The 70,847-nt window shown below is 39.5% G+C and overlaps 4 protein-coding genes across 11 annotated transcripts in view; 2 read left to right on the forward strand and 2 right to left on the reverse strand.

The window, feature by feature from the left end:
- Positions 1-7,933, reverse strand: part of CLEC7A (C-type lectin domain containing 7A) — a 13,571-nt gene extending 5,638 nt beyond the window's left edge. For 2 of the 4 annotated variants that reach the window (XM_043882102.1, XM_043882099.1), the window contains exons 1-3: positions 7,727-7,895; positions 5,400-5,498; positions 2,751-2,902 (exon numbers count right to left, since the gene is read on the reverse strand). In XM_043882102.1, coding sequence (XP_043738037.1) covers positions 2,751-2,902; positions 5,400-5,498; positions 7,727-7,829 — 354 coding nt within the window. In that variant the 5' untranslated portion in view covers positions 7,830-7,895. Of the gene's footprint in view, positions 1-2,750; positions 2,903-4,040; positions 4,179-5,399; positions 5,499-7,726 lie in introns of all 4 variants that reach the window. The other 2 variants (XM_043882100.1, XM_043882101.1) reach the window with 2 other exon arrangements.
- A 21,159-nt stretch (positions 7,934-29,092) lies between these two features.
- Positions 29,093-39,317, reverse strand: OLR1 (oxidized low density lipoprotein receptor 1). 2 transcript variants are annotated; one of them, XM_043882444.1, is made up of 6 exons: positions 39,220-39,317; positions 37,247-37,348; positions 35,501-35,746; positions 30,755-30,894; positions 30,319-30,434; positions 29,093-29,749 (listed from the first exon to the last, which is right to left on the reverse strand). In XM_043882444.1, the coding sequence occupies exons 1-6, from the start codon at positions 39,272-39,274 to the stop codon at positions 29,605-29,607; spliced, it is 804 nt and encodes a 267-aa protein (XP_043738379.1). In that variant the 5' UTR covers positions 39,275-39,317; the 3' UTR covers positions 29,093-29,604. The 2 variants fall into 2 exon arrangements, with proteins under 2 accessions (XP_043738379.1, XP_043738378.1); XM_043882443.1 differs by having other exon boundaries at positions 39,205-39,312.
- On the forward strand, positions 37,286-60,322 carry TMEM52B (transmembrane protein 52B). Of its 4 annotated transcripts, none has more exons than XM_043882446.1 (6): positions 37,286-37,392; positions 50,707-50,853; positions 53,105-53,148; positions 55,525-55,563; positions 56,162-56,328; positions 58,089-60,322. In XM_043882446.1, the coding sequence occupies exons 2-6, from the start codon at positions 50,800-50,802 to the stop codon at positions 58,331-58,333; spliced, it is 549 nt and encodes a 182-aa protein (XP_043738381.1). In that variant the 5' UTR covers positions 37,286-37,392; positions 50,707-50,799; the 3' UTR covers positions 58,334-60,322. The 4 variants fall into 4 exon arrangements, with proteins under 4 accessions (XP_043738381.1, XP_043738380.1, XP_043738382.1 ...); XM_043882445.1 differs by lacking the exon at positions 37,286-37,392 and adding an exon at positions 50,215-50,317; XM_043882447.1 differs by lacking the exon at positions 37,286-37,392 and adding an exon at positions 50,255-50,269.
- A 9,733-nt stretch (positions 60,323-70,055) lies between these two features.
- GABARAPL1 (GABA type A receptor associated protein like 1) overlaps positions 70,056-70,847 on the forward strand; it is a 10,308-nt gene continuing 9,516 nt past the window's right edge. The window contains exon 1 of the mRNA XM_043881540.1: positions 70,056-70,434. Within this exon, the coding sequence (XP_043737475.1) occupies positions 70,345-70,434 (90 nt within the window). The 5' untranslated portion in view covers positions 70,056-70,344. The remainder of the gene's footprint in view (positions 70,435-70,847) is intronic.

Below are 70,847 nucleotides of genomic sequence, written 5' to 3' on the forward strand. Positions count from 1 at the left end.
GGAGCCATAAGCAAGACAAAAAGACAGTCCTTTGAGTGGTAAAAAATATTTCCATACAAAACAACTGACAAGGGATTGATCTCCAAAATATACAAACAGCTCGTGCAACCCAATATCAAAACAACAGACAACAAAATAAAATGGGCATAAAACCTAGAGAGACATTTCTCCAAAGAAGACATACAAATGGCCAACAAATCCATGTAAAGATGTTTAACATCACTATTAGAGAAATGCAATTCAAAACTACAATGAGGTGTCAGAGGTGACACCAGTCAGAAGGGCCATCATCAAAAAACTACAAACAATAAATTCTAGAGAGGTTGTGGAGAGAATGGAACCCTCCTACACTGTTGGTAGGAATGTAAATTGGTACAGCCACTGTGGAGAACAGTATGGAAGTTTCTCAAAAAACTTGAAGTAGAACTACCATATAACCCAGCAATACCAATGCTGGACATATACCCAGAAAAAACTGTAATTCGAAATGACACATGCACCTCAATGTTCGTTGCAGCACTATTTGGAATAGCCAGGACATAATGGCAACCTAAGTTTCCATCAACAGAGAAATGGATAAAGAAGATGTGGCACATTAAAACAATGGCATATCACTCAGCTATAAAGATGAATGAAATAGTGCCACTGGCAGAGACATGGATGGACTTAGAGACTGTCATAGACAGTGAAGTAAGTCAGAAAGAGAAAAATAAGTATCATATAATGTTGTTTACATGGGGAATCTGGACAAGGTGATACAGATAAACATATGTGCAAAGAAGAAGTAGAGACACAGACATAGAGAACAAATTTAAGAATACCAAGGGGGAAAGGAGAGTGGGATGAACTGGGAGATTGGGATATATATATATATATATATTTATATATATAAAAGTAAGTAAGTGTTAGTCACTCAGTCGTGCCTGGCTCTTTGTGACCCCATGGACTGCAGCCCATCAGGCTCCTCTGTCCATGAGATTTTCCAGGTAAGGATACTGGAGTGGGTAGCCATTTCCTTCTCCAGGGGATCTTCCCAACCCAGGGATCGAACCCGGGTCTCCTGCAGTGCAGGCGGATTCTTTACCGACTGAGCTACAAGGGAAGCCCTATATATAAATATATGCACACACTCGTGCTCAGTGCTTGTGTTCACTCAGTCGTGTCCGTCTCTTTGCGACCCCATGGACTGTAGCTTGCTGAGCTCCTCTGCCCATGGGAGTCTCCAGGCAAGAATACTGGAGTGGGTGGCCATACCCTTCTCCAGAGGATCTTCCCAACCCAGGGAACCCGGGTCTCCTGCATCTTCAGCGTCCCAGGCAGATTCTTTAGCACTGAACCGCCAGGGGAGTCCCATACATACACTCCTATGTATAAAACAGATGACTAATGAGAACCTACTGTGTAGCACAGGGAGCTCTACTCAGTGCTCTGTGGTGACCTAAATGGGGAGGAAATCTCAAAAAAGCAGACTCTGTTTGTTTCATAGCAGAAACTAACACAGCATCCTAAAGCAGCTATACTCCAATAAAATTTAATATAAATAAATAAATAAATCCTTGATGTCAAAATTGTGTTGCCTGCATTCAATCTACCAGAATAAATCCAAGAACGACAGAGTCTGTAGACCATGTTCATGGATGACGGGCTACTATCATCTCCACAATTTTAATTGAAAGTGTAAGTTTACATAACCTTTGTCAAGGAATGCTTCTCAGAGTTAGATGACTATCAAACAGTCTAGTTCTACCTCATGGCTTATGAATAAGTAACCTAGTGGTTAATGATCATATTTGAATTGTTGACAAATGTAACTCAACAAAGTGGCAATTACAGGAAGGTGTAAAAGCCAGACAGACTTCCAGTGCCATCCCCCCCCCCTTTTTTTTTTTTTTGCCATACATCTATTTCCATTAACTTTTATGTCAACTACAACTGTGGGGAAAACAAAACAGAAAAACAAAAAATGAGAGTAGTAAAAGTAAGTATAAAAGATGTAGGTTGTTTAGATTTGTATTGTAGAATATTTCCTGACTATTAACTCCTCCTCATAGCTCATCTTAGTTCTATCCTTCATGCAAGATGTGTTGTAAGTTGCTCTTTTTCTGTGCAACTTTTATGTCTACAGGAATTTCTCTCTCTGAATTTCTATGGCATTTGGTGCCAATATGAGATATTTAACTTTTAACAGCTGTTGAATTGTTTCTATTTTCTTAAAAATTATTTTAGCATTGCTAAAAGTTTACTTTTAAACCTCTTTGCCTTTCCTAGTATCTTGAAAGGAATAAATTATTTATAAATGCATGTTATCATAGCTTGATAATTATGGTGATAAGGGGAAGAACCTTCTTTTTCACTGTACCACATTTAAAACCTAAAATCCAAACCCACAAAAATGAGTGTGGCTTGATTATTAGAGTCAACTTGGAGTTGTGTTTAAAGGATTTATTTTAAAGTGAAATGTACTGGAGTGGGTTGTCATTTCCTTCCCAATCCAGGGATCAAACCTGGGTCTCCTGCATTACAGGTGAATTCTTTGCCAATTGAGCTAGCAGGGAAACCCAAAATGTGTTCATATTTTAATTAATCAAAAAGAAAACATGTATTATATACTTTACTCAACATATGCTATTATTATAATTATGGAGAAGATGTAAAATTACTTTCTTTTAGGGAAAATAGTTATCTGGAACCTACCTCTACTTTTCTGCTCAGTATAGACCACAGATATTACAACCACAATCTACACTTACCAACTCTTTTGAGCTGTCTATCTTCAGGAGATTAGAGCCCAGTTGAAAGCATCGTCTTTTACTTCCATCCCAGGAATCTAATGGTGTGCTAAATAGATAACAGCTGTCCTCATGTGTGATCCAGTTAGGGGGACAAGAGCTAGAGAAAACTCCTGGAAATAAAAGACAAATACAATGAGGTTCATACTATGAATGGTACTTCAGTACAGGTACCATTCTTCCTAAGGACATAGTAATCAATGAATTGCCATGAATATATTTCATTTTCAATTCGAACTATACAGATATGACCTTACAGAAGGGATCATATTAAAACCCCTTATTCACTTACAGCTAAAAAATAACTGAGTGACTATAATGTTTTAGACTATCAACTCTCCTTTCTTTCTTGTCTTGTCTTCCATGCCTTCACAGTCAGCTCAAAACTCCTTTTCTCCATGATAACTCTCAAAACAAATCAATGCAATATCAGTCATTGAGATATACAGTATTTTCATGTTGACTTATTTTACAGGTGTGACATCTATTTCAGAATGCAATTCGCCAAATAAGAAAAGTGTAAGAGCACGCATTCACATTACAGAGTAATGTGATAAAGACAGTGAAGAGGTATGTGTCCAGAGATGGAAAATTGAAATTCAAATATTGTCATACTCAATAATGGTGCAATTAGGAATTAAAGTCTAGTGTATACAAAATTGTAATCAAATCAATTAATTTGTATGATTAAAGAAAAATTTAACTGGTTTTCAGAAACATATTTATTAGGTTTATAGATATTAAACATATCTATGAACCTTTAAATTCTTAGCAACACTTTCCCTTCTTTCCTTTTTCTATTCCTTTTTTTTTTTTTCACCTTTTCTGGTGTCCTATTCCCTATATTAACTATACCACTTTAAAATGTCTATTCCCTATGGTGTGAGAACACATTATGTTCCTTCAAATCAAATTACACAAACCTTTAAAAGCTTAAGTATGTGAAAAATTAGTGATTTTAGAAAAATCCAACTAAGTTGGAGAGTCAACTAAGTTCATAAGGTATTTATGCTATCACTTTGTAATCTGGATCTCCTGCATTGCAGGCAGATACTTTACTATCTGAGTCCCTAGGGAAGCCCTTGTATATTACAGAGGACTTATTTTACTGAGGTAATATTGCTATGGGCTTTATTTGAATGCAGAATCACCACATGTAAAAGTACTTTCTTCATTCCCTGCTCCAAGCCTTAGTACCAAAAATTAACCCTTCTGAATCAAGGACCTTATTAATCCTTATTCTTCCCTTGCCTGTGGTCCTGAGAGCCTTGGTAGGTATCACACTGTCTTCTAAAGATGATTGTGTGGGTTGACTCTGGTTGTCTTTATTTCTTGATGGAATGCTGTCACTCTTCAACAGGTTGTTCCCTGAACTGGATCTCCAAATACCTTCATATACCAACAACAATAGTAATGACAGAAAAAAAAAGTCATTTTTACTATGTTTGAGAATTAAAATCCAAAAACCTACATTTTTGTTGGAATATAAAGGGATGCATTCTTGATTAGTGATAAATAGATAATACATTGCTGATGGAGAGGTGGAGATAGATGGGAGATAGATAGGTGATAGCTGTCTATCTTGAATAGATGGAAAAAAGAAATAACTTCCATGAAGAAGATTTAATGCAAAAGAGATAAATGAAGTAGATAGAAGGATGGGGGGAAAGTAAGAGGCAAATGGAATATAGTCCTTTGGTACCATGATAGATTTGAAATAGTAATAAATCATCTTTATTATATTATTTTAAAAATGAAAGTTCCTTGAGAATCTGCCAGGTGCCTGTAACATAGAATGTATTCAATAAACACATGACTAGTTAAGAAATCTTTCATACTTTCATATACCCTCTTCAAAGGCACAATAATACTTTATCCAAAATGGAATGCATGAATGATAAAATCTAAGGAAATGTATTCATCCGTTATAAAATACCTACTTAGAATTTCATAAGTGCTTTGAGTATTTCCTGATATTATCCAAAGGAGTTTAAAGATCAGGTGTAAAACAATTTCCTTAAATCATGAGATGTAAAAAAATAGCTTAAATTCTTTAGGGAATTTATCTCTTAGGAAGATAAGCACCAATTGCGCTTCCTTCACCTCCACTGGTTTCCTTCCATTAATTTATCCTAGGAATTCCGCAGCTTTGAAACCAGCTATTCAAGGAGATCTTGCACATAGGAGTATGAGTTATCAAGACAGATTGCCTGCATTTCTAATCACGGTCCTAATGTTAACTAGTTTATGACCCTAGAAATAAAGTTAGAACTAATAGCATCAATTCAAAGGGTCTGTATTCAGATCCGGTTAGATTATATTATGCTCTTAAAAGAGTGTCTGGGGGAATTCCCTGGTAGTCCAGAGGTTAAGACTTCACTTTACAGTGTAGGGGGTATGAGTTCTATCCCTGGTCTGGGAACTAAGATCCCACATGCCTTAGGGCCAAAAAACCAAAACATAAAACAGAAGCAACATTGTAACAAATTGAATAAAGACTTTAAAAATGGTCCACATTTAAAAAAAAAATATTTCCTTAAAAGTGTGTCTGAAACATCATAAATGCTTGTTAAATGTCTGTTGCTGTTCATCTTCCCCACCACTACTTACCTGAGGTACTCAGGACCACAATTATCACCAGCATCACTGAGCATAAAATGCCCAGAGTCACAGCAATCAGATGGCAATGAGAGGATACAGCACAAAGTCCTACAAAGTCAAAGGGAGCAGAAACTGAACCAAGAAACAGGATGATAAATCACTGAGCACTTCAGTTCTACAGTTCATCAAAATCTGATACCCAGATAACCTACTCATCTAGGGTTAGTCTGAATTTTTCTCCCTCTTTAGTGTACCTCTTCAGGGTCAGCAACTGTAATTTGAGCCCAGTGCCTTGAGAGCTATGCACTCCTAATTTCAGCTCCACATTGATATCTATAGGTCTTGACACTACCAGGATTCCCATCCATTCTTAGAAGAGACAGCTGAATGTAGCAGAAATAACACTGGTTAGGAAGGGTAATCTTCCTCTTTCACTTATTTCTTGCCTGTCGTTTGGCAAATTACTTCCTCCATTTTTCCATTTCTCTTTGTGAAAAATTAGGGTAATGGTACATCAAAGAATGACTGTGGGATTTAACACAAGTAAAAGCATCTAGTTTAGAGACTAGCACCGTATAGGCAACTCACAGTTTGTCCACACACACCTATAATCACACACATGCCTTCCTATCTCTTGCTTCACCATGTTTTTCCAGAATTCCCCGATAGGTTGCCCAAGAAAACAAAACAGTGTGACAAGAGGAAAATAATTGTGCAATGGGAATGACCAGAAAGCAGAAGAGAGCAAACGCTGATGTCAAAACCTGTGAATAATCTCTTTCTTGATAACAGGAAACTCACTTTATATTAATATCACCACATCAAGACTGAGAATAAGCAATAAGAGCATTTCAGGGAACTGTCAAATGGAAGAATCATAGAGGAGATTAAATTGCTCACTCAGTGAAGAGAGAAATCTTTTAATGCCCTTCTCCAGATTTCACTTTTTTTACATAATGTCTAAGATTCATGTCCCCATAATGGAGTCTTTTATCTAACTCATATATATATGAGTTATACACTGTATAACAGTTCACTGTTATACAAAGAACATTTTTAGTTTAAAATTTTTTTTCCAAATCAATCTTATGATACACATAAAAAAATCAGATTTGGGATTCTAAACCATATGACTTATTTTATTTTTAATTAAACTTTTTATTTTGTATTGGAATATGGCTTCCCTGGTGGCTCAGTGGTAAAGAATCTGCCTGCAATGCAGTAGCCATGGGAGACATGGGTTCGATCTCTGAGTGGGGAGTATTCTTGTCTGGGAAATCCCATGGACATAGGAGCTTGGTGGGCTACAGTCCATGGAGTTGCAAAGAATTGGATACCATTGAGCGACTAAGCACAAAAAAATGAAGTATACTGAAGTATAGTCAGTTAACAATGTTGTGATATTTCAGGTGGACAGCAAAGAGACTAAGCAATACTTACACATGTATCCATTCTCCCCTGAGCTCCCTCCAGTTCAGGCTTCCACATAACATTGAACAGAGTTCCCTGTGCCATATCGTAGGTTCTTATTATCTAAACCCTGGCTTCTGACTTCCCTTTGGCCTTTTTCAAAAATTCTGAGTTGTTTTTCCTGTCTTCTTTCTTTTCTTTTCTGACTCCAATATCCTGATGTTGTTCATATGCACTTCTTTAAATTTCCTTAACCTTCGTTCTACAGTTTACTTTTTTCTATCAAACAAGTCACTCCTATTGAAATTTCTTCATCTTTGCATTTCATCACATTTATCACCAACTCCTTACTTTTGAAGCGTCTGTCTCTATAGAACAGAGAAAGTGTGGGTATTTTCTATCATCATTATAATTAGCTTCAATGCAGTTGATCTCCACTCCAGTACTCTTGCCTGGAAAATCCCATGGATGGAGAAGCATGGTAGGCTACAAGTCCATGGGGTTGCAAAGAGTCTGACACGACTGAGCCACTTCAGGGGCACTGACCCTCCCCACAGTCAAAAATCCCCCTATACATTATAGCTGGTCCTCTATATTTGCAGTTTCTCCATATCCACAGTTTGACATCCATGGATTCAACCAACTACAGATCGTCTAGTAGTGTGCTATTTACTTTTTAAAAACATTCATGTATAAGCAAATCTGTGTGGTTCAAACCCATGTTATCCAAGGATCAACTACGCTAGTAATTAGCCATTGAATGGTTTCCCAGAGAACAGTCTTAGTGCCCATTCAAATTATCTTCAGTGACTTCTGAAAACCTTTTAAAGTAAAAGCCTGGAAAACCAGAAGTCTGTCCAACTTTTTCCACTTCCAGTTTTAGTTATAAGAGTGTGAATGTTGAAGTCAGAAACAAAAAGATATACCTTTCTCTGAGACTACAGATCTCCTGGTGATGTTGCGAGAGCTGAAGTCTAATTGAGTATATCCATCTTCATCCAAATTTTCTACCGAAGATTGGTATTCCATTGTTCTACTGAGTTCCTGAATTGACACAGCATCTGAAAGCTTTCTTCTCTCTCCTAAGACAACTGCCTGTGGACAAAAGAGGATCTGTGAGTCAAGTCATGTGGGAGACGCATTTACTAGGCTTAAACAAGTTGAGCTAAAGTAGTCCAACCAGATACCCAGAAGCAGGAAATGAAAAACTATACTGTGGTAATTTCCCATTGGTACCTTTAGATCCTGTTTCAGAGACTGATGACTCTTCAGAAGATTTATAAGGTAGGACTTCCCTAGTGGCTCAGTGGTAAAGAATCCACCTGCCAATGCAGGAGACATGGGTTCAGTCCCTGATCCAGGAAGATTCCACATGCTAAGGAGCAACTAAGCCCCCCTATCATAACTGATGAGCCTGTGCTCTAGAGCCCATGCTCTGCAACAAGAGAAGCCACTGCAATGAGAAGCCCGCACACAGCAGCTAGAGAGTAGTCTCTGCTCTCTGCAACTAGAGAAAAGCCTGTGCAGCCATGAAGACCCAGTGTAGCTAGAAATAAATAAAGTAAAATAAAATTTTAATTATTTAAAAAATCATAAGGTAGCACAATAGATAGATCTTTGTTTCAGACCAATAAAAAAATAAAACCAATTAATGTTTTATGCTGCTTTCATTATTCTCACATCTGAATTGGACATCATTAAAGGATTTGGCCTGTGTAAACCTAAAACAATTTTAGTTCCTTGAGTGCACCAATACTGTATTATAACCATTCATTCATTCATGTACTGGCTCTATCAGTAAACATTTATCAAATGCCCATATTTTAAATTGACAGTAGCTGGGGATAAAAGGATCAATGACACCTGTGAAGAAGTTCCCTGAGTAATAGAGCAAACCCACAAATGGGTGTACGGAGGATACCATAGATGGGTATATGGAGGATGCCATAAGGAGGTACATTGTTGTAACAACAGAGAGAAGAAGCAAATCTCTTCAGCGCTTGTCAGAGGTTAAAGATACAAAGTAGAAAATTACTTATTCAATAAGGAGCTTAATACTATCCATTGCACATGTGTTCTTATACAATCTCAGTTTTCCAATAAGTCTAGGAGGTAGGCACCTATAAACTAGTCCTATTTTTTTTTAAAGCATAGTTGATTTACAATGTTGTGTTAGTTTATCATTTACAACAATGTGACTCAGCTTTATATATATATATATATAAGATATGCATATAATATGTTATTTTTCATAATATTTTCCATTACGGTTTATTACAAGATATTGAATATACTTCCCTGAGCTATACAGTAAGACCTTGTTGTTTAGTCTTCTTTTCAAAACTGAGACATAGAAATTTTAGTCCCTTGTTTAGTTTTAAGAAGCTAATACAAATATCGATGCAAGGAATCAAACCAAACTTTACTCTTCCTGCAAAACTCATGATCTTTCCTGTTATGCTACACTGCCTCCTTCACCATTCTGTACACTTGTATTGCAAGTAACAGCTTATGGAGAATTCAGGAAATGAAATATTGTGTTACATGCTTAATGTTTCCTCTTTTCCAATTTCCACAGAAATGCCCAAGTTAATGAGATATGGAAAACACTTGTCATTGCTAGAAACTAGAGAGAGGTACCATCTGTTCACAAGAGTTGGAGGCAGGCAGAAAGAAGGAGACATCTGGTTGTTATCAAAGATAAAGCCAGACTTCATTAAAGCAGTTAGGACAGTAATTATTTCAATAGTACAGTTACAACAGAGAAGAGGGCCCAGAATAAACTGAACTCAACTTCCCCAAAACAGAAGACAAGAGACTTTTTAAAGGCTGGAGTGTGCTAAGGAAAAGGCTCTCAGGGTTAATCCATGTGACTAGACCATTCAGATTTGTTAATTGCTGCTTCTTCAGAAGAGAAACAAACTTCCCTTTCTGACAGGAAACAGTGGTTGGTGTTGAAGCAAGGTTGTGCCCCTACCCAAGTTAGACACTTTCCTCCCTCCCATGGGAACTGGGCATGTTATCTTCCTAACTCACTGGACGTTTGCTTTCAGAGATGGCTGTCAGGAACCTGAAGAACGTTTTAGGTGGTAGATTTACATCTCAAAGGGCAGATAGAGGACTTTAATTGCAGGATTTCTGAAGTAACTGCTCTACGAGGGGTTTCAGGGGTCTCTCTGTTTATCACCAAGTTTTAACTGGAACAAGCAGTAAATTCTCCTGGAAACATTGAGTTTTCTCAAGCAGGCATTTAAAAGGGACCTGGGATCATTCCAGGACACAGCCTTAAACTGCTGGAAGCCGTTAGAGTCTGTCAAATCCCTTAGTGCAGAGGTTTGGATAGAATTGTTCTATTCTAAGAGTTCTACAGTTCTCATCAATACATAGCAAAATGGAAGAGAGGTCAATGGAAAAAGAAAAAAGAGAGAGACATTTCTCCCTTGTACCTACCTGCCATAAAAGTTTTACTAACTTTTCAGACACATTGCAAAGTAGTGGGATGGAGCTAATCTCAACCTCCATCAGATGTCCAGCTCCATGATGCAGCCCTTGAGAAAACAGAGGAGAGCTGGAGAACAGAGGATTTTTCTGAATGAATAAATTGGTTCAAGGAAGAAAGTTCAGTTAACTAAGTAGAACTAGAAGATAGAAATGAGGAGAGAATTTTCTAGACAGTAACAAAAAGATTTTATTATTGATTCCGACACCCACCCCCCATGCCACACAGACACTCAATGGGAGAATCTTTACAGATAAGCTTTTAGATTCTATGACTGCTACCCTCTATTCAATCACAATCCTACAAAAACAATTGACTTTCTAAGTTGTCAAAGAAAATTTTCCATAAATGTAAATATTAGCCTTTTTATTTGTCTGGGACTGAAACAATTAAACAGTGAATACACAAATCATTGACAAATTGGGAAAAAATAATCCCTCAGCATTTTAAAAGGCAGAAGGGGGAATTCCCTGGCAGTTCAGTGGTTAGTATTCAGAGCTTTCACTGCCATGGCCCAGGTTCAGTCCCTGATAGGTTAGCTAAGATCCTGCAAGTTGCAAGTCATGGCCAAATTAAAAAAAAAGATAAAAAGAGCAGGAGAGAGTAAGAGAGTCAGTTGGCATGTGTTGTGTTTTAGTGGCTCAGTCGAGTCCAACTCTCAGCCATGCAGTCCTCCGGGGATCTTCCCAAGTGAGGGCTCAAACACAGGTCTCACACATTGCAGGCGGATTCATCACTGAGTCACAGAGAAGCCCGAGAATTTGCATGTTCAGAGAAAAATGCCCCTGGTTCCCTGGTTAAACTTTAATGTAAGAAACAGGTTAAACATTAATGTAACAAAGCACCATACCAATAAACAAACAAAACCCAGCAAATAACAACGATCTTAGTGAGAGTTAATGAAAAACTGTATTTATACAGCAAGTTTTTTCTTCGAAGAAAAGTGAAAAATCTGAGAAAAGTTCTTAGAAGTGAAAATATATTTTATAAACTAAAAATACATTTATTTGAATCAAGTCAAATTGACTACTGCACCAAGAAAACAACATAAAGAACTACATTCAGTACAGTTGAGTTAGCCTGGGAATGGCAACCCACTCCAGTATTCTTGCCTGGAGAAGCCCATGGACAGAGGAGCCTAGCCGACTACAGTCTATGGAGTCACACAGAGTTGGACACAACTGAATTGACTTAGCATGCATGAGAAGTTCTCTCATTTCTACATATGTTAAACTGTTGATAACCCTAGTGTTTGCTCTCAGAAATAAATCTCGAAAATAATAACCTTCCTAAAGTAGTACCTATTTTGATAGGTTTACCAGAATGAGTGTTACATCAGGAAAAGGAAACATAGGAGATCCTGAGGCATAAGTCCAAAGTTATTTTTTAGAAATTTATATAAATAAATGAGTAAAGAGAAATAAATATATATAAATAAATAAGTTATATAGAAAACAAGATTATTCAAAATAAACTAGGCATTCACTTAAGAACCATTGTAGAAGAAGAAAATGTCTTTAGGACACATTTCAAATAACTTACCTATCACAAATTAAAAAAAAAAATTCTCAAATTTCACCTCTAGTTTGAATGCTAACTTGGGTCTCCTTCTTCCCTTCCTTTCTCCATTCATCCACTAGCAATTAAACATGAACTGAGCATTTACCATATTCTCAGTAGCCAGGATACAAAGAAGCATAAGCCCCAATCTCCATCCTAACTGGTTTTAGATTATATCTGGAGGGTGAAGACCTAAAAAGAAGGTACTTAAATTAGTTAAGAATGCCCTGGTTTGGGCAGACCACAAAAATCACTTAACTTTATTCACAATACTCTTTCCAGTGTTAAATTTATGCTTACTTCAGAATAACAGAGAATGCTTTCTAGATTCCTTAAATGTTTTCATTGGGGCAAAACTCTGTCTTTTTTTTAATTGGTATATAATCTCTTTACAATGCTGTGTTAGTTTCTGCTGCACAACAAAGGGGATCTGCCACATGTATACGTATATCCCTCCCTGAAACAGAACGAGACCCTGTGGTCCTTGTTTTGCATGTCTTCAGCCTGCCTTTTGTCTGTGGAAAAACTTTAGCCATAGAATAAGTTTAATCAGAAAAGTGGAAACACGCAGAAACAAAGGAAAACAATCAAAGAGACCAAACAATAATAGTTCAGTCTGTGAGCAAAGTCAAGGACTTTCAGTTCCTTTTCAAGGACTATAGATAATATTCTGAGCCATATCCCATGAGCTGTCTTATGTAATAAATCCTGAAACTCCCACCACGTGAAGAAGTTAACTACATAATGATCAGACTGTAACCACGACACAATCTTCCACAATTCCTAGAACTGGCCTCAAGGAAATGCGAACAAACCTAAAACAACCAAGATGATGCTGGTCAGAATACCAATTACCAGTTTCAAGATTGGTCTGTCTGAGCTGACTGTGCCGTTTCTGCATGTAGCCCCCTCCCTCAGCCTATAAAAGCTCATGCCCGCTGGTTGTGGGTGGGCGGAAGACTTTTGGACAGACGTCTGTCTCACCCCACCCCCCCAACTCCCCAACCCACAATTGCTGGCATCCAAAATAAAGCAAACTTTCCTTTCCCCCAAACTGACCTCTTTATTAGCTTTTGGCCAGCAAGCAACCAGACTCTACTTTCGGTTACAAATTTGTTGATTAAAATGTTGTGTCTAGACACTCAGAGGAAACTAATCTTGTGTTTCCCCTGGAAACAATGGTTGTTCAGTACTCTCTGTGGCTCTATACAACATAACAACCATGAATAATAAGAACTGTGTAGATAAATAGATAAACGGAAAGCTAAAATTTACCTGTTATCACCATAATTGTTTAAAACTTTGGGCAACCAAAGACATTTTCAGGCAATATTTTATCACTGATGTTGTTTAGTATTGCTGACACATGATAATTATAAAAAGCAATGTGACTTCTAGAAAATGCTATTATTTTAATTCTCCTCAGACAATTGACCACCTCCTTATTGCCTGCTGAACACTCATTGGCTTTATCTTCTCTATTCTATAAGGGTCTAAATAATCTGATGTCTGACTAGCTTTTTAACTTCATGTCCTCATTAACCATGGTCTTGAAATACTGGCTTTAAAAAAAAATAAGTATAGTTGATTTACAATGCTGTGTTAATTTCAGGTGTATAGCAAAATGATTCAGATATATATATATATATATATATATATATATATATATATGTATTTGTATATATATATATTTATTTGGTTTTTTATTCTTTTCCATTACAGATTATTACAATATATTGAATATAGTTCCCTGTGCTTTACAGTAAGTCCTTGTTGTTTATCTATTTTATATATGATAGTATGGATCTTTTAATCGCATATTCCCAATTTGTCCTTCCCAGATCCTTTCCCTTTTGGAAACCATAAGTTTTTTTTTCTATGTCCATGAGTCTGTTTCTGTTTTGTAAATGAATTTATTTGTGGTATTTTTTAGGTTCCACATGCTAGTGATCACACAAACACATCAAGGTCAGGGACTTTGCACATTACTGTTGGCTGATATGTTTTGCCTTGAGTACATTGCATGGTGAGGTTTTTCTTGATAATGAAGCAGAAAACAGTCAGAGCACCTTTTTTTCACTCTTAAACACAACATATAGCTTTTCTTTTTCTCTTCAAAGTACTTACCAATGTTTGAATATATCTCAAATGTTTATACTTAGACTCTCCATGTCCACATGTTTGTAAGCCCCATGACTTAGGATTTTGTTTGTTTTGTTTTGGCCACACCACACAGCATGTGATCTTAGCTCCCTGACCAGGGATTGAAACCTCATCCCCTGCATTGGAAGGCAGTCTTAAGCACCACACCACTGGAGAAGTCCCCATGAATTAGAAATCTGCTTGTCTCATTCATGCATATATTCCAAGCAACTAGACTCCTTTCTGATTCACTGTAAGTTATCAATAAATATATGTATAAAAGATTACAAAGGGGAGGGTGGGACGAATTGGAAACATAGCACTCACACACACACACACACACACACACACACATGTCTCACCACTTGTAAAATAGATAGCTAATGGGAGCCTGATGTGTAGCACAGGGAGCTCAGCTCAGTGCTCTGTGATGACCTTAAAGGGTGTGTGTGTCGGGGGAGGGGGGTCCAAGAGGGAGGGGATATATGCATACATATAGCTGATTCACTTCATTGTACAGCAGAAGATAACACAACATTGTAAAGCAATTATACTCCAATAAAAAAGATTATAAGTAAACAAAAATACTTTAAAAATAATAAAACATGTACAAACATATATAAGTGCCTTCATATACTCTAGTCTAAAGTTACCTATATAAACCCCAAAAAGATAAGCATTCTGTCTCCATCTGTGTTCTGTGTCCATTTTCTAAGCCAGTGTCGTAATGGTCCTGTCTATTGGGGGAAATAGATAAGAAAGCTAGCAAATTATGCTTCTTATGAACTAAGAGCTAAGCTATTGATGATTCCAGTTTCAAACCCCAAATCACAATCAAGTTGTCTTTAAATTTCCTTTGGAGAGCAAGGAAAAACAAAGTATGAAGGGTATTATTTTCAAATGGGAGGTTTTTCTTGTATATATGTTTGCTTGTGTGTTTTAGGTTACATGTGACATTGTCTCTTTTTTCTACCCACTGTGGCTCTTATTTCTCCATTCTATTTGCTTTTGTTGCTGTACGGACCGTTAATGCTTTGGTTAACTGTGTTTACTATATTTTCTTTTTTTTTCTATACCTTTAAACTCAGTATCGTCTTTAAAAAGAAGAGAAATATAGCAAAATGTGATGTAGTACAAGTCAAATAGGAAAGTGTCTAGACTGCCCCAGTACCGCTACAAACAGAGCATCTCTGATTTTATTGATTTATATTTGGAAAGTTAATATATAATTTTATCTAGTAAAAAAAAGCAATTGAACCCATCAAATATTTGGAAGTTCTTCATCCGTTATATGGGCTTTCCAGGTGGCTCAGTGGTAAAGAATGCAGAGGGTACAGGAGATGCAGGTTCAATCCCTGGGTTGGGAATTTCCCCTGGAAGAGAAAATGGCAATCCACGCCAGTATTCTTGCCTGGGAAGCCCCCATGGACAAAGGACAAACTGTGGCAGGCTATAGTACACAAGAGTTAGACAGGATTGAGTGACTGAGCACACACACCCCCGGTGTATTCCACTCATTTTTTTTTTTTTTTTTAAGAGGGGAAGCCACCTGAGATAGGGCAACTGAAATTCAGAGAGGGGAAAATAATCTCCAAGTTTTGGCAGAACTACCAGATTCAAAGTCTGCATTCCATCTAACGAATCAATCATCTTACCTTGTTGCTTTTTAGGTACCCTTAGTTACAGGGTAACCTAAAAAGTGAAAATAGATCCCATGTGGTGTGTGATCTGAACTGAGTCAATATGAATCCATCAAAAAAACTTAGCAAAATCAGGCAGGGCGCATGAGGTGATGGTGCCCTCTGCTGCTTTGTATTATGAATTTCAAGGCAAGTTAGAAGAAGTTAACGTTTTACTCATTTGTGAGTGAAATTGAATTTTGGACTCCTAATAAAAATGTAACTTTTCAAAAAAAAAATGGCTTTCAGTCTGCTTAATGTCACCTATATTTCTTTATTCCTAAGAAATTATGGCTTTGGGAGTTATTCTATTGTGAGCAGTCACCCCATGGACTATAGAGTCCATGGAATTCTCCAGTCCTGAATACTGGAGTGGGTAACCTTTCCTTTCTTCAGGGGATCTTCTCAATCCAGGGATCGAACTCAAGGTCTTCCTCATTGCAGGCGGATTCTATACCAGCTGAGCCACAAGGGAAACCCCAGTAATGACCAGATTTGTTTATGGTACATTTAATTTTCAGTGCCTGACAATGTGTCAGTTCCTGGAGGGCAGGAAGCTTGTCTTGTTCACTACAAATTCCCAGCATGTAAAGTAGTGCTTTGTATATTAAGAGAATAAAACTATATATATGTAGCTATTTTTATTTTCTTCCTACACACTAGATTATAAGCACCCTGAGAATAAGCACTCTCTATATTAATTACTACCTACTCTGTTATCACTAGAGAAAGAAGACATATGAATGAGACTTGTTAAATGAATAAATTCTCACCCAAAACTGAGAATAATTTCTAATCCACATCTCTTTGTCACAGAAAATTAGAATAACTCAGGGAAAGCAAAACAGCCTGAAACTATTATTCTGATGGTTAGGTCACTGAGTTATATAAGCAGGTATTTTAAAATTATATCTTAAGTATCCTACTTCATTTCCAATATATAACCCACGTGCTTAATAAGATAGGCATAATATTAAAGCTGTTTACTTAATTTTTTTAATGTTTGGGGTTTGTTATAAATAAATAAAAGACAGTGCTGTAGAAGAGTATCCCAGAAAAGAGTTTAATAAACACAAACAGTTTGATGTTTATGAACATATTCAGGTAGATTCTTGCTGTCAGGAATGCTTTATAGGATGCCTTAGTAAACTTAAATTATTTATGTTCTCTAAAAGGAAAATTATAAATTATCTATCAGTTGTGCTCTTTCTTAATGGAGTAAAAAAACTAGGGAAGAGCTGAATTATGTTCACTGGAGTATAATTTGGACCATTAAATTTATTTTATTTTATTTTTAACTTGGACCATTAAATTTAAATGGGTTCTACAAATGGCCAGTTTAATAATTGTCAAAATCCCTGAGATTTTCTTATGGTCCATGTAAGTCAAATGCCTAATACTCTTACTTAAAATTCTGAGTTTTCCCAACTGTGCATATGCTTAAGACCATGTACTTCTGTCTCATTTTTAAAATTTGCTTCCAGGAAATGAGTGGTTCCTTAATTTTCTGGTTTATGACATCCTTCACAGATTAATACCTTGCACATCACTGGAATGAGTCTGGCTGATCATGGGGGCCGAAGCTGAGGGAATTTTGGAAGTAAATAGAGGTGCAAAGAAGGTGCATTTGGAGACATAAGGTATAAAGATTAGATGTTTTATTTTAATAATTTATTTAAAAATATTTGTTTATTTATTTGGCTCTGCCCTGGTCTTAATTATAGCATGTGGGATCTAGTTCCCCGATTAGGGATCAAACCTGAGCCCCCTGCATTGAAGTCTTAGCCACACCAGGGAAGTCCCAGGATTAGATACTCATTAGACAGCTCGTTTTACTTGTTAAAATTTAAAAACTTGAACAACAGGGTCAGGAAAGCATATATATTCTGCTCACCTCTCCAAACCAGAACAGTCTAACTCTGTGAAATACTCTAAGGTAATCTATATTTGAAATAATATTCATTTATATGCCATCTATTCCCATTGACCCAAATGCCCTGCAAGCCCTAATAACTCAGAAAATCTCTACAAATAAGAAACTGAAGAACTGTTGAACAATACTCCTTATGGTTCAGGAAACAAATGCAAGTCAAGAGAAGATCCACAGGACACTATTTCAACAACAACAACAAACAATTCTAAGCAATGTTTATGAACACAGTTAAACCTAAGTTAAGAAGTTATTTGGTCAATTTATTGTATGAGATTAAGAACCTCTACCAAAAACAGAACACGTGTAGGAGCCTATTAAAAACAAAACAACAACAACAACTAATAGTATAAATAGTTAACATTTCTTGAACTCTAACCAAATCCTAGGCGCTGTGTGAGCTATTATATAAACACTATTTCATTCAGTTCAGTTCAGTTCAGTCGCTCAGTTGTGTCCGACTCTTTGCGACCCCATGAATCGCAGCACGCCAGGCCTCCCTGTCCATCACTAACTCCCGGAGTTCACTCATACTCATGCCCATCGAGTCGGTGATGCCATCCAGCCATCTCATCCTCTGTCATCCCCTTCTCCTCCTGCCCCCAATCCCTCCCAGCATCAGGGTCTTTTCCAATGAGTCAACTCTTCGTATGAGGTGGCCAAAGTACTGGAGTTTCAGCTTCAGCATCAGTCCTTCCAATGAACACCCAGGACTGATCTCCTTTAGGATGGACTGGTTGGCTCTCCTTGCAGTCCAAGGGACTCTCAAGAGTCTTCTCCAACAACACAGTTCAAAAGCATCAATTCTTTGGCACTCAGCTTTCTTCATAGTCCAACTCTCACATCCATACATGACTACTGGAATTAAATTCTCACATATCTATGAACTACTAGATATAACAGGAGAATTTATGAGCTATTGGAGTTATTCGTATTTTTCAGTTAAGGAACTCAAGCTAATAAATATGCTAAGTAACTTTCCTTAAATAGCAAAGATGTATTAAAAAAAAGGGATTTGAAATCACGTAGTCCAAATTTAGAGTGCATTCCTTTAATGACAAGTAAACATGGCATAAACATGAAGTTATTTACATCAGGAATCAGCAAGCTTTTTCAACAAAGGATGAGAGAATAAATATTTCAGACTCTGTGGATCACTTACAGTCTACAGCATATTTATTTTTTATGTTTTTTTAAAAACTTTTTATTTTGTACTAGGGTATAACTGATTAACAAACAATGATGTGATAATCTTAGCTGAACAGTGAATAGACTCAGCCATATATATACATGTATCCATTTTCTGCCAAATGCCCTTCCCATCCAGGCTGCCACAAAACACATTTGTTTTAATAGCACTTTAAAATGTGACTTCCCTGGTGGCTCAGATGGTAAAAGCATCTGTCTACAATGCAGGAGACCTGGGTTCGAACCCTGGGTCGGGAAGATTCCCTGGAGAAGGAAATGGCAACCCACTCCAGTACTGTTGCCTAGAAAATCCCATGGATGGAGGAGCTTGGTGTCCATGGGGTCGCAAAGAGTCGGACACGACTGAGTGACTTCACTTAAAAATGTAAAAACCAGTCTTAACCCTCAGGGCATACCTAAATAAGCTACAGGCCAAGGCTGTGTAGCCCTAATTTAAAGAATAACAAAGATAGGAAAAAGTATATGTTTGGGATTAAGAAGCAGTACATAAACTGAGAGACGTATCCCCAAGACAGATCAGATTAGGGCAATGTCCTCCAAATCTAAAGTTTAGGAAGACAAGTTGCCAACGTCTGGAAGAATTGGAGACAGAAATAGTAGAAGTGACTGAACAATGACTCATAGGCCCTGTCAGCTTGGCTAAAGAAGATAGCTCTGTCATCAACTTTGAAATCTCTATACTAGACACAGAGGCAAGAAATTTACCTTCCAGTCTTGACCAGATTTTTTTTCCCCCCCAAAGATCCTTTCAGCTCAACATGTTTTTGTTCAGAGATACCAGTAGTTCCAACAGAAAGAGAAACTAAAATTCCTACTTAGAAAATCCTTCTCTTGGACATTTGCCTAAAGTCAAATGGAATAACAAATACTGTGCCAACTATAAATTGGCACTTGCCATCTACCCCAACAAGGTTTAAATCATGAGCCACTGCAGCTGCTGACCTTCAATACCCCCTGAAAGGAATTCAGGGTGGAGATCCAGAATAAGGCACTCTGTGTTCTGGATGAAACTGGCAGAACAGGTCAGGAGAATATTTTTATGACCCCAATTCTTGCATCTCCTTGTATTTAGAAATACACTAAAATCATTAATGGTGACACCTGTTCTTCGTGACTAGCAGCAAGCATCTGCCATAATGTGTGCTTGACTGCACGCACTCCTTTTCTCTAAAATCATACATATCACTGATCTTCACCCCCTACCTCTTTGGAGCAGTTTCTCAGAGCTACCTGAACTGCTGCCTCCTGGGCTATAGTCCTCATTTTTCCCTAAATAGAACTTAAGTGACAATTCTCACTTTGTGCATTTTTTTTCAGTTGACAACAGGATTTACCTTCCAACCTGATAGATACAAACAAAACACAAAATGCATGAATCAGCAGTTTTTAAAACATTGGATATCAAATGACAAAGAAGGACAGTGATCCATGAGAGATGGAAACTAACAAGGTGAGTACCAGGACTGCCCCAGTGTATTATGTTTATAGAGTTTGCAGGCCACACACAAGGGAAAGGGGAACTGAGGCATTTGCTGGAAAACCCCTAAATTGTGAAAGACTAAAAGGCAGCAAGAGTTCAAAGGAAAGTACAAGAGAAAGGAGGGCTACACAGATAGAACCCCAGAGACTGGCAGAGAAATCTCCTACACATCAGAGCATAATGTGAGAGAATTACCAGAGGGATTGGAAAAGTGAAGTGAAAGTTGCTCAGTCATGGCTGACTATTTGCGACCCCATGGACAATACAGTCCATGGAATTCTCCAGGCCAGAATACTGGAGATTAGCCTTTCCCTTCTCCAGGGGATCTTCCCAACCCAGGGATCAAACCCAGGTCTCCCATATTGCAGGTGGATTCTTTACCAGCTGAGCCACAAAAAAGAACCATCAAAAATAAACAAAAGAGGACTTCCCTGGTGGTATAGTAGATTGGAATTCCCCTGCCAATGCAGGGGACACAGGTTTGATCCCTAGTCTTGGAAGATCCCACATGCCGAGGAGAAGCTGGACCACAACTGCTGAAACCCTGGTGCCTTGAGTCTATGCTCTGTAACAAGAGAAACCACCGCAATGAGAAGCCCATGCATTGCAAGGAAGAGTAGCCCCTGCTCACTACTAGAGAGAGAGCCCAGGAGCATCAGTGAAGACCTCGTGAAACCAAAAATAAATGAATCATTAAAAAAATAAATAAATAAACAAAGGAAATAATGCCTAAGTTCACGTGGGGCAGGAAACCCTGCCCTTTCCCAACAACAAGACTAGACAGGATCACAGCTCACGGATTGTTGGGTAGGATACTCAGAAAAGTCTTCCTTCACAATGGAGAATAATTACCCCAGGCTGAGAACTTGGCTTTGGTACTGCCTGATAATCATAAAAGCAATATCCAGAAGCATCTCACTGTTTCTATGTAACTTAAATTGTTCCACAATAAAACTCAGGAAGATTTATAAGAACAAAAAAATATCTAGCTTTGACCTAATATAACATCATAAGTCAATTATGCAGTAGACCCTTAAATGACACAGATTTGAAATGCACAAATCCACAAATACATGCTTTTTTTTTTTCTCACTAAATCCATACTACCATACTACTCAATCTGCATTTGGAATGGAGGATGCAGAAGGCTGACTATAAAGTTATACAAGGATACAGGGAACCCAAAACCAGTGCTCTGTGACAACGTAGAGGGGCAGGATGGGGAGGGAGATGGGGGGGAGGTTTAAGAAGGAAGGGACGTGTGTATACCTATGGCTGATTCATGTTGATGTATAGCAGAAATCAGCACAATATTGTAGAGTAACTATCCTCCAATTAAAAATAAAATAAAGATAAAGTTATGTGAGGATTTTCCACCACATGAAGGGCTGGTACCTCTAGTCCCCCCCATCATTTAAGGGTCAACTGTACTCCAATAAAAAATAAAATTACAAAAAAAAAAAAACCTCCTAAGAGTCTAGAATTAAAAGGCACAGACATTAAAATAGTTAATATGTTCTTCATATGTTCATAGATTTAAAGTGCCCCATGGAGACATGGAAGATTCTTTTTTTTTTTTTTGCTTTGTAAATGCAGGGTTTTGAAATTTACTTTTTATCGGAATATAGTCACTATACAATGTTTTGCCAGTTTCTGCTGTGCAGCAAAGTGAATCAACTATATGTTTACATATATTCCTTCTTTTTGGGATTTCCTTACCATTTAGGTCACTACAGAGTGTTGAGTAGATTTGTCTGTGCTATATAGTATGTTCTCATTAGTTACCTATTTTACGCATAATATCAGCAGTGTATATATGTCAATCCCATCTCCCAGCTCCTCTGTTTCCCTCTTCCCCTTGATATCCCTATATTTATTCTCTACATTGGTGGACAAGGAAGATTTTTTTAAACCATACTTCTAGAGATGAGAACTACAAAGTGTGAGATGGAAAATAGGTGTATATTAATGATAGACACTCAGTACAAGAGATTCATGGACCTGATGATATAGCAATAGAAACTATCAAAACTGAAACATTGAGAGAAAATAATTTTTAAAAGGAAAGGAAGGTTAGAGGACAGGGAGGGAGGGAAGAAAGCAAGCAAGCAAGAAAGAAGAATTAGTACACTGTTGTTGTTGTCAATCTCTTTGCCACCCTGTGAACTGCAGTAAGACAGGCTTCCCTGTCTTTCACTATCTCCCAGAGTTTGCCCAAACTCATGCCCATTGAGTTGATGATGCCATCCTACCATCTCTTTCTCTGTTGCCCCCTTCTCCTCCTACCCTGTCTTTCCAGGCATCAGGGTCTTTTCCAATGAGTTGGCTCTTTGCATCAGATGGTACCCTGGCAGCCAAATATTCATATATTTGGAGTCCCTGAACAGTGTGTGTGCATAGAGGCAGGGAGAGGGGAAGAGAGAGAGAGAGGTGGAGTGGAGGCGGGAGTGTTTGGGGAGGCAGGGCAGAAAAAATATTTGAAGAGGTAATGCCAAGCAACTTAAAAATTTTCAAATTGATGGAAAAGAATAAAGATTTCCTCATAAGCAGAACTTCATTATAGGAAATGATAAAAACTCTTTAAGAAAAATAAAAATATTACATGATGTAATATGGATCTAAAGAAAAAAAGGATGAAGAGCACCCAAAATATTTACTCCAAGGGTAAACATTTAAGATTTTTTTGCTTATTGTGTAGATGCCATTAAAAGATGATTTACTATTTAAGCAAAAATGATAACAGATACAAAATAAAATGTTGGCAATGTTAATGTGAAGGCTGGGAGAAAAGACATGGAAGAATACTATTTTAAGGTTCCATTCCTAGATGATTTCTATATATGAAGATGAATAATATCTCTTCCAGTGCTTGCATGTATGCTGAATTGCTTGTCTTGTCTGATTCCTTGAGACCTGTAGCTGGCGAGGCTCCTCTGTCCATGGGATTTGCCAGGCAAGATTACTGGAGTGGGTTGCCATTTCCTCCTCCTGGGGATCTTCCTAATCCAGGGATCCAACTCACTATCTCCTGCATTTCCTGGCATTGGCAGGGGGATTCTTTTACCACTGAGCAACCTGGGAAGCCCCATCACTTTAAGGTAGATTGCAGTAAGTCACAATCTGTATATAAATCCTGAAACAACTACTAAAATAACAACAACAAAAAGAGTAATGTTAATAAGCCACCAGGAAGATAAAACAGGATAGTAAGCAATATTTCAGTCCACCCCAGTTCAGTCGCTCGGTCATGTCTGACTCTTGGCGACCCCACGGACTGCAGCACACCAGGCCTCCCTGTCCATCACCAACTCCCGGAGTTTACTAAAACTCATGTCCATTGAGTCGGTTATGCCATCCAACCAGCTCATCCTCTGTCCTCCCCTTCTCCTCCAGCCTTCAGTCTTTCCCAGCATCAGGGTCTTTTCAAATGAGTCAGCTCTTTGCATCAGGAGGCCAAGGTATTGGAGTTTCAGCTTCAACATCAGTCTTTCCAATGAACACCCAGGACTAATCTCCTTTAGGATGGACAGTTTGGATCTCCTTGCAGTCCAAGGGACTCTCAAGAGTCTTCTCCAACACCACAGTTCAAAAGCAACAATTCTTTGGTGCTCAGCTTTCTTTATAGTCCACCTCTCACATCCACACATGACTACTGGAAAAACCATAACCTTGAGTAGATGGACTTTGGTTGGCAAAGTAATATCTCTGCTTTTTAATATGCTGTCTAGGTTGGTCATAACTTTTCTCCAAGGAAGAAAAGTGTCTTTTAATTTCATGGCTGCAATCACCATCTGCAGTCATTTTGGAGCCCAGAAAAATGAAGTCAGCCACTCTTTCTACTGTTTCCCCATCTATTTGCCATGAAGTGATGGGACCAGATGCCATATTAGTTTTCTGAATGTTGACCTTTAAGCCAACTTTTTCACTCTCCTCTTTCACTTTCATTAAGAAACTTTTTAGTTCTTTTTCACTTTCTGCCATAAGAGTGGTATCACCTGCATATCTGAGGTTATTGATATTTCTCCCGGCAATCTTGATTCCAGCTTGTGCTTCCTCCAGCCCAGGGTTTCTCATGATGTACTCTGCATGTAAGTTAATAAGCAGGGCGACAATATACAGCCTTGACATACTCCTTTTCCTATTTGGAACCAGTCTGTTGTTCCACATCCAGTTCTAACTGTTGCTTCCTGACCTGCATATAGATTTCTCAAGAGGCAGGTCAGGTGGTCTGGTATTCCCATCTTTTTGGAATTTTCCAGTTTATTGTGATCCACATAGTCAAAGGCTTTGGCATAGATAATAAAGCAGAAATAGATGTTTTTCTGGAACTCTCTTGCTTTTTTGATGATCCAGTAGATGTTGGTAATTTGATCTCTGGTTCCTCTACCTTTTCTAAAACCAGCTTGAACATTTAGAAAGTTCACGTTTCACATATTGCTGAAACATGGCTTGGAAAATTTTGAGCATTACTTTGCTAGCATGTGAGATGAGTGCAATTGTGCGGTAGTATGACCATTCTTTGGCATTGCCTTTCTTAGGGATTGGAATGAAAACTGACTTTTTCCAGTCCTGTGGCCACTGCGGAGTTTTCCAAATTTGCTAACATAAGTAGTGCAGCACTTTCACAACATAATCTTTTAGGATTTGAAATAGCTCAACTGGAATTCCATCATCTCCAGTAACTTTGTTCTTAGTGATGCTTCCTAAGGCCCACTTGACTTCACATTCCAGGGTGTCTGGCTCTAGGTGAGTGATCACACCATCGTGATTATCTGGTTAGAGATATTTTTTGTACAGTTCTTCTGTGTATTCTTGCCACCTCTTCTTAATATCTTCTGCTTTTGTTAGGTCTATACCATTTCTGTGCTTTAGTGAGCTCATCTTTGCATGAAATGTTCCCTTGGTATCTCTAATTTTCTTGAAGAGATCTCTAGTCTTTCCCATTCTGTTATTTTCCTCTATTTCTTTGCACTGATCACTGAAGAAGGCTTTCTGATCTCTCCTTGCTATTCTTTGGAACTCTGCATTCAGATGCCTATATCTTTCCTTTTCTCCCTTGCTTTTGGCTTCTCTTCTTTTCACAGCTATTTGTAAGGCCTCTTCAGACAGCCATTTTGCTGTTTTGCATTTCTTTTTCTTGGGGATGGTCTTGATCCCTGTCTCCTGTACAATGTCATGAACCTCGATCCATAATTCATCAGGCACTTTGTCTATCAGATCTAGTCCCTTAAATCTATTTCTCACTTCCACTGTATAGTCATAAGGGATTTGATTTAGATCATACCTGAATGGTCTAGTGGTTTTCCCTACTTTCTTCAATTTCAGTCTGAATTTGGCAATAAAGAGTTCATGATCCGAGTCACAGTAAGCTCCTGGTCTTGTTTTTGCTGACTGTATAGAGCTTCTCCATCTTTGGCTGCAAAGAATATAATCCGTCTGATTCCGGAGTTGACCATCTGATGATGTCCATGTGTAGAGTCTTCTCTTGTGTTGTTGGAAGAGGGTGTTTGCTATGACCTGTGCGTTCTCTTGGCAGAACTCTATTAGCCTTTGCCCTGCTTCATTCTGTACTCCAAGACCAAATTTGCCTGTTACTCCAGGTGTTTCTTGACTTCCTACTTTTGCATTCCAGTCCCCTATAATGAAAAGGACATCTTTTTTGGGTGTTAGTTTTAAAACGTCTTGTAGGTCTTGATAGAACTGTTCAATTTCAGCTTCTTCAGCGTTACAGGTCAGGGCATAGACTTGGATTACCGTGATATTGAATGGTTTGCCTTGGAAATGAACAGAGATCATTCTGTTGTTTTTGAGATTGCATCCAAGTACTGCATTTCGACCCTTTTGTTGACTATGATGGATACTTAATTTCTTCTAAGGGATTCCTGCCCACAGTAGTAGATATAATGGTCATCTGAGTCAAATTCACCCATTCCACTCCATTTTAGTTCACTGATTCCTAGAATGTCGACGTTCACTCTTGCCATCTCCTGTTTTATCACTTCCAATTTGCTTTGATTCTTGGACCTAACATTCCAGGTTGCTATGCAATATTGCTCTTTATAGCATCAGACCTTGCTTCTATCACCAGTCACATCCACAACTAGGTGTTGTTTTTGCTTTGGCTCCATCCCTTCATTATTTCTGGAGCAATATTTAATTAACACCAAAGTAGACAAGAAAAGTGTGAAAGGCAGCAAAGGTGAGTTGGAAAAGTGAAGATGATGTTAAGATGATAGACTTAAATCTAATTGCATCAGTGTCACAATAAATGTAATCATTTAAACACATAAACACAGGCAGAAATTGTCAAAGTATATGAAATAGCAAGACTCAACTATCTGTCACCTGAAAGAAGCAGACTCTAAGTACAAAGACAAAATCTGATTAAAAGTAAAAGAATAGAGACTTTGCTGGTAGTAGAGTGGATCAGAATCCGCCTGCCAATGCAGGGGACACAGGCTGGATCCCTGGTCCAGGAAGATCCCATGTGCTGTGGAGCAACTAAGCCCGTGTGCCACAACTACTGAGCCCATACGCTGCAACTACTAAAGCTTATGTTTTGCAATAAGAGAAGTCACTGCAATGAGAAGCCCAGGCACCACAAAGAAGAGAAGCCTCTGCTTGCTGCAATGAGTGAAATTCCACATAGAGCAATGAAAATCAAGTGCAACCAAAAATAAATTAAAAAGCAAAAGAATGGAAAAAGATACACAAGGTTTACATTAATCACAGAAAAACAGAACTGCCTGTATTAACTTAATTCAAATAGATTTCAAAGCAAACATTATAGAGCCAAACTGATTTTTTTTTTTTAATGTGGGGGGAGGGGGAGGCACAAGTAAACAATGTCAGGAATGAGAGAGGTGGCATCACTACAGACTTTAGAAATATTAAAATAATAAGAAAGTATAAAGAAAAATGTGAGGCCAGAAAAAGAAAAAAAAATAGAAACTTAGATGAAATGGACAAATTCCTCAAAAGACAGAGCCACCAAAGCTCATTCAAGAATAAATCACTTGAATAGCACTGCATCTATTAAAGAAATGGACTGTTTAACTGTAAATAGTTAAAAATCTTATAAAACAAAGAAAAATTTTTGCCCAGATGACTTCAATGGCAAATTGCTTCAAACACTAAATAAACAAATAGTACCAATTTTACACAAAATCTTTCCAAAAATTGACATAAAGGAGTACTTCTCTGAAACCTAAACCTGACAAAGCCATTACATGAAAAAAAATTACATATCAATATCCTTCATAAACATAGTTGCAAAAATCCTAAGCCAAACTTTCTCATACTGTTCACTGGAAGGACTGATACTGAAGCTGAAACCCCAATACTTTGGCCACCTCATGTGAAGAGTTGACTCATTGTAAAAGACCCTGATGCTGGGGGGGGATTGGGGCAGGAGGAGAAGGGAATGACAGAGGATGAGATGGCTGGATGGCATCACCAGCTCGATGGGCATGGGTTTGGGTAAACTCCAGGAGTTGGTGATGGACAGGGAGGCCTGGCGTGCTGTGATTCATGGGGTCGCAAAGAGTTGGACACGACTGAGCGACTGAACTGAATTGAAGCCAAACTTTAGTGGATCTAAAATTTGGTGATATATTGAAGTGATAATTTTAACCCCAAGGATAATTTTAATCCCAAGAATCCAAAGATGGCTTAGCCTTCTATAATTATACAGTGTAGTTTACCTTGTTAGAAAGAAAAGAAAACTATATAATCGTATCAATAGATGTAGGAAAAATATCAGACAAATCAATGTGTTAGTCTCTTAGTCATGTCCAGCTCTTTGTGATTCCTTGGACTGTAGCCCACTAGGCTTCTCTGTCCATGGACCTCTCCAGGCAAGATTCTAGAGTAGGTTGCCATTTTCTTCTCAAGACAAATCAATACCCATTCCTAATAAAACTTCTCAGTATTGTAGGAATAAAAGGAAAATTCCTCAAACTGGGTTAATTTCATTTGTGAAAAAAACAGAGTACCATATTTATTAGTATAACATTGAATGACTTATTCCCAAAATCAAGAACAAAATAAAGATATGTACTCTCACCATTCTTATTCAATATTTTACTAGAGATTCTAGTCCATGAAATAAGGCAAGGAAAAGAAAAAGAAATCATCCAGAAAGGAAAAAAATAAAAGTATTTTTCTCAAATAGCATGATTATATATCTAGAAAATCCAATGAAATACACACACAAAATACTTACTAGAAGAAATAAGGGAGTTTATCAAGGTTTCAGGATATAATATTAATACAAAACTTTATTATAATTCTACGTACTAGCAGAAGACTTTGAAAATAAGAACTATAAATGATAACAATACCATCTATAGTAGCATAAAAAATTTGAAATACATGATGATAATCTAACAACATCTACACAAAGAATATTACAAAGCATTGCTTAGAAAATAAGGAATACCTAAATAGAGCAATACACCTTTTTCATGAGTTGAACAAATCAATATTTTTAAGAATCCAATTTTTCCCAAATTTATGTATGGATTCAGTGCAATTCAAAATTTCAAGTTTTTTTTTAGAAATTGACAAGCCAATTTAAGACAGAAATAGAAAAACATAGAAACATAGAGTAACCAAACAACTCTAAAAAAGAACAACAATGAATAACTACCACCATGTGATTTCAAGATATATTAAAGAACCATAGAATTCAAAATATCATGCTGGTGTTGTAAGTCAAGAATAATAAATAAATCAATGGAAAGAAATAGAAAGTCCAGAAATAGACCCAGGCATGTATGGATAATTGTTGACAAAAGTGCAAAGGCAATGTAGTGAAGGAAGAATAGTCTTTTCAGCAAATGTTGCAAAAACACTTGAATACCCACAAGCAAAAAAAAAAAAAAACTTCCATACATTCATATGTCACTTAAAAATTAACCTAAAATAAGTTCTAGATTTCCATGTAAAATCTGAAACTCTACAATGTCTAGAAGAAAGCATAGGACCAAAATGAGAAAAATGCTGTGACCTTGAGTTAGACAACAAGTTCTTAGAAACAGTGGAAACAGGAAAACTGACTTCTCTGAAGTCTGGCAGGGGAGGACTTGGAACAAGTTAAGTGAAAAATATACAGAGGGAATGAAAACTTTTGCTATCAAGGTGTCAGGCAACTGGGCCCAGTCTCTGCTAAGGGGTTTTGCACTCAACTAGTAGAAGGCAGTTCCTGGGGCTCTTATGGTTTACACCTAAGTGACGAAGTATAGCTTAAATTCCAGAAGAGAATTCAAAGGTCTTCTCCTCCTTTTCCTCCAGATCCTTCAAATTCACTGTGCTCTCAATAGATTCGCCTTCTTTTGACATATACTGAATGCAGTTAAAATGCAGTTTTCAGCAAAAACAGTTCCTCTTTGAATATATGCACAGGTACCTGAAGGATACATATGGGAAACAGCTCCCTGAATTCTAAACCTGCAGGCAGGGAGAAAAAAAAAAAAAAAGAAAAATTAGATTTACTGCCACCTTGTCTTAAAGCTTCAAGTCAGTAATAAATGTGAGCAGGAAAAGGTAAGAGAAGATCCGAATGGGTAAATGGGCAAGACCCTATGTAAGAAAGTTGGAGAGAGATTCAGAAATTCCCCAAGCTTCTTTCCAGCAAGAAGAGGACACTGCATGGAATGCAGCAGTAACTTCAATAGTAGGTTCAATGAAGAATAAGAAACTTACGGACTTCCCTGGTTGTTCAGTGGATAAGAATCTGCCTGCCAATGCAGGGGACAAGGGTTGGATCCCTGGTCTGGAAAGATCCCATATGCCTTGGATCAACTAAGCCCATGTGCCACAATTACTGAAGCCCATCCCCCTAGAACCCATGTCTGGCAACAAGAGAAGCCACTGCAATGAGAAGCCCACACATCACACGGGGGAGCAGCCCATGCTCGCTGCTATTAGGAAAAGCCTACACAAAGCAGCAAAGACCCAGTGCAGTCAAAAATAAAAATAAATAAATAAACAAAACTTAAAAAGAACAACAAACTTACAAGTGGGGTCTCAAAGGAGTACCATCTTCCCAAAGCCACGAGTAGTTGGGTTTCCTCATTGACAGCCCCATCCAGAAGGGGAAACTGGAATGGGCCATCACTTGCTGGATGAATTCCTGTGGGGAGTAACAATTCTGGGTTGATGAATGGGTGGATGTGGACTTTTTAGATTAGATTCACAAAACAAAAGAACCGGAAGAGAACTTTGACATCCTCTCCATGTCTTTACAGCGATGTCTAGTGGAGCCTAGAAATACTTAGTAACCTGTCCATCCAAGGTCACGCACACATCCAGTGGCCACACAAGGCTAGAAATCAGGTACGTATTCTGATTCTTAAGCAAGCGTTCCTCTACTGAGGGTCCAAACCAGATCTACTTACCTGTGACCCAATATTCCAGCCTGACAGACATCCCACACATCCATTAAACACTCACCAGTTCATCTGTGCTATTAATCTTCAGCAAGTGGGCATCCAAAGACAAGCAGTTCTCCTGGCTTTTCTCCCAATTAAAAGGGCCAGAGGAAAATTGGTAACAGTTTTCTTCATGCCAGAGCCAGTCTTGGGGACAAGGACCTAGGAAATATAGTATATCTAATCAGTGAGTTATGCCTGAGAAAAAATATTAATATTTCTATAATTCTTAACTCAGTTCACCTCTCATGACTCCCACATGCATACCATCTCTTCTTAATCAGAATTATACCCAGACTCTGCACATCCCTAAATAGCCTAGAGTCTTTATTTCTCCTTTTTTTTTTTTTTCTTGGAGAAAAAGAAATGCATTCTGATTTTAAAAAACTAAATTAAAAAGCGAGGCTATTAAAAAGCAAGGCTTCAGCTGGGATGTAATATTAGAAACTGATCTACTTTTTAAAAATTATGTTTGGAACTATGGAAATGAGTTAGGGGATGAGTATTTAATAGCTATTCTGTTACTAAAAGATGTGCTTATATATTTTAAAGCTTCAGCTCTTTGAATAACAAATTTAGGCTTAGATCCTATAACTCTTACTTCTGGATAGGTAGCCCTATGCGGCTTTTGAGTACTTGAGTAGTGGCTCATCTGCATTGAGATTTGAAGTATGTATAAAATACACCTAATTTTGAAAACTTAGTATGAAAAAAGAATGTAAAATATCACATAAATAATATTTATACTGATTAGTGTTGCAATAACATTTCAAGTGTATTGGATGAAATAAAATACGTCACTAAAATTAATTTCATCTCTTTCTTTTTCATTTTTCATGTGGCTTCTATTGGGGTAGCCAAAAAGTTTGTTCAAGTTTTTTCTGTAATATTTTATAGAATAATAGAAGCTTTAATGTCGCATGTGTGGTGTACCCTGTATTTTCTTTTGGACAGAGCTGCTTTAGGGAGAATAGTATATGGAAGCAAAGTGGGCATCTCCATTTCAAAAAGATTTCAGTAGGTAGAGAGTTTTCAGCAGCAAAATTCCCAGGAAGTCCAAAAACCTCAGGGCTTAGGAGACAGGCAGAAACATGACAGGGTCTGTGTGTCTGTGTGTATTAGTCACTCAGCCATGTCTGACTGTTTGTGACCCCATGGGCTGTAGTTTGCCAGGCTCCTCTGTCCATCAGATTTCCTAAGCAAGAATACTGGAGTGGGCTGCCATTTCCTTCTCCAGGGAAACTTCCCAACCCAGGGATCGAACCCAGGTCTCCTGCATTGCAAGCAGGCTCTTTACTCTCTGAGCCACCAGGGAAACCTGTCTATGTGTTTACAGATAATTTAAACACTCCCCGATTCCTTCTCCTCCTTTCCCTCTGCCTCTCAGTTCCCCTCACCCTTTCTCCCTCTCACCCTTCCCCTTTCTTCCTTTCCTCATTACCATCATCACCATCTCTTCTGTGTGTTACTAAAACTTGGAACCTCTCTACTAGGGAACAAAGCCCTTTGTTCTACGCTGTAACCAAAAATATAAAACTCAAATCCTTGAGAAAGGCAACATTTCAATTTCACTTTGTGGCATAAAATCATCAGATAATTTTGTAAGAACAGGTTTTATCAGAGAGGACAAAATAGAAGGGCACTGAACTATGAAAGGAGAAAGTGAAGGAAAGAGGACGTACATAACACCAGGCTGAAAGCCAAGAATGTAAGATTCTTCCCAATTTGCATAGTCCTGTATAACTATGCTGAAGGAAAGAGTATATTGGTTTTCTTGAACTAAAAGAAAAGTCTATGTAGGTTTTCCAAGTCATAAAAAAGTGGAAAAGATGAATCTCATAGTGTATTCAAACCACCTGTATTTCTTTAATTATTTTTTATTTAACAAACACAAAAAAACTGCTAGGTGCCAGAAATGGTTGGCAGTAATTTTTATGTATTGGCTCATTTAATCCTCATAACAACAGTATGTATAAGTTCATTCATTTTCTTCGTTTGAAAAACAGAGAAAATGAGAATTTGGACTTAGGCAGTCTAAATCCAGCATCTGTGTGTTTAATCAGTATATCCCACACGTGTGTGCTCAGTCACTTCAGTAGTGTCTGACGCTTTGCGACCCACCAGGTTCCTCTGTCCATGGGATTCTCCAGGCAAGAGTACTGGAGTGGGTTGCCATGCCCTCCTCCAGGGGATCTTCCCAACCCAGGGATCTTCCCAACCCAGGGATCGAGGGCTTCCCTGGTGGCTCAGAGGTTAAAGCGTCTGCCTGCAATGCGGGAGACCCGAGTTTGATCCCGGGGTTGGGAAGATCCCCTGGAGAAGGAAATGGCAACCCACTCCAGTATTCTTGCCTGGAGAATCCCATGGACGGAGGAGCCTGGTGGGCTACAGTCCATGGGGTCACAAAGAGTCGGACACGACTGAGCGACTTCACTATCACTTATCACTACCAACCCAGGGATCAAACTGCGGCTCCAGCTACTCCTGCATTGCAGGTGGATTATTTACACAGTGAACCACCTGGGAAGCCCCCATTATATCACATTACTTCTCAAGCTCCTGAGTTTGAATATATTGAGGAAATACTTCTTGGTGCCCATCAAGACATGTTGATACAGTGTTTCTAGGTAAATCTGGAACTTGCCACTTTTAACAAGCTACGTGGGTAACAATTATGTACACTAAAGGCTGAGAACCACCACTAATTCCAGTGCTAAAATATCTGTTACTTAGAAGGCACTGCGTCTTTCTAGCTGGCTGACCTCAAGCAAACTACATATGAGAATTTCTCAGCATCTCGCCTTCTTCATACTTTTATGGAGAATCACAGACTTGTCAGTAAGAAAGATAAAACTTATCTCAAACTTGAGAAAACTGGCATATTTTTCTGCATAGTATTTTACTGTTGCTTTTGAGAATCTTCTCAACGCTGCTGGATGAAAGGCATGTCTGCCAGCAGAAGACATATCATCTAGTATTTTTGATTAGTTGTCTAAACTTGGCACCTCTGGAAGATGATTCTGAACAGCCCTGACATAGTTTTAATCCCATACAACTGATAAAAACAAGACTAGTTTATGGCCCCACCTGTGGAATAAACCGTTTTTGGTATGTAGCTATGTCTGCTTATATAAACATCCCTGTCCTTGATATATTAGGTTCCTTCCTTTAAGCCTTGAGATGGTTTTATTTCCTCAGCTGTTCTTTCCTTAAAGAGATTCAATATACAATTGACACTTGCTTAAAAAAATCAGCTTGTCTAAAAATTTCTGCTTATTTTGGAAATTTAAATAACCCTGTACATACTGAGGGCCTCCCAGGTAGCACAGTGGTAAAGAATCCGCCTGCAAATGTGGGTTTAATTCCTGGGTTGGGAAGATCTCCTGGAGTAGGAAATGACTACCCACTCCAGTGTTCTTGCCTGGAGAAATCCATGGACAGAGGACCCGGGTGGGTTACAGCCTATGGGGGGTTGCAAAGAGTCAGGCATGACTGAGCACATACATACTGAAGATATTTGTAAACTGCAAAAGTTTATATGAACCTACTTATCATTAAACTTACCTGGCTTTCAACTTTTTGATCTAGAAAATAAATGCATGGGTATCTGTAAACTGTTACTATGTAACCTTTAGTCAACAAAATTACATGGTTGAGACCATGAGCTATACAAGCAAGAAGCTGTTTATTAGTGGCAGTTAGGTGCTAATGTCAAGAATAAGATTCTCAGGCACCCCACCAAGAAAGCAAGGTACTACTGAAAGTGACTCCATTTCGCACTTTCTAATGCTCCCCATGACTAAAAGCACATGACTAAAAGCACATGATTTAATTACACATTGTTGAAAAACTAAATAATACGTACAGATCACTTCTGTAATATTATCAGAGTTCACTTTATCCTCTGCTTATTACAGATGCTGCTATTTCTACCTGCCTCCTTGATTCTGAGTTCACTTCATTGACTGAGATCAACTCAGTTCTTCTCATATGCACTGACTTCCTGGGTCCCTCACATTTTTGTCTGATTTGAAGTATCTACTTAACACTTTCAAGCCAGCTCACCTCTATTGATTCAACTTATGTTGATGTAGTTGTATACTTTAAGAAACAGTCCCGTAGAATAAAGCTAATGAAGAGGTGGGAGTTCCCAGGCCAAAGGAGACCACTTGGGAAAAGAAATCAGTGATTACGATACATTGGAATGGAAAGAGATGAGAATCTGTACCAAGAAGTGGGAGGATCCTGCCAGAAAATCTCAAAACTAAAATCTTAAAAAGAAAGAGAAGGCTCTTGTGAGGAAGGAAAGCTTAAATCCACCAGAAAATGTGGTTGACTGAATCAGATAATCTCAAGAATTTGACATGTGATAGAGTGAGGATGACATCGGATAGGGGCTTCCCTGGTGGCTCAGAGGGTAAAGCGTCTGCTTGCAATGCAGGAGGCCTGAGTTTGATTCCTGGGTCTGGAAGACCCCCTGGAGAAGGAAATGGCAACCCACTCCAGTTCTCTTGCCTGGAAAATTCCATGGACGGAGGAGCCTAGTGGGCTACAGTCCATGAGATCACAAAAAGTCGGACACGACTGAGCAACTTCACTTTCCAGAGCAAGGATGACAAAAATAGAGGACCTATAATGTAGAACCTGATGAATGAAAAATGATACATACATCCATACACCAATATTGTCTTTGGGACATTGCAAAAGAAAGGTTAAGATTCACAGATAAGCTTTTATTGTTTCTCTTGATCCCCTCTCTCCTTCATACCTGAATAGTTTGCTGCTTCTTTCAGAACTTCTTGAAGATTCAGATTCTGGCGATGAAGTTCCATTAGTTTCTTGGATTTCTCATCCAGCTTGTGGGCAAGGGTTTCTATCATTTCTTTGAGTTCCTTCTGTGACTCCTGGGAAGATTTTTCTGACTGGCGCTGGGCTAAAATCTGTCCCTCCAGGATATCTTCCTGGTGAGTAAGGTTTGCTTGCTGTTGCTTTAGGAGCTCAGACACCTGGGATACTAAATTAGAACTAAATTGAGATTCCAATTCCAATTCCCAATAAAAAAAATTCCTCCACTGGATTTTGAGGAAATCAAAGAACAGAATCAAACCATCTGTTTTGACAACAAAGCCACCCAACTTTACTCAGATTATGGATTTGGAAGTTATTTGATATTTCTGAGATATATATATAATGTTGGAAACTGTCTCAGATACTTATGATTAAAAAACAAACAAACAGGATTTTACTTGTTACTGAGAGTTACACACAAGTTAAAAGAAATCACAGGTTAAATCATTTATCAATGGCATAAGTAAAATGTAGGTAATCTAAAATAGGCAGACACAAATCATACTCAGTGATTATTAGTAGGACTTGTCATTAATGATTTACTCTACTGTGTCTTAATTCTGTGTCTTAATTGCCCTTTCTCCACCCGTCCACACTTCCTGATTTTACATAAAAACTGTGACATTCACCCTGTTTTTGAGAAACTCTCCCATGGGATTATTTTAAGCTGCTTTCGCAAGAATATGAAAACAATTTTTCAATTTTAGCCTGTTTTTTTTTTTTTTTTTTTTTTAGGAAGGGTGGAGATGAAAGGAAGGTTGTGAAATCAAGCAGGCTACAAATGTTAAGGGTCCAATGTCTCAGTTCTATAAGTTTGATGGTTCAGTACAAAGTAGACCCTTTGGCTTGAAAACCATACTTGACCCTGTTAAAAAGTGGTCAGAATCTCAGAGGAAGACTCTTCCAATGACCACCACTGAGTCAAGGGCTCTTCTCCCACATCGTTAGGAAAGGATTTACAGGTTCAAACTGTTCATAGATTGAAAAAATAAGTGGTTTGTGACCTTAAACACCAATTGAGGAACAAATTAGCACTTCAAAGGCCTTCGTAACTTAGATTCTAGAGAGCCAAAATAGCTCAAAACTATAACCTAAATACATAGATGGGTTAGATGTATGATCATCACCGTTTTTTCCCCTTCTTGGTCACTTTCACCCCTTCATTTCTTTTCCTTTTGACATCCCCTCTTTCCTAAATGGCCATATTGTAAATCCGAAGACTGTCCTATTTTAAATATTCTATTTATGAAGACTGTGTTTCTGAGTTAACTTAAAACTGGTATTTAATCATTTGTATTAAAACTCAGTGTGAACTAAATGAAGTGTCTTTTTATGGGTCCCTTTGGTGATCTTATGGGTTAGTAACTTCAAATTATTTCCTTCCTCATTATTCTGGGGTTTAAATGGACTCTAATTATGAAGTTCTGGAAACAAAATCAAACAAAAACCTAATATCTGTAATCTTCATCCCACGCCTCAATCTATTTGAGGAAAGAAGACAACGAACTCATTCATCTTCCCATTCACTCCTAAAAATGGTCTGCCTTAAATGTATCTAAATCAAGGCGGTTTATAGTTACTATGAAACCAACTAATAAACGGTGTTTAAAAGCCCTCATTTTTTTTTTTTTTTTTTGGTCCCTTCTTTCCCTGCTTCAGCACTTACGTTGCTGTATCAACAATATCACGGTCACCAGTAGTCCCAGACAAAGGACCCCTAGAGTCACAACAGCGGGGTACCACTTCCAAGAGGAAGCAAAACGAAGACCTAGAGTGACAAAGGAGAGATTCACAAAGACAAAAATGATGGAGGTAAGTGGTCAAACAATTCTTTGGATCCAGCCTGTACCTGGCACTTCGCACTACTTACTTCTAGTCTTTCCAATGACTGCAAATAATTCACTATCCACATTTACAGGCAAAAAATATGGGCAATTAAAAACTTTAAGTAATTTACCCATGGTCACACAACTGATGAAATTTAGGAGCTGGGATTCTATCAGATATTTGACTCCAAGAATCTGATTCTAGTTAAGTTCAATTTTCTTTTTCTTTTTTCTTTTTGGCCTTGCCACTCTAAATTTCCCTGCCCAGGGACCAAAGTCATGCCCATGATATTGGAAGCATGGAATCCTAACCACTGGATCACCTGGGAATTCTCCAAGTATCTGATTCTAAAGCATATACTTTGTCTAGTCTCTCCACAATACCTTAAGAAACTCTCAGTCCAGCTTGGTTGGATTTACTTCCTCCACAAGGCAGAGAGCCTGATGTTTTCAGTATAGACCATGTGTATGCGTGCATATGTGTGCACACACACCCACACCCCACACACACATACACACAGATATAAGTAACATATAACAAATGAATATTAGACATCAAGCAAGTAAAGTCTTTAGTCAGCTAACCAACTGAAAAAGTCTCAAAAAACTAACATATAATTTTATGCTATTTAGTTTTTATTTCATTAAAAATAAATACATCTTGGACCTGGGGTTATTGACTAAAGAAAAAATATAAACTAAATCTCTATATTCATTCGATTCATATTACTATCACGTCCTACACTCACACCAGCTATACCACTCTTGTTATGAGAAAAAAATTCCCCATTATTATAAAAGCAAACCATGTAGCTCACAAGTGTATGAATATCTTATTATGAAGTCTATCACCAAAAAAGCACAGATACTACCGTTCAGAAGGAAAACATTTCAAATAAAGGATTTAGATTCCTCACCTTGTAAGATAAACAAATAAAGGACTGAAAACGTTAACCCTCTATATGCAAATAAGGAAACTGACAACTCAGTGAGTTGCCTAAGATCACACAGATGTTAAGATCCAAACAGAGATCCTTAATCCAATTTCGAGTAGCTACATGGCTTGGACCATCACATCACAAAAGCTCCAGTGTGAATGTATAATGATTCAAATCAATCAATGATCAAATATTACTACTTTCACTGAGTTCTCAAGTGTCAAAAGCACTCTACAGATGAGCCAAACAAAATAGAAGTTTTGACAGGAAGGAATATGGTTCATTCACTGATTCAAGAGTGATTAAGCTCCTAGAATATGTCTGGCAAGTTGGCAGAAAGGAAGTTGAAGATAATTATGTGTCTTGCAAGTAATTGCCCAATCCTAGCATTAGGAGAAAATATCTGGGTAAATCTTTCAATCGACATTTCCCTCTGGTCAATATTCCTCCCATATTATAGCTCAGTCTTAACTCTACCACTTAATAGCCACATAAAACTGGGTAATTTAGTTAATCCTCCTGATTACTAGTTAGTCCTCTGTAAAAGGGAGATGATAGTAGTCCCAACCTCAAGGTGTAAAGCTTTAATGCATATAAAGTGAATATCATAGAAACTAGCCTATAGCAAATGATCAATAAGAGTTGGTTATCATCACCTTCTACTACATCATCATTCATACAAAGTTAGCTTATCATCATCTTCTTTAATCATCATATCTGACTCGTTTTCCTTTTAAGTAAATGTTATTAACTCTAATATATTTCCACACTCAGGCATTGTAGTTTTCTACTCCTATATTCAGTTAGTTTACATGTCTAAATTAACTCTGTCCTTGTCTTCATTTACCCAGCCCTAGTACCTTTTGCTGTCTCACCATTTGGCTTCTGATCAAGTTGATCTTTCATGCTGTTGTGGTCATCAACAGTCATTTTCAAATGTATTCCAAGAATGAGAGAGTGAAGCTGTTGAGGACTTCTATGAAGTGAAAGTTTGTGAGTTCCTGCTGGAGTGTTTAAATAGCTACTGATATCTGGTGGAATGACTCAATCATTGGTAGGAGGAAGGAGAGGCTTTGCTTCATATTGGGAAGTTGGCTGACGCAAATTCTTGAGATATGTCTATTGCAGGAGGGGAAAGTGGTGAATCTGATAGTGTTTCAGGATATTTCACCAAGTAATTTATGAAAGGGAAAATTATATTTTCCATGAGCATTAGAGGAGTAGATTTTTACCCATGCTTCAGATAAGAAAACTGAAATTTAAAAGGGTAAGTCCCAAAAAATTTGTGGAAGAGTGTGCATTTATACAAGATTTTTATTCCAATATCCATGAATGTTTATTTCACTATACCAGACTATCTCTACACTAGGGTCTTTCATAAGTCTCACATTTTCCTTTTTAATTTTGATAATTTTTTTTGTCAGCAATAGGCTTAGGAATTTGGCAGTTAATCACATATGACTCATCTCTCTAGCCATGACAACCTTGGTAATTTTAGAACTTAGTTAGGAATACTATTTCATACAGTGGCAGTATAGAGAAATATGCAGCAGATGGAGCTAGTTTGTGTTTTTTTTCCTTTACTATTACCTTGGTCTATAACCTAGGGGAATGTCTTTAACTATAAATTGGGACACTACAATGTCTACTTGATAATGTAGATAAAGTTGCTGTAGGGATCCAAATTAGATACTGAGTGAAAGTGCTTTGTACTTCAAACACAGTAAAAACTCAATAAATGATAGTTATTATTATTAGCAATAGTAACACTCAGTTCAGTTCAGTTGCTCAGTCATGTCTGACTCTTTGCGACCCCATGAACCGCAGCACACCAGACCTCCCTGTCCATCACTAAGTCCTGGAGTCCACCCAAACCCATGTCTATTGAGTCAGTGATGCCATCCAACTATCTCATCCTCTATTGTCCCCTTCTCCTGCCTTCAATCTTTCCCAGCATCAGGGTCTTTTCAAATAAGCCAGCTCTTCGCATCAGGTAGCCAAAGTATTGGAGTTTCAGCTTCAACATCAGTTCTTCCAATGAACACTTAGGACTGATCTCCTTTAAGATGGACTGGTTGGACCTCCTTGCAGTCCAAGGGACTCTCAAGAGTCTTCTCCAACACTTTTGATGATGTTCAAAAGCATCAATTCTTCGGCACTCAGCTTTCCTTATAGTCCAACTCTCACATTCATGCATGACCACTGGAAAAACCATAGCCTTGACTAGACGGACCTTTTGTTGACAAAGTAATGTCTCTGCTTTTTAATATGCTAAGTTGGTCATAGCCTTCCTTCCAAGGAGTAAGCGTCTTTCAAGTTCATGGCTGCAGTCACCATCTGCAGTGATTTGGGAGTAAAAAAAAAATAAAGTCAGCCACTGTTTCCACTGTTTCCCCATCTATTTGCCTTGAAGTGATGGGACCAGATGCCATGATCTTAGTTTTCTGAATGTTGAGCTTTAAGCCAACTTTTTCACTCTCTGCTTTCACTTTCATCAAGAGGCTCTTTAGTTCTTCTTCACTTTCTGCCATAAGGGTGGTGTCATCTGCACATCTGAGGTTATTGATATTTCTCCAGGCAATCTGGATTCCAGCTTGTGCTTCCTCCAGCCCAGCGTTTCTCATGATGTGCTCTGCATATAAGTTAAATAAGCAGGGTGACAATATACAGCCTTGATGTACTCCTTTACCTATTTGGAACCAGTCTGTTGTTCCATGTCCAGTTCTAACTGTTGCTTTCTGACCTGTGTGCAGGTTTACACTCAACACAGTTGAATTTTTCATCAAAGAATACATTTTATATGTGTTTGCCTTAAGTCGCAATGATTTCTATGGGATCTCAACAAAGATACTATATGTGCTACTGCTGCTGCTAAGTCACTTCAGTCGTGTCCAACCCTGTGCGACCCCATAGACAGCAGCGCACAAGACTCCTCTGTCCCTGGGATTCTCCAGGAACGAATGCATTCTCCAGTGCATGAGAGTGAAAAGTGAAAGTGAAGTTGCTCAGTTGTGCGCAACTCTTCGCGACCCCATGGACTGTAGCCTACCAGGCTCCTCTGTCCATGGGATTTTCCAGGCAAGAGTACTAGAGTGGGTTGCCATTTATTCAGGTGATAAAATTCTCACCTATCCCCCCTCCACCCCTGAAAACTTCCTAACCAGAAATGTCTCCTTGCAGCTATCCATGCTTTAAAAAAAAAAAAAAAAAAAAAAAAAAAAACCTTATCTATGAGAAATATTTCTTTAATTATTTATGGGCAAAAGTGGTGGGATAGCTGATATATGCTTTAAATGACACCAGAAAAAAAAATATATAAATAAAGAAGGGACTAAATAGCAGGGCTTCCCTGGTGGTCCAGTGGCTAAGACTCCATGCTCCTAAGGCAGGGGCCCTGGGTTCAATCCCTGGTCAGGGAACTAGATCCCACATGCTGCAACTAAGAGTTCTCATGCTGCAACTAAGACTTGGTGTAGCCAAATAAACAAATATTTTTTTAAAAAGAAGGGACTACATAAAAGAAGATTGGAGAAAAGTAAAAAAGTAAACAAAATATCTAGGAAACCATTAGGAAAACTCACCAATATGATAGTTTAATTAGGATTTCATTTCTGTCCCTAAATTTCTTGCCCTCCCTTTTTCTGTACAGGGTACCTGAGACCAAATTGAAAATAGTTTGTCTACCACTTAAAGCACTACTCTGTGAGACAGTTCACAAAGGAACCCTCAGCATGTAACCAATTTGTCCTCCTCCAATCAGCTTGTAACAAATCAGTGTTACTTTCCTTTTAACTAAAGACCCATTTCACCTCCTTTGACTGTGAATGCCCGGGAAGCAAGATTAAATACATTACTGCATTTGCCCCAGTGATTGTTCACATAAATAGAATCTCAGAAAATTATTTTAATGATGATTAATAAATACTGAAATGACACCACAATGAAGTGGAAACCTTTTCACTTCTCACAGTGACAGCTATTTTGGAGGCCATCAATATTCTAGTGGATTAAAATGAGCCATTATGGGCTTCCCCCATGGTTCAGCAGTAAAGAATCTGCCTGTAATGCAGGAGACAAAGGAGATATGGGTTCGATCCCTGGGCTGGGAAGATCCCCTGGAGGAGGAAATGGCAACCCACTCCAGTATTCTTGCTGGGAATATCCCATGGACAGAGGAACCCAGCAAGCTACCATCCATAGGGTCCCTAAGAGTCAGACACGACTGAGCACACATACAGTAGAAGATGAGACATATAGGTAACTTTGTTGAGGAAAGGGACATGGCACATGTTTCTTATGAGCATATCACATCCCCCTAGCCTTTACAGGTTGTGCTGGGAAGAAGTGTATCAGAAGGATGCATGTGAGTACATAGTTAAAATACCCAAAGATACACACACGACCAGAAAGAACTACAGAAGACCTAAGATTGAGTTAGATCTCTCACAGTTCTCAAAGTCACCTCCACACTTCACTTATGAGACCCAGAAAAGCATAATCATCCATTGTCCTTTGGGTCAACACTCACAGAAATCTCCCTAAGCAGTCTGGGACTTGGTGCCGAGCTCTACACATTCTGTACTTACTTCAAAAACAATTCCTTTTTCCTTTTAATAAATCCTCTCAACTTAACATTTAGAGGTTGGATTGTCATCATCAATTTCTTTTTCCACCTTCATTTTATATACTCTAACATGCACTGTCAGTTCAGTTCAGTTCAGTTGCTCAGTCATGTCCGACTCTTTGTGATCCCATGAACTGCAGCATGCCGGGCCTTCCTGTCCATCGCCAACTCCTGGAGTTTACTCAAACTCATGTCCACTGAGTCGGTGACGCCATCCAACCATCTCATCCTCTGTCATCCCCTTCTCCTCCTGCCTTCAGTCTTTCCCAGCATCAGGGTCTTCTCCAGTGAGTCAGTTCTTCACATCAGGTGGCCAAAGTATTGGAGTTTCAACTTCAACATCCATCCTTCCAATGAATATTCAGGACTGATCTCCTTCAGGATGGACTGGTTGGATCTCCTTGCAGTCCAAGGGACTCTCAAGAGTCTTCTCCAACACCGAAGTTAAGAAGCATCAATTCTTCGGCACTCAGCTTTCTTTATAGGCCAACTCTGACATCCATACATGACTACTGGAAAAACCATAGCTTTGACTACATGGACTTTTGTTGGCAAAGTAATGTCTCTGCTTTCAATATGCTGTCTAGGTTAGTCTTAACTTTTCTTCCAAGGAGCAAGCATCTTTTAGTTTCATGGCTGCACTCACCATCTGCAATGATTTTGGAGCCCCCCAAAATATAGTGTCAGTGTTTCCCCATCTATTTGCCATGAAGTGATGGGACCAGATGCCATGATCTTAGTTTTCTAAATGCTAAAGTTTTAAGCCAACTTTTGACTCTCCTCTTTCACTTTCATCAAGAGACTCTTTAGTTCTTCTTCACTTTCTGCCATAAAGGTGGTGTCATCTGCCTATCTGAGGTTATTGATATTTCTCCTGGCAATCTTGATTCCAGATTGTGCTTCATCTAGTCCAGCGTGTCTCATGATGTACTCTGCATATAAGTTAAAATAAGCAGGATGACGTACACCCTTCCCAATTTGGAACCAGTCTGTTGTTCCATGTCCAGTTCTAACATGCACTGTGTTGATTTTCAATCCCATTACTGTTATTCCAACTCTCCACTTAAACTATAAACTCTTGAAAAGTAAGGATTGATTGCCTTCTGTTAAGGAAACCTCATTCTTTTCTACACCAGGCATACCATGTAAATTGTGTTATATTCTACAAACAGTTAACAGTTAGCACATGAGGTTCTTAACTATGAAGACATCACCAGCATGAACTAGATTTTTAAACTACAAAGACATTTATGGAATATCTATCTCAATTCTATTATTTTGATAAAGTAGAACTAAAGCTGTCCCCCCACCCTGCAACCTTATTAAGTGGTTTACTGACTATCTCTTTTCTGTCTGATGCTACACAAAAATTCAGTTCACTGTTCTTCCATTTGTATCAAATCATAAAAGACATAGGTGGTTTCTTCTGAGTGGTATTATACATGCAGTATGCTGCTGCTGCTAAGTCGCTTCAGTCGTGTCTGACTCTGTGCGACCCCAGAGATGGCAGCCCACCAGGCTCCTCCATCCCTGCAATTCTCCAGGCAAGAACACTGGCATGGGTCTCCATTTCCTTCTCCAATGCATGAAAGTGAAAAGTGAAAGTGAAGTCGTTCAGTCACGTCCGACTCTTAGCGACCCCATGGACTGCAGCCTACCAGGCCCCTGTCCATGTGATTTTTCCAGGCAAGAGTACTGGAGTGGGGTGCCATCGCCTTCTCTTAATGCAGTATGAAAGTCTCTCAAAGGATTCAGTGAGAGAGTTTTCAGATCACCAAGACAGAGAATATCAATTTCACAGAAGACTTTAAACATGTTGTGTGGTAGAGGATACCTGCATTCACTCTCAAACCTTTTCTTTTCATTTGCTTTTATTTTTGGTCACATTCTACCCCTTGCAGGATCTCAGTGTCCCCAAACAGGTGCCTAGAGTCTTAACCACAGGACTGCCAAAGAAGTCCTTCAAAGTTTTTCTTGATGTCTGTTGAAGAAAGGACACAGAGCTCACATGGAGATGCCATCATGTGGACAGTGTGAGAAACTAGATCAGTCACCGTCTTCCGCGTGATCTAGTTCCTCAACACGGCCATGTTGAGGGCCATGTTTTGCCTTCTCCTATTCAAGCCCATTAGAAATAAGTGGGTTCTTCTTTTTTTCTTTATTGTGATAAATGTTATGTAATATAACATTTTTACCATTTTAACCATTTTTAGGTGTACAGTTTCATGGCATTAAACACATTCACATTGCTGCTTAACCTTCCACACTATCCATCTCTAGAACATTCTCATCTTCTCTAACTAAAACTGTATCCTTTAAACAATAACTCCTGTGATGGTTGGTTTTATGCGTGAACATGAGTGGGTCACAGTGGATGGCATCACCGACTTGATGGGCATGAGTTTGAGTAAACTACGGGAGTTTGTGATGGACAGGGAGGCCTGGAGTGCTGTGATTCATGGGGTCGCAAAGAGTCAGACACGACTGAGCCACTGAACTGAACTGAACTGAACCATTTCAATTACCATTTCAATATGGGCTTCCCTGGTGGCTCAGATGTTAAAAAATCTGCCTGCCATGCAGGAAACCCTGGTTTGATCCCTGGGTTGGGAAGATCTCCTGGAGAAGGGCGCGCAACCCACACCAATATTCTTGCCTGGAAAATCCCATGGACAGAGAAGTCTGCTGGGGTAGCAACAAGTCAGACACGACTAAGCAGCTAACACTTACTACTTACCATTTCAGTCAGTAGAGTAAAGCAGATTTCTCTCCATGTGAGTGGGTTTCATCCAATCAATTGAAAGCTTTAATAGAACAAAGGACTAGCCTTTCTCCAAAAAAGGAAAAAAAAAAAATTCTCCAAGAGATATTCTTTGGACTTGGACAGGAACTGCATCACTGACTATCCTAGGTCTGGACCCTGCCAGCTCACACTACAGATATAGACTTGTCAGCCTCTATAATTGAATGAGTCAATTTCTTATAATAAATCTCTTTAGGTATATATAGAAATTCTATTGGTTTCATTTCCCTGGGGAACTCTGACTCATACAACACCCCATTTCTTCTTCCTCCCAGTTCCTGAAACCACCATCCTATTTTTTGCCTTTATGAATCTGACTACTCTAGGAACCTCATACAAGTAGAAGTTTATATTTGTCCTTTTATATCTGTCTTATTTCACTTAGCATAATGTCTTTAAGATCCATCCAATGTTTTAGTATATGGGCTTTTCAAGTGACTTAGTGGTAAAGAACTCGCCTGCAGTGCAAAAGATGTGGGTTCAATCCCTGAGTCAGGAAGATCTCCTGGAGAAGGAAATGGCAACCCACTCCAATATTCTTGCCTGGAGGATCCCATGGTCAGAGGAACCTGGCAAGTTACAGTCCATGCAGTTAGAGTCAGACATGACTAGAGCATGGACACAGCACCAGTAACATTGCAGCAACTGTCAGAATTTCCTTCCTTTTTAAGGCTGAATAATATTCCACTGCATAAGTATGTCACATCTGTTTATCCATTGACTCACTGAGGAGTTTTTGTCTTTTTCTGTTTTGGAAAGATCCTTGGGGATAATTTCTACAATCTTTATGTGGCAGATAGCTGGACAGACTTGATAGACTGTAAGTGGTTCTCACTATTCCTGTGCAATCTCTTCCTCTTAAATGTGGGTGGAATTTATGGTTTGGGATGAAGTAAAAGTGATGTAATGTATGTGATCATGTATATGCAGTTACATAAGGTACTATGCCTATCTCAAGAAACAAATGTGCATGAATTCTGCCTAGGGGAGCTTAGAAATGAATCCTTTCCCGGTTAAGCCTTTCAGTGAGAATGCACGCCAGCCCAGCACCTTGAGCACAGCCTCATGAAACCCTAAGGAGAGGTTCTAACTAAACTGTGCCCATATTTCTGAGCCACAGATCTTGTGAGATAATAAATGTATATCATTTTACATTGCTGCTTACATAATTTGTAGTAATGTGTTACATGGCATATAAAACCAGTAATTCTATGATAATCTTAATCCTCCTATTTTGTTAAACTTCTTTGAGTCTAGTCCTATCACTGACTTTCAGTGCCTCTAAAGTTGCCACTCAATACTTAAACTGCAATATTGGTTTGTAAAATAGACACGCTATATTTTGTCTTCCTGGTGGAGCTTCCAGTAGTTGTAAGATAGAACTGGTTTCTCCTGTTATAGTATCTATTTTTGAAGATCCACTGTTCAACTCTTTATAGGTCACCCTAGATGCCTCAGAGCAGTAAAAGTCCTAGCTTCTGTTTCGCTGAATGCTCAGCAGTAAAGAATCCGCCTGCCAATGCAGGAGATGAGGGTTCAGTCGCTGTGTGGGAAAGATCCCCTGCAGGAGGAAATGGCAACCCGATCAAGTATTCTTGCCTGGGAAATCACATGGACAGAAGAACCTGGCGGGCTACATGCAGTCCATGGGTTTGCAACTTAGTGACTAGACAACAGCAACAACACTGACCTGACCTAGGCAAGCTCCAAAGGAGAATAATCAAGGAAGCAGACATAAGAAATTCCTTAGCCCCACTTATTACAGGTATTGTATAACAATTCCCTGAAGCCTAGGTGAAAAGACCTGTGCACAGTCCCCTCCATTGGTTCCACATCACGTCCTTAACAACCTGGGTACAAGCTAATGATTCACGAGCATAATGGAACCTCAGAATTGTGTAGGGTTGTAATGAGATCATTCCCTTCTGGCTCAGCCACCTGCCCTTCCAATGCAGGCTGTCTTCAATCTTCTCACTTGCATTCTCTCTCCTCTCTCATCAGTCCCTACATGGATGCTTTGATAGAGACTGAACTCAGAGTTAAAACTGCCACAAGGCATAATCACTTCCATTTGAATAAACAAGGAGTTCTAACCCAGTGGTGGGAGGGGTGGGGGAGGGGAAGTGGCAGCAGTAATTCTAAGAAAAATAACTAGAAGGTCATTAACAGAATTCCATTTGTTCTAACTTGTTAGGAAGCTGGAGGGCAAAGAGATGATGGCAATCACAAGGCAGGAAAGTGCAATGGGGGTGAAAAATGTCATGTTAATAGGAAAACCTGTTCACGCAGGTGACGGCTGGCATGATTGGGAGAGAAGAGGGCCAGGGTAGCAAGGGGAAATATTCAAGAACAGGAATCCTAGGAAAGCTAAAACAAGGTCATGGTGACAATACATGAAGCAGGAGGACATGTTATCCAGTCTATTGAGGGTAAAAGTCACTGTTAAAACTGAGTGAAAATCAAAATAATCTTGGTTAACACTCACAAAATATTTTTTTCATATCGGGGTTAGTATATGTAGCCTGGCGGATAGGGTCCATGGGGTCGCAAAGAGTCAGACATGACTGAGCGATTTTCACTACATTCATGGTATATGCATTTCATACACATTAACATATTTAATCTCTCTAAGTGTATAAAAGTTAGTGTTAGTCGCTCAGTCATGTCCAACTCTTTGCAAACCCATGGACTGTAGCCCACCAGGCTCCTCTGTCCATGGGATTCCTCATGCAAGAATACTAGAGTGGGTAGCCATTCCCTTCTCCAGGAGATCTTCCCAATCCAGAGATTGATTCCATGTCTCCTGCATTGCAGGCAGATTCTTTACCATCTGAGCCACCGTAAGTGCCTCAAGTAAACTGATGCTTTCGAATTTTGGTCCTGGAAAAGAATCTTGAGAGTCCCTTGGACTTCAAGGAGATCAAACCAGTCAATACAAAAGGAAATCAACCCTGCATATTCACTAGAAGGACTGATGCTGGAGCTGAAGCTCCAATACTTTGGCCACCTGATGCAAAGAGCTGACTCATTGGCAAAGATCCTGATGCTGGGAAAAACTGAGGGCAGGAGGAGAAGAGGGCAGCAGAGGCAGAGGATGAGATGGTTGGATGGCATCACCAACTCAATGGACATGAGTTTGAGCAAACTCCAAGAGACAGTGAAGGGTAGGGAAGCCAAGTGTGCTGCAGTTCATGGGGTCACAAAGAGTTAGACATGACTTAGTGACTGAACAATGAACAACAACAACAACAACAATTATTATTATTATTAGTATTATCCATTTTATATAGGATGCAACTGAGCCAACAGAGAGATGTAATATCTTGCTCAAGATCCCACAGCTAATAACTGACCAAGTAAGTATTTCACCCCACAGACAATGTAGCTGGAGTCTTAGCCATGATGCCCCACTGTCTCTTTGACAAGAGAAAGAGAAGAGCAAGCTAAATGATGCTACATCACACTCTGAATAGAAATACTCTAATCAAAATGCCTTCATGTCTCTGATTGTATTTTCTCTATGAAACAACATCTAGGGCAGGACTCATGGGCATTCCATTCCTAGTTTATGAATCGGAAAATTGAAGACTGAGAAACTATATGACAATTTAGTGAAGGGCCGAGATTCTGCCACCTTTATCTTGTAAAACGCCTCCTACCTGGCCCCTCTTCTGCTGAAATTTGGAACATACTGTTATGTTTTTTAAAAATGACATAGTGTTCATTTATTTCTGAAAATGAATGATTTTGGATCATCAGTATTGTACCAACTTTTTCTCTCACTATTTGAATTCCTTGGCTAAGAAAAAAAATTGAGTTTATATTCTCCATTCTCATATCACACAGTTATGCTGCGTGAGGGCTTTTAGAACCAACTGCCCCCAGTGGTCTTCTCTCAATAACTCAGTAAAATCAGATTTTCAGAGTTAGAAAGGATATGAAAGTTGCTTTTTTTTTCCCACAATTTTTATGAGATAGATCCCTGTAAACAAATGTACAATTTTCCTATGAAATAATTTATTTTTAAAAAACATTCTTAATATTTTGTATTAAAATATTACTGGTTTAAGCACACATCATTTATAAAACATTCATTTGTCCCTAGAGAGGTGAATCTCTATAAATATTCTATGTCCTTTCCATGGGTACTTATTTTGGCTCTGACTTTAGGTTATATGAGAGAGAGAGAGAGAGAGAGACATATAGATCTTGAGTCTTGTTTTAGAAATGTCTGTTTGATTTTTCACTATTTCAATGAGAATTGAGGTCAGTGTGGAGGGCAACTTCAAGGACAGCATCCAGAAATTCTAATTTCCAAACTTGCTTTTCCAAAGATGCTATAGCTTTCCAGTTCATTTGGCAACCTCTCAGCCCCACTTCAGTGTCTAGGAATAAATGACCCAGAACCAGAAGAGTTGATTATCAGCATAGTGAAGGGGGGTGGTTTCCAAGAGCAAGAGAGGAGGGCTAATCACATGGAGAGCCGGTGTGAATGGAGGTTGGCAGGGTGACTTTCAACCAGCAACAGTCATCCTGGAGTGCTTGGGTGAAGGGCCAAGAATATTACTCCTTTTCTGATGGAAAAGAGACTTTATTTGGTCTCCCTTTGATCCTTCTTCAAGTCCAGTTTCTCACCACTGCCTAGAAAAATACCTAATTCACAGGACTTACATGTCCTTCCTGCGAGGCATCCTTTTGGAGGCAGTGTGGAAAAAGTTCAAGGCATCTAGAAAGGACTAAAAGTAGAATGGAAGAAAAGGAGGGGCAGGGAAGCAAATGTAGAGACCTTAAACCCAGGGGCAGAAGTAGAGAAAGAAGCTAGGATGAAAGGGGAGAGAAAAATTACAGGAAATAACAACTACAGAGAGTGAGAGGAGAGAAAGAGACAGAGGAGGAAAAACCAACTTATTGCTGAGAGAAGTTTCTCTCCTTAAGTCCTCTAGGTCAAGAAATCAGACATGGCCTGGACCACAGAAAGGAGACAACGGATGCCCAGTGCTTGATCTGGAGAAGTAAGAGTCCAGCCAGATGGGACTGCAGTCACCAGCCCTGATGGCCTCTGCCCTGGTGTATTTCATCCAGGTGAGTCATGAAAATGCAGGAATGAGACTTTTGTTTGTTTCTCAGATAACTTTCAGAACCTGGTGGAAAAATGAATGAGGGGGAAAGACATATACTTTTGAACCAAAGGGGTTGTAGGGAAAAAGAATTAACTAGAACGTTCCCTTAGTATTATAGGGTTACATAGTGACCTGTGACTAATGACATCAATGAAAAGAAGGACATATATACAAGTAGGATAACGAAGGCAATTTAGAAGTGTCTGTTATGTATATTTCTCTCTTTTAGCATCTTATCACCTAGCCCTCAAAATCTCAAGTAAATTATTAAGATTTCCCTGATGGCCCAGTGGTTAGGACACCATGCTTCCACTGCAGGGGGCACAGGTTCAATCCCTGGTGGGGGAATTAAGGTCCAACAAGTAAGCCACTCATGTGGTCAAAAAAAAGAAAAAAGGTTCTCAAGTAAATTATTAAAACTAAGGACATAATTCTCCTAAATGGTATGTCCCACATCAGCCTTAATACCACTCTAGCAGTTTAGGTGCCTCCTGGTCAGAGATAAGAGAGAGAAAACTCTTTAAAAGTAATTTGGACCTTTTATTTCTCTCCATTGAGAAACAGAAGATTCTAAGTAACTCAATTGAGAAAGGGTCATTGGACTGAGGGATTCCAGACCATTGTCAGAGAGAAGTTTATTCAGTTATGAAATCTACTAAGAAGAAAAGCAAATGATGAAATGGGTTGGTTTCCAATTTCTGTACAGCTCCTAACAGGAAGGGTGCTGTCTATTTGCTTCCTATATACCAGTTAATTGAGTGCCTGAAACCATATCTTTTTCTTGTATTTTCTTTTTGCTTCCTCTTCTCTTCCTATCCTTCCCTTCCAAATTTCTTTTCTCATTTCTTCTCTTTTTGCAACAGGCTTGAAAAGGGATGTTTTATCTACTAACCACTTTAGGCTTTTTTATTTTTATTTTCCTTTAGTAAAGAAAGCAAAACGAGGTCCCGTGGATGGGTGGAGGAAACCCATACTTTGTCCCTTAGTGAAACCAGGAGTTTCTCAAGTGATTTTTGCAGAAGTCAGCTGTTAGTCCTTTTACAAGTCCTTTTCACCCGATGTCATGAGTCTGCATGTCCCCTGCTCCCAAGTCTCAAGAAATACAAATTTCCATCTCTTTTTAGAGAAATTTTGTGGCATTTACTGTTGATTTCCTGTAAGATCAAATCATCCAAGTTACTGGAAGAGTGAAACAGTTTTTAGAACAAAAATTTACCTAGAGAGGCTTGGAAGGAGAAAGTCAACTGAAAAATACCTAGAAGAGGGGGTGGAAGATTTCTTTCCTTGGAGTAGAGGGACCTGACAGCAATGTCAAGGAGTTAGAGCAGATTTGTCTCTGGTTCTAGTAGTTCATTCAACATGAACATATGATAGAATTTGATTTGGAATTCTGGCCAAATCTATAGGTATGTGCAGTTAGTCATGTTACTTAAATTTCTATGCCTTAGACCCTTAACATTTCAAAGTAAAGTACTTACTGGCATGGTTATTGTGCCAAAATGTTATGAAATCTTAAAAATTCTTAGCAATCTGGCTGGCAGAGAGTAGCTATTCAATAAATAGTTCTTTCACTCCCTTCTCCCCTTCTTCTCCTATATAGTGAGTTTTTGTTTTTGTTTTAATATTTGCCCTCTGAACAAGCTGAATGACACATCCAGCTTAATCTTAAGTCATATTTTCAAAATGTTTTACGTGGATTGTAAATAGTACTACACAGAATTAAATACAGAATCACCACCACGAAGGCACTGAGCTGCTTTTTTTTTAACTTTTAATTTTAGATTGAAGTATTGCCAGTGAGTTATTGATGTACAGAGGAAATAAAAAAGAGCACTGGGGTTGAATTCAGCTTGTAACTGAGAGAGAATTTGAAGGATCTATCTGGGGGACAGATGAGAAAGTTTCTAAGACGAACAAATTGGTATAAATACTGCATCTCATTCACAAAGTCAGGGATGCTCCCTCTCCACCACCAAAAAAAAGAGAACCAAATCAGAGTAGACATTTGCTGTTACAGGTTTTCCCACTTTGAATTTAATAAAGATCAGGCATAGGAGAGATGAAAACAGTCCTAACCATGATTGACCCTATGACCTCATCCTTGTATTTGCTTCACCCTCACCGGCTAACCTCAGTCATGAGGGTGCCACATAGGCTGCTGAGCAGAGCAAATGAGACCATTTCCCTGTCTGAGATTATTTCCCTTCCTACAGCTTCCTCGGGCAAGATGTGAGGAGAACTGTGTCAGTCCTCAACAGTAAGTATCTGAGAGTGCTCAGCGGAAGGAAGGCTAGACAGACAGAAACATCAACACCCCAAACAGGGTCAAAATGTCATTAGATAGCTGTGATTTCCCTATTTCCACTTAAATGGGCCTCCACCCACTAATCTCACAGACGCGGTTCTCCAAAAACAAACAAGCATTCCTGTCATCCTAAACACTCAAAGTAATACTGCTGACAGCATTTTTTTTCCAAAGCCAATCTTCCTATCAAAACTGCACACGTAATCTCAGTTTATACAGTCATGGAGATTTGCGAAAGATTTTCTTTCCCATGCTTCTCAGTGACTCACTGGGACAGACAGAATTCACTAGACTCAGACAGATAAACTTGGGTAATTGCCAGAGTTAGAACCACCATTTCAGATCTACAGAGCATTGCCTATTTTTTAGGGCATGTTAATATTTATCGGGCTTTCCTGGTGGCTCAGTGGTAAAGAATCCGCCTGCCAACACAGAAGATGCAAGAGACATGCAAGTTCGATCCCTGAGCCAGGAAAATCCCCTGGAGAAAGAAATGGCAACCACTTCAGTAGTCTTGTCTGGGAAATCCCATGGACAGAGGAGCCTGGTGGGCTACAGTCCATGAGGTGTCAACAGAGTCAGACAAAGCTTAGAGACTAAACAATAACCACAGTAACTACAATATTTATTGCAGGTGTCATTTAGCTCTCACTTGAGGTGATTATCCTTCCATCTAAATCTGTCACAGTTAGGACTCTTGTGGACACAGGACACCAAGATAAAAAAGGGAAGAGATTCATTCCTCTTGGAGTAAATGGTTTAAAGGAAGCAGGCGCAGTTTGAATAAAAGACTTGCTTAGGCTGAAGAAAAATACATATTTAGCCACGGAAAGAGTTTCCCAACAGCCAAGTCTGTTAAACCCAGGGGGAATGGAAATGGCCTTCATTACTTGTCTCATGCTCTTTGAGGTTTCACACACCTACCACATAAAAGGGTTACTTTTAACAGAATCAGAATCATAACACTGTCGAACTGTAAGGGGCTTTGAATGAATGAGAAATGTGAGGACACTTAGAGACACTGTTCATTGATGAAACAAACTGTATGGTCTACAACTGTGCAGAGAGGATAGAGAAGTAGATTTCAATAGATTTCAACAGATCACTATATCAGAAAGGATTATTAAATACATTAACAATTATCTTTAGTAACAAACAAATGTTTTCCTTCCCCTCCTCTTCCCACTTGTAAACTTATCCCACTTCTTGTCCTATGTAATCCATATTTTCTTCATCCTGTAGAGAAAATTGATAATTGCCCTAGTTCATTCAGAGTACTTAATTAACTTTCATCATGATGGAGTTGGTTTTTACATTCCCCTCCCACCCCTTCTTGTTTGGCCTCAGTGGATATGCTTACCAGTTTTGATCCTGGATGTGAAAATTTAAAGCCCTTTTTATAGTGGGAGTTTTTATGGTTTTATTGTGACCCCCTTCTTTTTCTTTTTCCCCCCTTTGTTTCTGCTTTTTATTTTTTATCAAAATATAGCTGATTTATAATATTGTGTTAGTTTCTAGGGTACAACAAAAAGATTAAGTTATATATATATATATTTTTCATATTCTTTTCCATTATAAATTATTACAGGTCATTGATATAGTTCCCTGTGCTATATAGTAGGACTCTGTTGTTTATATGTTCGCCCTTTTTGCAACAGCTTGTAAAACAAATTATAAATGTTCATGCTTATAATTGAAATATTCTTTATGTTTAAACTATTGACTTCAAATATATACAAACGTTAACTGTCACATTCATTTTCGCTCTTCGTAAGCTTACTCTGCAAGTTCTTTCTTGATAATCGTCATCAAAACTGTTTACAAAGATTGTGGTTACATGTTGTATTAACATTACTTTCATGAGAACTAGTTTAGTCTGTCTTATAGTGATTTACATGATGGTATAAACCACTTCTGGGCTTCCCAGGTGGCACTAGTGGTAAAGAACCTGCCTGCCAATGCAAGAAAGGTAAGAGACTCAGGTTCGATCCTTGGGTCGGGAAGATCCCCTGGAGGAGGGCATGGCAACCCACTTCAGTGTTCTTGCCTGGAGAATCCCATGGACAGCGGAGCCTGGCAGGCTACAGTCCATAGGGTTGCAAAAAAGTCAGATACAACTGAAGCAACAGCATGCACAAATGCATAAACCACTACTAAAGGCATCCCACTTCATGATAGATTTAGCTGGTTACACTGAAGTTAACATAATCTGTAATCCTTTTATTATAAAGGTATACCATTTTGTAACTCATAGTTCTGATTCTGAAAGTATAACCGGCATTGATTATATTTTTATTGCAAAATAAAATCTTTATTCTTTCTCCATAGCTGCCTGACCACAGATTGGGTACATCTCTGGTATATATGGTAAGTTTCAGCTATGCTATCCAAAAAGACATTTAAAAGGAAGCTTTTCTCAGGGGTTTTATTTTTTAAGTTTTGTTTTTTTTTTTTTTTCATTTTTAAATATATTGACAACAGGGGGAAAAATCTGAGATATTGAGCCTACTTACCTAACATCTCACAGAGTAAAACCTCTTTTCCTCATCACTAACCTATGTGACAATATGGCAGGATTTCCTATTTCAATACCATCTCCTGGGCCAACATCAACAGATTGTTGTGTACTTTCGCAGGGTCAACTCTAGAAATAGCCACAGAGAGGAGATTACTTCAGTAAAAATCTGCCCTTCCAAATCGCATTTAAATCTCTCATGAATTGTTCAAGTGAACTGACTTAGTTTTGCTGACAAAATAAGGAAGTGTATATATATATATACACACACACACACACATATATATATATATGACAGGAAAGCCTGGGAGCTGAAATCTTAAAGCATTCTAAACAATATTCAAGCAAGAATTAAAATGTAGACATTGAAGACTGATTATGCAAATTGGTTTAAAAAACAAAGCAAAACGAGGAGCACAGAGCCCTCACTACTCCGCGGGGTCCTTGCAGGTTGCTGGTGGTCATCGGGGCACTGCTTCTCCTGTGTGGTCTGATTTCTGTGTGCTTCCGCTGCTGTCTGGGTCGCCAGCAAAATGGGGAAGAGGAGGGCCGGGCACCCTATGAAGTGACGGTCATCGCTTTTGACCATGACAGCACTCTCCAGAGCACCGTCACTTGTGAGTACCCGGACGCGTACCACGGCAAGTGAAGCCAGGTTTAAAAGAACATCTAGTGCGAAGGTGTAAAAACATTGATCGAACAGTATTAGACTTATTTATTTATTCACGTATTATTTTAGCTTGCACTGGGTCTTCGTTGCTGCATCTGAGCTATCTCTAGTTGCCCCGGGCAGGGGCTACTCTCCGGCTTCGGTGGGAGGGCTTCGCATTGCGAGGGCTCCTCTGGTTGGGGGGCACGGGCTGTAGAGCAAGCAGAGTTCAGCAGATACAGGGGTTGAGTTGGTCCGTGACATGTGACCGGGAATGGAACCCTTGTCCCCTGCGTTGTCCGGTCGATTTTCTTATCCACTGTACCAAAAAAGAAAAAGAAAAAGTCACTCGGTTGTATCTGACTCTTTGTGATTCCATGTCCGTGGAATCCTCCAGGCAAGAATACTGGAGTGGGTAGCCTTTCCCTTCTCCAGGGAAGATCTTCCCAACCCAGGGATCAAACCCAGGTCTCCCGCATTGCACGTGGATTCTTTACCAGCTGAGCCACCAGGAAAGCCCGCTGTACCAAGAGGGAAGAGTATTAAAGATTCTAAATCTTGGGGCAGCTTTAATTTCCAGACACCTGATGGTGTGGTGACCTTGTCTCTCACGGATGCTGTACCTTTGGTCTGATGATGGAATGAAGGAAGAAGTGAAATGTCAGAGATGATATTGGAAATGTCTTATAGGAAACATTTCCAAGTTTATAAACAATTACTTTGATAAAACTATGTTAAGCACTGCACATATCCCTTTTTTGAAAACATCTTAGATTTTGTGAAAACCAAACTTATATTTTCTCTTAACTATACTATATTTTTTATCTTTAGAAAAATTAGTCATGGCATACTTTCAGTTCTTTATTCACCAGGTCTTACTCTGTTAAATATTAGGCCCAACACTCAATAGTTATAAGACACTTTCCTTTATTTCCCTCTGTTCTCTTCTTTGGATTATATTCTTTCCCTCAAATTGGAGAGTGACCTATTGGGCAGAACAGCAGGTGGCAATATCCTGTGATATTTATTTTGAAAAGAGAGAGCGCTATAGCATATTGTTCACCTTTTCCTGTTTCTTTTCTTACTGTCAGTCCACAGGGAAAGATAAATAGGCAGAAACAATTACTTTGAAGGGATCTGCAACTTCAGTGGGTTGGCATAAAGGGTTCTAAATTGGTAAAGGGGAAAGAAAGGGGTTATGAGATGTGGGGACACATTTTAGATTATTTGAGAAAGCAAAGAGGGAAGTTGGTTTCTACGCAAGCTTCACATGACTTTTATAACATCTGTTGCCAAGAGTGACAATGAGTTTTGACACTTGTCTAAAATGAAGGGTGATCGGGCTTCCCTGGGGACTCAGTGGTAAAGAATCTGTCTGCCAATGCAGGAGGCACGGGTTCAGTTCCTGGTCCAGGAGGATCCTACAGGTTGTGGGACAACTAATCCTGTCCTCCTCAACTACTGAGCCTGTGTTCTGAAATAAGAGAATCCACCGCGATGAGAAACCCACGTCCAACTAGAGAGTAGCCCCTCTTCACCACAACTGGAGAAAACCTGTGAGCAACAACGAAGATCCAGGGCAGCCAATGAGTAAATAAATAAGAGGGACAGAAGCTAGACACCCTTTAAATAAAATAATATAAATAAAGGGGAACTGCATGTGCTGTAAGTCTCTGGTTTCTGAAGATGCCACATGTACTTGAACTCTGGTCCTTCTTTCCTGCCCAGCCCTGCAATCAGTGTTCGGCCCTGCGGCTCGAAGGATCCTGGCTGTGGCCCACTCCCCCAGCTCCCTGGGCCAGCTGCCCTCCTCTCTGGACACCCTCCCAGGGTATGAGGAAGCACTTCGCATGACTCGATTCACTGTTTCAAGATGCGGACAGAAAGCACCTGATCTACCATCAGTGCCAGAAGAAAAGCAACTGCCCCCGATGGATAAAGAGTCTCCCGGAGTACAACACTCTTCTAATTGAAGGGGACCTTTTTTTTTTTTTACCATTGTATTTTATTTAGCTGTAACAAATCAAATTACTAAAACTTTAGTTTATGTTAAATTTGAGATAAGCCTGTAGACCCAGCCAGAGAAATGCAATTATAAACAGACATGGCCACCAGTTGCTAGTAGTAACAGTTACTATATTACACATATTTTCACTTGTAATATGTTAAACATTCCTTCTTTGGTTCCTGCTTGCAACACAATTTAAAATTAGCACACCAAAATAATTTGCATTTATAAGCGATTTATAGGGAAAACATTGCATTTATAAGTGATTCAAATTCTCTGTAATTTAATGTCTCATCTGCTGAAGTATAGTAGTCATAGTACCTTAGAAGTTCCTTTTTAATTTATTTTTAATTGGAGGATAATTGCTTTATAATATTATATTGGTTTTCTGCTGCACAACTACATGAATCAGCCGTATATAATATATGTGTATATATATATCCCCTCCCTCTTGAACATCCCTCCCACCCCCTGAAATCTGGCTTTATTAATGGACTGGAGGTGTCCTCAGGGTTGGTAGATATTCACAGACAAATGGAAAATTTTTTTACTAACTTTCAGAAGGGTTAGGATGGCATCTAAACATCATTCTGTGGGAAAGATAGATTCTAGCTCTTCATTTCCAGATGCACCTATTTTCTGCTATGGGATGCTCTTGTTGAAAATTCTTCTTTATCCAGGGGTAAAAAAGTTGCAATTAACCTGTAGCGATGCTGATTACCGCTGAACTGGAAAGCACCAGAGGCACCTTGGATTCCTTCATCTATCGAGTTCCTTTCCCCAGAAGACTCTGCAAGTTGCTGGTTTCCTTAGCAGCAAACAGGTGGTGGACACTTGTGGAGAAAGACTCTCGTATAGGTACAGCCGGAGCTGTTAATGCACTGAATTCACATACCCTTCCTCTCGTGAGAACATTCACTTTTATGCTAAATGACAGTGATAATTTGGGACATCATGTAATACCTCACTGGACATCCAAAATCCAGGGGTGGGATTGCAGACATGGGCTAAGAGGGCACAGTAAAGTACTGAAATGCAAATATCAAGGTCTTTCTTTCATTCTTCTACCCACTAACAGTAGGGGAAACTGAATAGAATGCAGTAACAGTTCCATTCATGTTTTAGTTCCTCTGCCCTACACACACATGCACGCACATGCAGGCATGCACACATATGCACACGCATGCTTTTGTAACTCTAAAAGAATAGCATTGTTTTGCCTCTTTCCTTGTTTCTGCTTTGACTGCTTGCAAGCCCTGTCTATAGTGACAACACTTGCTTCTAGTGGTGACCTTCACTGCCACCTGGTGGAGCCTTGGTAGAAGTGCATTCTCCTGTTGGCACCTAAAGCTTCCCTGGTGGCTCAGTGGTAAAATATCCGCCTGCCGATGCAAGAGACGTAGGTTCGATCCCTAGATCAGGAAGATCGCCTTGGAGGAGGAAATGGTAACCCACTCCAGTGTTCTAGCCTAGCAAATGCGTACCTCTCCGATCTTTGGAGCACTAACTGTTTGCAGTCCTTCCCAGGGCACCGTCCTGCTCTTGCATTGCTAACGTGTCCACATAACACGCTACCTCCAAAATGTCCTGTTACTGGAAAATTTAGGAAATGAAGTACATTTGGGGAAAAACTACTTTCCAGTTACCTTAGGAAAGTCACCAAACTCTTTCAAGCACAGTTTCTTATTTGTAAAATAAGGGATAATAACAGCACTGATGATAGTTGTGAAAATCAAATAAGCTGTCTAGAAATGACAAGATTTGTAAATTATTATACACATGCATTTGTTACTCTTACTTTTGACAATTTATTTTCACTTGCCTCCTAAGATGCTGCTGAGAATTATATTCTGATTTGTCCTTTTGCCAGTCACCCTGCTGTGTTATTGCTAAGTCACCCCTCATGTAGCTTTATTTCATCAATAAATATTTGTTGTTGAGGTAAATAGCTGGAGACATGTGATCCGTCTTGATATATCCTGTGTAGAGGTAAGGAATATTTTAGAAAATTTGTTTATTAGTCAATTAGCTCCATTTCAGGGAGCAATACAGACCCAGGGGTGGCTGATTAATGCACCACTTCATTAAACCCTTTCTTGGAACACTCAATGAGCCAGGATGGAAAATGTTCTAAGTGAGTATAATCTGCTGGTGATCTACTTTATTCTGAGTCATTTAAGACACTGCCTTTGGAAACTGTTAAATGCATGAATTGTTAATAACACCCAAGAGGGCCTTGTTTTGCACTGCCAAATGAACCTCTTCAGTGTCACATATTCCATAAAGTACTCTAGATCCTTTCAACCTTCAGGATGCTACAGTCTTACAGAAGTTAAAATGTCCTCAGGTACGAGGAGATCTTGAAAGAAACCCTGCCTGTAAAGATCCTGTTCTAAAGAGATCTCTCTGCCTCACTTTCCCTTCCCCCTTGCCCTGTCCTCAGCCACACAGAGTCTCCCACCTCTGTCCCCCTCCCATTTTGTCACAAGCCATTAGCAGCTATTTGGCTTCACTTCTTTACTCAGTCTAAGACATCTGCTCATCAGCTCAATCACTTTCACCACTGGTCTCAATTTTGTTTCACCCCTCTTAACTATCCTCATGGGTTTCCCTGCTGGCTCAGATGGTAAAGAATCTGCCTGCAGGGCAGGAGACCCTGGTTCAATCCGTGGGTCAGGAAGATCCCCTGGAGAAAGAAATGGCAACCCACTCCAGAATTCTTGCCTTTCAAACTTCAATATCCATCTTTCAAACTTTAAATGTGGGTTCAATGAAGCTAACTGATCTCTTCCCAATGTCTACATCCCTGAGCAGTGCTGCAGTCAAAAAGATATTCTGGGGACAGGACTTGCTGACGGATTGGGTAGGGAAACTTTGTAAGGGAAAATTAAATTCTGAATCAGTGACCTGATCCAATGTGTGGAAGGTATACCTGTCTTTGAGGATGCGGAAGACTAGTGGAGACCTCATTTAGAGGGGAATTAAATTCAGGGATTTCTAAGATGGGGGAAAGGCAGCTGGTGGTAAATATAAACCAAGTTATTCTGAGATAAGGTCTAATACAATAAAGCAACAAGGAAGATTCAGATGTGCCAATGAGAAAAATCATTTTCCTCATGAGTGAGGGAATCCTCAATTTGTAAAAAAAAAAAGAAAAAAAAAATTCCACATTGGACCTTTACACTTTGCGTTTATAAAATAAGCCACTGGAAGTGGCCCAGAGATTGTTGAATTTGCTGCTCTGGGTATTCAGGGTCTGGGCAGGAGGATGTAAGTCTGGAAGCTCTTGAGTTAAAATGATTATTTACATATATATATATGGATGTAAGTAAGTTAACCAGTTCTCTGTTCACCTTGTTCCTCTTGCTTATTTTTCAATTGTTCACTTTCTATTCATTTCTTCCCTTTATTGCACATTAGTTTAGTATGAATTATATATTCTAAAAAGAAGGGTGAGCATAAGCTGAAGAAGAAAAACATTACATTGCTAAGCCTGGTACTCAGTAAGTCCTACACTGAACTTGAAGACAGTCATGAAAGTCTTTTAGGAGGAGAATTCCACATGCTCAATGTTTTAGAAAGACACTGATAGAAGTCTAAGGTCTTAGCTGAAGTGCGAAAAAGCAGGTCTTCAATCCAGACAGGAGCATACATTGTAAAAATCCTAGTTAAAAGTGATGAAAGCCTGAAAAGGGATGCGGGACTGGATGTGGAATGGCGGTGATGAAATGAATGATAATCACTTCTTCTCTTCAGGGGAACTCTAAGGTGTATGTAGACTGACAACAATGAATAATAAAGTAGTTAGGAAATACGACTTCTACATTACTGTTCTGTCACTTTAAGCAGTGAAGAATCTCTGCCACCCCTTTCTTAGTTCAAATGGTGTAAATATGTGTAACATCCTGCAGCCTGCCTATGAAGCTTCATTATTCAAACTCTATAGCTTAATCTATATATTTAGCTTAATTTTGGTTTTCTAGGGTGATTACCAGTCAATCTATTTGGCTTTCATCATTGTTAACTAGGATTTTTACAATATATGCTCTTGTCTGGATTTGGATTTTCTAAGGTGTTTAGCAGTCAAACCAGTCGATCCTAAAGGAAATCAGTCTTGAATATTCATTGGAAGGACTGATGCTGAAGCTGAAACTCCAATACTGTGGCCACCTGATTTGAAGAACTGACTCATTGGAAAAGACCCTGATGCTGGGAAAGACTGAAGGCAGGAGGAGAAGGGGATGACAGAGGATGAGACGGTTGGATGGCATCACTGACTCGACGGACATGAGTTTGAGCAAGCTCTGGGAGTTGGTGATGGACAGGGAAGCCTGGAGTGCTGCAGTCCATGGGGTTGCAAAGATTCAGACACGACTGAGTGACTGAACTGAACTGAACTGAACTGAGGGTGATTACACTAAGTGGGAAAAAAAAAAAACCCACACTTTAAAAAATAATTTTTTATTTGCCAAAATCAAAACTCATAATCAGGGCCATGTCCAGTGGGACATGGATATCTGAAAAGAGTGTCAGTATCTATATGAATGGACAGAGTAGCATGGAAGCATATAGACTACCATATGTAAAATAGATAGCCCATGGAAATTTGCTGTATGCCTCAGGAAACCCAAACTGGGGTTCTGTCACAACCTAGAGGGGTAGGAAGAGGTGGGAGGTGGGCATAAGATTCAAGAGAGGGGAGACATGTGTATACCCATGGCTAATTCATGTTGATGTATGGCGGAAACCAATGCAGTAAAGCAGTTAAAAATAAGTAAATTGAAAAACCAAATAGTCAATGATTAAAAAACAAGATTCATTATAAAAAAATATCTACATAGCAGGAGGAGAAGACTCTGAGAGCATGAAGCTCCCAGTCTGAGAGAGATGGACCAGATGTGGACTAATTTACACAGGATAATGCAGGAGCTCCTTTCTGTGGGAAGATGAGTCTGAGAGAAGAGTGACTGGGTTGTGATGACTGGTTTTGTCTGTGGTTTAGAGGCAAATAGAACAGCACAAGAAACCTTGTTGTGGCTTATTTCTGGTGCAAGTATAGGTCGGGATTTATAGTGTCAAATCTTGACACTGGCCTTATAGGTCTGGCTGAGAAGACTATAAGAGGGTCTGATTAGTTAACACATTAGGAGTTTACATGTATATGAGAGAATGGAACTAAAGCAAAAATGAAATTTATGTAACAAATTTAAGAAACGGGAGAAAAATGGCAAAGTCTGGGAACAGCCAAGTTTTGTTTTCTTTTCATCAGCTGAACATATTGGCTGGAAGGTAATAAAGAAGCCAGGATGGGAAGTCCGCCCTTGAACAGGCTGACAGGGAAAACAATTTCAGTGATTTATGGATTGTCCAAGATGCATTTGTGGAAGATAATTTACAAGTTGTGTCTGAATAACGTTGGCCAGTACCCATCTGTTGGCACCTCCACCTCTGTTAAGCCAGAATTGCACTATTTCCCACCTCAGAATTGCTCAGAACTTTAGAGCTTGGAAAGGGTGTCATGAAGCAGTCATGTTTGAGTGGGAACCTGAAAGATTATAGAATGTAAACATCAAATTTGCATAATAATTCCATTTTCTGTCTATGAGCAGAGATGGGAAAGATGAGACTGCGAATCATGGAGAGTGTTAAAAATCCCAAGAGTAACAGAAAAAGAATGATTCTGAAAAGATAGGCTGGCATCTTTTGATGGCAAGCGTTACATATTATGAGGCTTCCCCAGTGATTCAGTCGGTAAAGAATCTGCCTGCAATGCAGGAGATGCAAGTTCAATCCCTGGGTTGAGAAGATCCCCTAGAGGAAGAAATGGCAACCCACTCCAGTATTCTTGCCTGGGAAACCTCACGAACAGAGGAACCTAGTGGGCTATAGTCCAGGGGGTCGCAGAAAGTCAGACACAACTGAACAACTAAACAAACAAACAAATTACATATTATAACTGTGTGCAGGCTTGGCTGCTTGCTGCTGAACAGGCAATAAATTGAGGGGCAAGCTTTGATAAAGAAGAAAAGTCAGCAGTCCGAGGAGATGGTGGACTTCTGTTCAGAGACCAACTCTGATGATCCTGCTCAGTCATGACAATTTTTAAATGGAACAAGGACAAACAATCTTAGTTGATCATTAAAGCAGGAGGTCAGATTCTTCATCATCTTTCCCTTGCATGCAGACCTGCTGACGTCTCTTCCTCGGGACACTGTCTTGCTCCCGTGGTCCACCTGTGGTTGGATGTTCTCTTGCCTGTGTGATCCACTTGAAAGATCGACCTGCAAATTTACGAGAGAGGAAGCTAGGGAGAGAGGGTCAGTCATTTGTTAACAACTTAATTCTTCGTTCTTACTCCTAATCCAAGAAAGTAATCAATAGATTCAGTAAGGTGTTACACGTATTTAGTAAAGCAGAAATCAGGAGCTAAGTTATTAATGAATGTTGTCTAATGGTCTCATCTTTATGATCAGGGTCTAAAGGAAACAGGGATGGACAAACAGAAAGGAGAGGCAAAGGAGATACTTAACCATATGAGTTTAAGCAGTTTGGTCTTTATCCTGCATTGTATGAAAAGCTATTGAAAGTTTTTGAAGAGGGGAAAAAAGATTATGTAACTTGTAAGATGCTTTGGCTGTCACTAGAGGATGAATGGGAGAAGTGAGATGTAGAATACAGGCAGACCACTATGGCTATTCAGCTACCCCAAAGACAACACTCCAATATCTTTCATAAGAGCTTGGTTATAGGCAAAGTTATGAAAGAAGGCAGACTAAATTTAATGCCTCTTCATTGTGTTTCAGTTTCTAGGTAGAACACAGACTAAGTGTTTATGCTACCCTTCGGGTCTTACTGTGCTGTTCCACAAATGATATCAGTGTTCTGAGTGCCTGGACCTTTCTTGGTCCCAGTTTGTATATCAAACTTGCCTATACAGGATTTGTGTGGTACACCCCTCCTGCACTAGACTTAGGACTTGCTTTTCCTTCCAATGTTAACTCTGATTACCATGGCGGGTAAAGTTAGGTCCTCTCTTCTCTCTCTCCCCAGAAGGGATGTAAATTCAAATTCAGTGAACACCAAAGTAGACAAATGCAAATCCAATTCAAAGTGGACAAAAGTTCATGAGGGGGTCAAACAATTAGTAAGTAACCATAACTTTCTGAATGCCTACAGGACCCTTTTAATTTTCTAAACAACGTGCTCCCTTTGGTCAGCTTTTGAGGCTAAGTTACAGAGAAGTGATATGACTGGCAGAAAACTGAGTGCCTGAGCTGGCTTTGCACTCAATTTCTTCAGACTTTAAACACCAAACCGAAAAACCTTTTGCTGTTAGTTCTCTAGTTTAATTTTTATTCCTTTTACTCAAATGTATACCTTCAGACAAGATTGCAAAGTCAAATAGCTCTACAAGGCTTGTGAAGAGAAGCACCTTCCCACCACACACATGTAAAATCCTTACATTTTAGCTGACTTTTAAAATCTACTTTACTTCAAATACCATGCATAAGTTTCTATTCCTTTTTTTTTTTTTTTTGAAGTATAGTTGATATACAATGTTGTGTTAGTTTCATGTATACAGCCAAGGTCCGTGTAGTCAAAGCAATGGTCTTTCCAGTGGTCATGTATAGACTGGGGAGTTGGACCATAAAAAATGGCTGAGGGCTGAAGAATTAATGCTTTCGAACTATGGTATTGGAGAAGACTCTTGAGAGTCCCTTGGACAGCAAGGAGATCAAACCAGTCAATCCTAAAGGAAATCAATTCTGAATACTCATTGGTAAGACTGATGCTTAAGCTCAAGCTCCAGTACTTTGGCCACCTGATGTGAAGAGTCGACTCAATGGAAAAGACCCTGATTCTGGGAAAGATTGAGGGCAGGAGGAGAAGGGGACGACAGAGGATGAAATGGTTGGATGGCATCATCGACTCAGTGGACATGAGTTTGAGCAAACACTGCAAGATACTGAACAGGGAAGCCTGGGGTGAACAACAAAAATGAAGTATGAAGTTAGTTAATCGCTCAGTCGTGTCCAACTGTTTGAGACCCCATGAACTGTAGCCTACCAGGCTCCTCTGTCCATGGAATTCTCCAGGCAAGAGTACCGGAATGGGTAGTTGTCTAGGTTTGTCATAGCTTTTCTTCCAAGGAGGAAATGTCTTTTAATTTCGTGACTGCAGTCACTGTCTGCAGTGATTTTGGAGACCAAGAAAATAAAACCTGTCACGGTTTCTACTTTTCCCCCTTCTATTTGCCATGAAGTGATGGGACCAGATGCCATGATCTTTGTTTTTTGAATGTTGAGCTTTAAGCTAGCTTTTCCACTCTCCTCTTTCACCCTCATCAAGAGGCTCCTTGAGGCTCCCTCTTTGCTTTTGGCCCTGTCAAGTAGGGGTCTGTGATAAGAATCAATGCAAGTAAGTCTTGCATTCTTCTTTCTTCTGCAAAGTGTCAAAAAGATGGGTTTGGCTGACAAGATTAGGGTGTGTGCAGGGTTTTACTAGTCCAGTCTCTTAATGAGTCTCTCTGGTCCCTTTAATCTTGTCTCAGGTGGTTTTGTGACTGCTCCTCATTTGATTAACAGATGTTCTGCTCTCTGGGCTGCCCTGATGACTCAAACTGTAAAGAATCTGCCTGCAATGCAGGAGATCTGGGTTTGATCCCTGGGTGGGGAAGATACCCTGGAGAAAGGAAGATACCCTGGAGAAGGGAATGGCTACCCACTTCAGGGTTCTTGCCTGGAGAATTCCTTGGACAGAGGAGCTTGGCAGTTTACTGTCCAAAGCATTATGAAAGAGTCTGACCTGACAGAGACTCAATAACAACAATAGAGGAACTAAGAAGTAATATATTGGAATAAATAGAAAAAGATTACTTGTCATGACATGTGCGTGCACGCATGCAAAGTTGCTTTAGTCGTGTCTAACTCCTTGCGACCCCATGGACTATAACCCGCCAGGTCTTCTGTCCATGGGATTCTCCAAGCAAGAATACTGAAGTGGGTTGCCATGCTCTCCTCCAGGGGATCTTCCCAACCCAGGGGTTGAACCCATGTCACTTACATCTTCTGCATTGGCAGGTGGGTTCTTTACCTCTAGAGCCATCTGGGAAGCCCTGTCACCACACATGTGAATTAAATTTTGCTGTATTGTATTGTTAGAGTATGTCTAGTTTTCCACAAAACCACCAACTGACTTTGAAAGTTGTTGTTGTTTAGTTGCTTGGTCATGTCTGACTCTTTGTGACCTCATAGACTGCAGCCTGCAAGATTCCTTGGCATTTTTCAGGCAAGAATTCTGGAGTGGGTTGCCATTTTCTCTCCAGGAGATCTTCCCAACCCAGGGATTGAACCCAGGTCTCCTGCATTGCAGGCAGATTGTTTACTGTTGAGTTACCAGGGAAGCCCTTACAAAATTACCTTCTGTATAATATTTTAAGGGTTCTGCTACAAGTATATGTAGCACGCTGTAGAGGGTTGACAGAGTGGCTAGTCTGTGAAAAAGTATATGCATTTAGAAAGGCCTTAAGGCATAAAGGTTAATGAAATCTCATCTCCTGAGTATCTTTTCTATGTAATTTGCTACTGTGATTAGGTATTTTTAAAATAAAAGTTAAAACATTTTTAAACTAGCTCTGATTGTTTCCAGTAGATTTGATGGGAAAACAACACTCTTCTCCATTGAATTTAAAGTATTCCTTTGAGAGATTTAGCTATATTTGGGTCAAAGCTCAAATCAGCTAAAATAATCAATTTGAGAATAAGGACTAAACATTACAAAAATATAATGTGATACAAGAATTTCTGGACTTTCATACATAATAAGGATTGAAAAATGCCATGGAGAAAAATGATTTGAAGAAGGAATTCATAGGGCCTGGACTCCATCTCAGGCCTGTCCGTGCTGATCGTGCTTGGCCGCCTCTCCAGTGGACTCTGAACTCTCTGCTTAGTGCCTGTGGGAACCATAATGGAAGGATAAGACCCCCTCTGGGCAGGGGAATATTGAAGATCACATCCAGGTTACTCATTGCCTAAGAGAAAACAGACACTAATCACCCCTGCCTCCGGACAGTATCTATCGGAATGTAACCACAGGCTTATTGATTATTAACTGTTGAATGATGGGGTTATTGTGATTGTATTTACCCTTCCTTTGTAAGCCTCAAGGAATTTGGGGTGGTGGGTTTGGACACGTACACATGGGGTATAAAAGATTTTCACAGATGCTGGTCAGGGCCCTTGGCTAAGAGGAGACTCTGCCTTGGGCCCGCCAGTGTAATAAACTGCACTCCACTATCTGCATTGTCCTTCTGAGTGAGTTTGTTTCCCAAAATGCATGGCTATAACAGATTAACATTAAAACAAAGGCTAGGGACTTCCCTGGCGGTCCAGTGCTGAAGACTTCACCTTGCAATACCGGGGGTGCAAGTTCAATCCCTGGTTGGGGAGCTTAGATTCCCACATGCCTTGTGAACAAAAAACGAAAACATAAAAAAGAGGCAATGTTGTAACAAATATAATGAAGACTTTTAAAATGGCCCACATTTAAAAAAATCCTAAAAATGAAAAAAAATGTAGGGCTATCTAATTCATTTTCCTTATTTCTTTTCATTTGTGAGTTTTTTTTTAAATCAGAGATCCTGAGATCTTGATGAAAGATGACAAGTGACCCAGGCCACTGTTGTCATTTTTCAGAACTTCCTGGACTTCTTCAGGGCCCAGCAGTCCCTCATTCTGTATCTTCACTTTTTTTAATATTACTGTTTCTGCTGCTCTTCCTTTACAGGTCCCTACAATCACTTGTTAGTAGTGGTTGAAAAGGCCTTATTCCTCTGTCTTAGCAGGGACAGTGGAGGGCCAGAGGGAGGCGACAGTTACCTCCAGTCTTCCATCAGCCCTTCAGGTGGCACTTTGTATTCATCTCTGGAAAGGAGTACCCTCCTCCCGTGAATTGTGAATTTTTGCATCAGGGAAAAAATTGAGGACTACCGAGTTAATCGCCTGAATCGCCTTATATTTTATTTTCCGAAGACAGACCCAACTTCTGAGATCTGTCATTCATTTCCATCTATGCAAAGTCCTTAGTAGTAACGACTGACGTCACTTCCCTGGACCTTGATCACACTTCATGCCTTTCACCTGCTACATCTCTTCAGTTCCCTGAGTCATGCTCTGTTTATGTTGCTGCTCTAGGAGCAGATTTGCTGCAAAATCCCAAACATGACGCCAACGTGGTGAACGAGGGGTCACGGGGCGGAGGCAGCCAGCCCAGCATCCGAGGCAGCGGTGTAATCTGTGAACGAGCAAAGGGCGAAATACAAGCCCGGGGCACCTCTGAATGGGCCAAAGGAGTTCCAGGACCCCCATCCCACCTCTTCCCAGACTCCAGATCCCAACAGGCTGAAAAAAATGTGGATTTTTACCATCCTGTATTTGTTTTGGGGCCCTACCAAGAAATGGCGGAGAGGGTAAAAGGCATCTTTAGAACATTATTTTTTTTTTGTTTTAAAAACATCTCTAATGTCACTGTCACAATAAAATAAGATGTGAAAATTTCTCGTGTTCTAAATGGACTGTATTCGGGGAAACTGTTACTAGAATGAGAAAACGCTGAAATGGACGGCGCCGGCCCACCCCCGGCCGGCGGTCCGAGGTTCGCGGGGGCGGGGCGGAGGGCGGGGCTTCATGACGTCACAGGCTCAGCGGGCCGTCGTGTTGTTTTTGTGCTCGCAGCTCTGGGGAAAAGCCTCCGGGAATTCTTTACCTGGCCCTACCCTGTCTTGGAACCCAGGCCCCGAGACCCCCCTTTCTGAGAGCTCTGCCGAGCGGCGCTGCGACGTGGGCTGGCCTCTCGGAAGCGAATCTGAGACTCATTGCGAAGTGCCCAAAGGGGTCATCAAGAGACGGGAGAGACGCCTTCGTCCGCGAGAGAGGCAGGCCCCGTCCGGGGATTTTAGAAACCCTGCGGTTCATCATGAAGTTCCAGTATAAGGAGGACCATCCCTTTGAATATCGGAAAAAGGAAGGAGAAAAGATCCGGAAGAAATATCCGGACCGGGTCCCTGTGAGTGACCTAGGGGGGAGAGGGGGGGATGGGGTGGGGGCGGGGGAGTCGTGATGGCTGCCCAAAGGCACGGAAGGGTGGCCCCTAAAATTACTCAACCTGCACGCCCTTCTTCGCGGGGAGAGCCAGTGGGATATGGACGTTCGGACTGCGAACCGTTTAAAACTCGTATCCCTAGAGCCGGTCCCCATCTTTTAGAGCTGACTGCAGTTTTAGAGCGGATCCTAGGATTGAGTGACTCAGCAGTGTTCAGCGGATGTGTTGGCTGGGATGTACTCAAAATGTAGCTCTTTTGGGCGAGAATGATGAGGTCGGGACCACCCATATGCTGCCTTAAGAGAGCATGGAACTGTTCAGGGATAACAGACCCAGGGAATTTGCTCCCATCAATTTCCGCCCTTAGGTGGTTCTCC

This window comes from Cervus elaphus, chromosome 22 (assembly GCF_910594005.1).
Source record: "Cervus elaphus chromosome 22, mCerEla1.1, whole genome shotgun sequence".
Taxonomy (NCBI): Eukaryota; Metazoa; Chordata; class Mammalia; order Artiodactyla; family Cervidae; genus Cervus; species Cervus elaphus.

What these genes read in the sequence shown, in the direction of transcription:
- TMEM52B (XM_043882446.1), top strand. Translation starts at nt 50,800, where the DNA reads ATGGGACTGCAGTCACCAGCCCTGATGGCCTCTGCCCTGGTGTATTTC. An exon ending in CCCTGGTGTATTTCATCCAG is followed by an intron (nt 50,854 to 53,104) that starts GTGAGTCATGAA and finishes CCCTTCCTACAG; the next exon opens with CTTCCTCGGGCAAGATGTGA. An exon ending in AACTGTGTCAGTCCTCAACA is followed by an intron (nt 53,149 to 55,524) that starts GTAAGTATCTGA and finishes CTTTCTCCATAG; the next exon opens with CTGCCTGACCACAGATTGGG.
- OLR1 (XM_043882443.1), bottom strand. Translation starts at nt 39,274, where the DNA reads ATGACTGTTGATGACCACAACAGCATGAAAGATCAACTTGATCAGAAG. An exon ending in AGAAGCAGCAAACTATTCAG is followed by an intron (nt 30,895 to 35,500) that starts GTATGAAGGAGA and finishes TATATTTCCTAG; the next exon opens with GTCCTTGTCCCCAAGACTGG. An exon ending in ACTCCTTTGAGACCCCACTT is followed by an intron (nt 29,750 to 30,318) that starts GTAAGTTTGTTG and finishes CCCTGCCTGCAG; the next exon opens with GTTTAGAATTCAGGGAGCTG.